Below are 60,294 nucleotides of genomic sequence, written 5' to 3' on the forward strand. Positions count from 1 at the left end.
TATATATATATATATATATATATATAACCAAAAAGATTATAACGTATAATATTCAGTGAAAAGGAGATAATGCTGGGAGATACCCTTTTATCCCTGAGGAAGCAAAATAAAACTCGGGTGCTTCGATAGATGTGCTTTTTAATTAATAGTCTAACCTTTCATCAATGATTATTGACATCATCAGAGTAAACCAAATTATAGCAAAAAACTCAGTGACTTGGGTGGAAAACAAAGAAAGTATTATCTGTGTATATACTTAACAAATTTTTCGATACATGATGAGAAGTATCCATAGTTCACAATGTATTTTTATTAAATTAAGATCGATCTATTTACATAAAAACCTAACCACAAATAAATGGAATGTTACACGTTGTTTAAAACAATCTAAAAGTAATTAACAATTTCCGGCGGTGTCACTAAACTTCACAAGGAATCTACGTTCCTGTATTTGGCTGTATACCATATATTAAAAATTAATTAAAATCCTTTGTAAAAGGTATATATTTAAAAACCCAAACGGGCTGTGTTAGACAAAACGTTTTCGGAATCCATCATTCCATCATCGGTGTCTAGGAGTACATGAATGTAGCCACTAAATATATGGGTAAAAACCCGTTAACAAATAATACCGATGATGGAATGATGTATTCCGAAAACGTTTTGTCTAACACAGCCTGTTTGGGTTTTTAAATATATACCTTTTACAAAGGATTTCACTTAACTTGTTTGAAATAGCGGGATATTATTTTTTCATTTTCTTTGATGGTCCAGGCTGCGGTTCAGGATCTAAGTGAGTATCGAAGGTGAATGTTTGCGAATTATCCGATTAATTTCAATATTTCCATGATTTCGCTGCAGGTTTCGCCAAAACAATTAAGGCACACTGCAGAGCATTTGAGGCCTACTTGTCAACAACCACACATGCTTTCACAGTTTCCCTGCATCTGCAGAAAATTAATTTCAGAAGTTCGGGAGTGCTGGAGCTTTCAAAGTTTTATTGGTATCAAAATTTTTTCAAGCTTTTTCCAGGCTCAATGTTAGGATCGCAGTATTTCCTGGTAATAAACTCTAACCTTCTGGAAACAAGCTGCATCTTGTTGTAACGAATATTTTGTCTACCACATGGGATATTACTATAGGGGGTTGAAAATTGGGGACAGAAATTATTGGGGCAGATATAGGGCAAGCAAAATAAATGAAACTGTTGCGAACGGCTTTCAGGGTTTATTTGTAGAACTGGGTCGTGGATAAATGAATGAAACAATGAGATTGGATTAGGTCAAATGAAATAAAAGGGTACTTACATGAATCTCCTGGAGCAAAACACACTACAAGAAAGTTTTCAAGCTATTTGAAATGGACGCCGCTTTGAGGAATCTTTCTGCCGGATGAAAGAAAAGGTTCTTCCTAACTAAAAACACAAAAGAGGTTAGGAACTTTTTTTTTATAAATAAACAAAATGGTTTAGGGAAAAAATCACACATTTAATACAGTCTCATCACAAACACAAAAGTAAATAGTACAAAAATACTATATTAATAGTTACAACAAATAAATACAAAATAACAGAGAAAGACACTTACTATATTTTATCAGTTTACAAACTCTTGAAGTTGGAGATACTACAAAACTTATAATTGTTAATGGGTGACAATTTGTAGCAGAAATAAATTATTAAAAATAAAGAAATATCTTTTTAAGTGAAACTATGCATATCTTTGTTAATAAAATTTATCAATTTCTTGGAAAAATTTTCCTCTTCGTCAGTATATTTTGCCTCCGCTTCTGTCTCTGATTCGTCAGAAACGGATTCAAAATTTTGGGGGGCGGAGTCAAGAGCAGTACCCTCTCGGGACACTAACGCCGAATCCACTGAGGATGCGGGGGAAGAGCGGGTTGTCAACGAATTGAGCGGGAACACACTGTGATTGTTCAAGACAATCGAAAGACATGTTTATTTCTATTTAGGAGAATCTGTTTTTTGTCCTCCAATTCGACCGTGTCGATTATATTCTGGGTGCCGTCCCAGTGCCCTACACGGATGTTCATTACCTTCAGGTTTTCAATTGCTGTTCTCTATAGACAGGTTCAGGGGCCGTTTCTGCAAACGTCAATAACTCAACGTTCACAGTGTCATCCCTGGACGCACACTGTGTTTTACCCGAATTGATACAACGCAGATCCTCGGAGGTCGGACCTCCGAGAGAAGTCAGTGAAACGGACTTCCCTCGGTTTAATTATATTCCGAGTTTCTGTGGTCTTCTTTTGCGTATTAATCCACAGCAAAATCAACCTTCGCTTGTGGTACTTACATTAACCACTTTTTTTTATGTACTATGTTCACCACTGATGCACCACTGTTCTAACAAGAACTGCTACGGTCGATGTTGTTGTCTCTCGCTACGCTGCCGAACTGATAATAATTTTTAATAAAATTTTCTGTAGGGTTGCTAGTTTACGAGATACAGCACGAAAACTCTTTCCTCCCTTTTTCTAAGATGGCGGCCGTTAGACAAGTGTGGCGACCCCACAAACTTGAACTTAAGCTTATACTTACCCTCCCAACACATCAAAAAACTAAAAATCCGTCCTCCAAGAAATGTACGGTAAGACATAAAAAATATAACGTTTGTTAACAAAAGAAGCCGGACTATTTTAAAAAGGCAGGGCTAAAAGGGCAACTTTAACCTAGGAATAAATCACAACAGACCTCTTAGGTCGAAAGAAAGATTAGTTAAACGCCCACTTATTTCATATTATTGAATCTAACCTAACCTAATTTTATTACTATTTTAATCTGAATAAGCCAGAATTGAAGTTTAAAAGAAGTTTATTGACGTTTCAATTTCCACTTATCGAAAATCGTTATCAAAATACCGATTAATGAAAATTTATGTATTTTGATAACGATTTCCTAAATGGAAATTGAAACGTCAATAAACTTCTTTTAAACTTCAATAATAGTGGCTTATTCAGATTAAAATAATAATTACTTTAAGATGTCTCAAGAAAATAGCTTCCGAACAAAAATCTAATGTTAAGTGTCAATTCCTAACTTTTTTTGAGAAAGAGATTTTGAGAAAGACTCAAAATGATGCCCAGTTTAAAAAGTACTGGTCAAAACATATAGACATTATTATTCAGTAGGTAAGCTCACCCTCCGCATTTAACTTTATTATTACATTTCAGTTCTCGGTGTTAATACAATAATTGAAATACTTGAATGTATTCCAAAATACTAATCTTGGAGCAACATAACAAAATGCTGAAACGATTTTTCCTCTCTAGTTTAAAAAACCATAATATATGCTTTACGCGCCATCTACTGTTAATATGTTAACTGTTTCTAATTATTATAAATAATGGAGCACCGTTTTCTATCGATTTCGATCAGTTTCAGTTCTCGTACTGATCGACAGGTGGCCAGCAGTTTAATTAACTAAGCAGCCATATTTTGTCTATTTGTAAGGAAAAAATAAATAATAAAATTGTATATTGAAAAATAAATTTGAAATATTATAAAAATAATTTAAAATATAAGAATCACCAGCTAGTTTAAGTAACTAACCGATTAAGCAAATATAACCGATTGGAGGACGCAACAGATTGGAGGCTTATTCACTTGAATTCTAACGCAAGTATTGATAAGGTTGATAAGCTCTGGAAAATACGGTCATTTATAAATAAAGTGAAGGACATATTCAGAAAGTATTTTGTTTCTGAAAAAGATCTGGCTTTCGACGAAAGTATGGTCAAATACTACGGTAAGCATAGCTGCAAGCAATTTTTAAGAGCCAAACCCATACGATTTGATGATAAAAGCTGGTGCCTAAAAACAGTGATGAGCTATTTGATTGATTTCGAGATATATAAAGGAAAATCTGTAACTCCTGATATTGACATAGAAAGAAACTTTGGAAAGGCGGCAGCATCACTGGTGAAAATAATAGAAGAACTACCTAATAATCTGAAATCTTTTCCATTATTATTTTACTTTGACAATTTATTTACTACTATCCATTTATTGTCTTATTTACGTTTGAAAGAATACGGAGGCACGGGGACTATAAGGGAAAACCGTTTACCTAGGAGCTGTCCTTTATTAGCTAAAAAAGACATTCAGAAAAAGAAAAGGGGATACTATAAAAGTACTATCAGTAAGACGGATGCTGTACTAGTAGCTAAGTGGGTCGATGATTCCGTAGTTTGCATTGCTTCAAATAGATATGGCATCAATCCAATAACAAATGTTGGACGTTATAAACAAAAGAAAAACAGCGCATATAAGTTAGCAGACCAGCAGTACTTTCAGAGTATAACAAAAAAATGGGTGGTACTGATCGAATAGATCAGAACGTTGGACAGTACAGGATTTAAATTAGAAACAGAAAATGGTACTGGGCATTGTTTACATGGCTTATTGATGATGTTTCAGTCAATAACGCGTGGTGTTATATATATATATATATATATATATATATATATATATATATATATATATATATATATATATATATACATATATAACAAGCGAGTCTTCTACAGCTGGCGCCGCTTCTCGCATCCTAATTTCCAGCGTTTTCTGTCGAAGCAATCTTCAGTTGTTAGATCTCTGGCGGTCATTGCATCGTCGACATCGTCTCTCCAGGATCGTCTTGGTCTACCTCGTTTTCTTCTAGTTGGCGGAGTCCATTTTTCTATTTTTTTTGCCATCTATTTTCAGGCATTCTCTGAAGGTGTCCATACCAGTTAAGTCTATGTGTCTAGTATGTCTAGATCTATATCCATTTCTCTCCGAATATCTTCGTTTCTCACCCTATCAAGTCTAGTGAGCTGGCAACATCGTCTCCGGTAGTTAATTTCCATGGCCTTAATTTTTGATTGGTTTCTTTGGTTTATTTCCCAGAGTTCGGCGCCGTACAGCCCAATACTTTCTATTATTGTTTTATAAATTCTTCTTTTATTTTCTTTTGTAATTTTTTTATTCCGTAATAGTCCGTGTAGCTGTCTGGTGGCTGATCTTGCTTGGCCAATCCTGGAGTGTATTTCCTCGCTAATTCCTGCTTTTGATGTTATTTGGACTCCCAAGTATTTAAAATTGTCTTTTGGTTTTATAGTTTCTATTTCGATTTGTAGGCTTTCTGGTTTTTCTCCTACAACTAAGTACTCAGTTTTTTGTATATTAATTGTGAGGCCCCATTTGGTGTACTCATCTTCCAGTTTTCTTAGCATGTAGCCTACATCACTCTCGTCTTCAGCTAGAATGTCTTGGTCGTCAGCGAAGTGTATCGTGTACAATCTATCATCTCCGATTGGGATGCCCATATTGCAGCACTTTCTTCTCCACACTGAGAGTGCTATGCAGCAGCCTTGCTTTAGGCCCTTACTAATAGGAATTTCTCCAGTTAATCTATTTTCAGTTTTAATGTTTGCCGTCATATTTTTGTAGAGCTGTTGTACTGCTTGTATATTTTTTTTGCTTATTCCTTGTTTTTCCATTTCTACCCGACCCAAAGCATTGAAAGTGGTACACTATCGTATGCCTTTGTCAGATCTATAAAGACTATATGAGTTGAAAGGTTGTGGGCTAATCTTTTCTCGATAACTTGCTTTAGAGAGAATATATTGTCCATACAGGATCTGCCTGCACGAAAGCCATTCTGTTCTTCAACATCTGTCATCTCTTTTTCAATTTTGTTTTTTATTATTTTTCCATACAGTCTTGAGATTGAATTTATGACACTTAGCCCCCTGTAGTTTGAACAATTCTTTCTATCTGTGGTGTTTGTATCGAAAATCAAATAACTCTAAGATGTTCCAAAGAGACTTTCGAAGTGCTATCGTGCAAGTTTATTTGAAGAAATACTCGTCATCTCCCAAAGGCACACGCAGGACTCCATCTCCATCTTTTATTGCGCAAAAAGTAGCCGATAAAATTAGATATGATAGGATGGAACACCTAGTGGATAAAATTCCAAACGACAAAAGAAGACGTTGTGTTGGAAGATTTTGCAAAAGTTCAACACGTACGATGTGTAAAAAATGGTGTAAAAGTAAAAACTTAGGTCTCTGTATTGATTGTTTCGTTATCTATCACACAAACCAAAATGTTAAATTCCTTTTTGATTATTTTCAGTTTTTAAATAAATAGAACTGTTTACAGATATATTTTGTATTTTTTGCACCCATTAGCTCCTAGCGCTACATATATGTAACATCATATACTGAGGGATTTATAAATCTGAATGCGTAACATCATTTATTTTTATGTTTTTTAATAAAACTGCTCCCAAAAAAAATATTAGCATCAGATTATAAATTTCGAAAAAATAATCTGGGCACCAATGGGTTAATCATTTGAAGCAACAACTTCATCAGCAGTGGATAAAGTTTTATTTTCCGATAAGCCCCCCGGACTATTTCCAAAAAGGTGATATCATCTGAAGATCTTCCACTTACTTCCCATTCCTCTCACTTGTCTGGTGAAGATTTATTATGAATTTTGCATAATAGGTAAAGAACTTGGAGTATCTCTTTTAGAGAAGAAGTTCTTTGTCCATCGATAGGATCAACGGTTTTATTTTCCACTATAGATCGATTAGTTGTACACGATGGTTTAAATTTTTAATCGGAGAATATGTTCGGATTAAGAGGACAGATGCATGTTGTCTCAAATCCACTGTCTCCGTTGTTAAGTGTGGCAGTTGTTGGATAAGATTTTCCAAATAAACTAGTTATATGATACAGAGTTACGACTTATCCAGGGTTTGTTTTAAACAATAAAATAACTTCCCCATTAAAATACGCCATTAAAGGTGAAAATACTGCTACATCCAATGTCTGCATCTCGTGCGTGTAATATAGTGGAAACGACAGCATTATAATGCCATTTTCTCCACAGTATTCTATAGTTTCGGCAGACTTGCGGCTTGAATGACCATCAAGCAGTAATACGACCCTATCTTCACCTGAGTACTGTGTATATTGTTAAAAATGCTTTAAGAACAGAATGAAGCTGTCAGATTTTATGTATCTAGATTAGTTGTAAAGAGAATGTGTTCAATACGGAAGCCTTGATTCATTCCTTCATTTACACAATGTGGGTGTATAGAAGAATCCTGCAGATATCGTGGACCGAGCATGTAATAAACAACGAAGTCATGAGAAGAGTCAACAAAAGAATGGAAATATTGGAAACCATCAAGAAACGAAAGCTGCAATACCTGGGGAATGCTATGCGTAGTGAAAGATACAACACACTTCAATTAATTATACAAGGGCTAATGGTTTCGTAACTTGAACTATTCAGAGCGGCAGCATCTAAGATCAGAATAGCTATGATGATTGCCAACCTCCGTCGCGGAGATGGCACGTAAAGAAGAAGAGCATTTAGACAAAGAACAACAGTGACATTGTGTCTCCTTTCAGCGCTTGTTAAGAAACCAACCTGTTTCCGCCCTTTATGTGCTTAAGTTTTGGGCAACTTGCTTGGGACCGTCTGGATATCAGATTCATTCATATTATATAATCTCATAGGATTTATGCTATTTTTATTTTGTATTTCATCTAAAATGGAAAAAACTTAACGACTGCCTCTTTATTTTAGCCACTCGCTCTGGTAGCTGAGGTAGCCTTGGAAGTTCTAAAGAAATAGCTGAGTGTCTGTTTAGAAAATCTTTAAACCAAGCCGTTCGAGCTGACTTTTTTGGCTATTGGCTATTTCACAAATATTTTTCTTTGCCATGCCGAATAGTCGGTCTTCCATCTCCAAAGCATACTCCTTTAAGTAAGTTTCGAATTTTTGGTTCAATGTTGTAGTGAATCCACTAAGGCTTTGCGAATAATATCTTTCCTAAAAGGAAGTACCGATAATTCCCTGACATCTCCTACACGTCGTTGTCTATGGTCATTTACATTTGGCTCCTGGGCACAGAATAAATAACAATCAGAATGCCCACTCTCAGATGCCGCCTTTGAAGTGTGTCAGGACGCGATCGCCATATTTTAAACGGAAACATAGACTAGGATTGAGAAATTTGTGACACGCTACGACAGAACTGTAATTTAAATTTTTAGAGATTAATAATTTAGTAAATTTGAAATAATTTAATCTATTCTTCAACTAAAAGTACGCATAAAATAGTGCATATTATGTCTATGGTTGCCGTAAATAAATTAAACCGGGTTAATTTTTCTATGCACACCAGATAAAATTCTGTGTCCTGGGTCAGTTGAATCTTGTACAGATGCAGTTCAAAGTCCCGATGCAAAATTCGTTAAGTTATGGCCTTCGAAAAGCCGAGTTGAGCCCTGAGAAAAAGCGACGTGAAATCAACTGCCTCGGATTTTTCTGCACAGTTATCAGCGATGTACAGAGTTGGTTGATTGTTTACTGAACTACTGGAGGCAAATTGATATATCACACTACGAATATTTAGTTCTCTCGGTATGAAGATTGTGACGACAGTAAAATGGGCGAAGTAATCCAGCGAAACTTTGCCCGAACTGAAAACCCACTTTGATAAAACAATGTTATCTATCATTTGCAGGTGTTGTACCTACGCTATGTCCATATTGATTTGACAAAACAGACTGAGCCACTGACAGGCAATTTAACAGAAGTAGCTTCAACAGAGATTTAGTTTGATGTTTGTTAAATTCAACAATATGGCCGCTACCAACTGTCGGTAGTCTAAAAAGTCCCTATTGAAAAAACCCTATAGTAAGCAATAATCCTATTTCTATCTGGCTTATTATGAATTTCTGAAACATGTATACAATTACAACGAGCTTTTTATTAGAATAAAAACTGAACGATATATATTTATGTTACGAATATTTTGCAAAAGAATACGATATATAAGTAAATCATATAATTATTTCATTATGATTTCATTTCTTATAGTAAAACTGTACCTACGTGATTTTACTCACGTCTAATTTCTTCATCTATGTCTGCTTTTGCACAAGTTATACTACTTGTTTAATTAACAATAGTTAATGAAGACGATAAATAATGAAAGAATATGATATAAATACTTATAAAAAATCACAAGATTATAAGGTATAATCAAATAAAAAATTTGTAAGTACCAAATTTAGTGAAAGTTCGCTAAAACTTCAGACAGATCCGTAACACCGGCAATGCTGTAGACATTGTTCAGTGAATGAATCGTTAGCTGGCGGGGGTAGTAGGTTGGTATCCATCTAAAGTAGTTGAATTTTCGTTGCTTTGATATTAAAAGATAGTAATGGAGGTGTTAAATCTTTCAAACCTAGATAATGTATACAGTGAAATGTTCTTACATAGTTCATCTCGAAAATTACCGTTAAATAATTTGTGAAGGACATCTATTGCTGTAAAGATCACCTTTATCAGAACTGGATTTATTGTAACTACTTCATTCCTGTTAGTTACGTTTTGGCGACATGTGGCTTACCCAAATGGTCATTACATTTGTATGGACAAATCAGATATGTGCATTAATATGCTTATAAAAAACTCTTAACCCTTTTAAGGAAAGTTGTAAAACTGAATAACATTAAACAGTGTTGATGTCAACTAATACTTTGAACATGAATATTAGAGTTGAGAAGCCGACTACTAGCAATAACAAACCAAATAAAGTGAAGAAGCCTCCAGGTATTTCAAAGAGTAGTCCAAAAATATTTAGAAACATGACAAGCAAAATTGCTTCATCCCTATGTGGCCAACAAAAAGAAGAAAGTTTTGTTTTTCTGGAACCTGAAGAAGCTATAATACTTAGACCTACAAGGGAGGAATTTGAGGACCCTCTTGTGTTCATTGCAACAATAAGACCCTATGCAGAAAAGTATGGAATATGTAAAATAGTACCACCCACAGTAAGTTACCCTTTCTGTTTTGAAAAGAAGATATTTTGACATATTTGGTGCATGCAATAATAATGTCATATTATTGCTTATTTTCCACATTGATTTTAACCAGGTGTATTGAAGGTCTTTGGGTTCATAACCCCTTCAGGAATGTGCTGTTAAATTGTCTCCAATCAGTTTTTGGCAATTTCTGACCTACTTCTTGGAAGTCCACACTCAACTCAGCAAATTTTTATTCCTACATTCAAAATGCCTTCCCCATTGAGGCACATTGTTGCCATATGTAGACTTTCCATTTTCAGTTTTACTCTTTTTTTATTAGTTAAGTCCTACATACAGAATTTATCATATTTGCCAAAGTTCAATGTTCTTTCTTTTAATTGTTTGATTACTTCATGATCAGTGTTACAAAGTAAACCGGTTTTATCAACTGTTTCCCTATGAATTCTAAGTACTGATCATGGATACCTAAAACTATTAGTGTTTATTGTAATTTCATTATTTAATCATACCATATTTTTCAAGAACTAAGAAGATCTCTCTTTACAATGCATTGATTGAGCAAATTTTGAGAATAAAAGTAAACTTAAATTAAGTATTTCTTTTTGTGTATCCTCATGTTTACCCAATTAACCTGTGGTCAAGTATGTGCTGTCGAAATCACTCTGAAAGAATCCTGAGTGTAAGTCTCCCTGTGTATCCAAAAATAAATAAAGAAAACAAAAATATAAACAGAAATAAAAAAGGCCAAAGAAAAGAAATGTTAATAATAAATGTTTAAGTACAACATATACTTATACAGATATAGTAAGTGTAGGTAATACATTGTAAAAATTTTGGCTTTAGTTAAAACAGAAAATATGACAAATGGTCTAGTTCTCAAAGTCAATAATATGAAGAACTCACAAAGTTACCGTCTTATTTCAATTAATGGGAAGTCCCCTGTTATTTGATCCATTACTGTTGAGACTACATTTGGGCTTATCATTAATTGTGCAGTCCTATGCATACATAAAATTTATGTATGTGTCCTACACATGTTCTGATATTAATTATTACTCGATCATATATTTACATCACAATTGTCACATAAATTGATCTGGAAAGGCTTTTTTATGCAGTGTCCAAAAACTTCTTGATACTCTATAAAATAATTTCTAAAAATCAAAAAATGACACATGACCATTTGTTTCTTTATTCTTTATTATTATACATATTCTTTATGTTTATTTCTCATTAGCAACTTCTTTGAAATCTATCTTACTATTTATTTGTCATGCACCTTATAATTTATATTTTATATGTACTTGTAGTTACTTAATATTCCCTTATTCTTATTAGTATTGGGATTATATTATTTTGCTCATAGAGATTTATATCAAATGTTTAAAATATGTGTTACGTAATATTCATGTAATCTTTATGGGAAAGTAGAAATAACTAGAAAATGACAGAAATGATATAAAATCATAATCTTTTGACTTTTTATTTGATTAAATAAATACAGACAGGCTAAAATCAATATGAGGTTGTTAGTCCAGATGAAAAAAGAAAATTGGGAGTCTAGTGTTTTTTATTCAAAATTTTTCTTGTAAGATTCCTAAGTTAAAGTTAAAAGTAAACTTTAAAATGTGAAAATATAACCATATAAAAGTTTAAGTGCTGGATTTAACCTTTACTTGATGGAAATTTATTTTATCTAACAATAAAACACTGAACTGTTTTCAACACTTCCACAACATTTATTATAATTTATTATCACTACAGCTGTTTCGGTACACTGTCTTTCTCAAGTGATCTATTTTCATGTGCATTTACACTTTAATTGTCCATGAATAAGTTCAGAAGAGTAGAACTGTTTATCTCTTAGTTGGTCATTCAGAATTATATCTGTATCCTTTAATTTGTTAAAAGCCCTTTTATGTTTTGCTATATGTTTGTTAAAAGTGATACCAGTTTGACTGATAGTAAATTTTTGGGCAACCACACATTCAAGTATGTAGACACCACTGTGTAAGTGCTTTTTCTTTTGGCTCTAGTTTTTCTTAATATATTTGCTTAAGTTGATGTTTGTTCTAAAAGCTGGTGTACTTCCTTTCTTTTTATGTGTTTGGCTATTTTTGTTGATACACAAACAGTCAAAACAGTTTTTGGTGGAGATATGTGGACAATGAACTGGTATGCTTTACAGGAACTATCAGGCAATCTGATGGCAACCTCCATCCAATCCAGTCTTGACCAATTGTTATTGTATATTAATTCACTCCATAGTCATATTGAATTTATAATAGAAACAGATCAGAATCAATCCATGAATTTTCTAGATTTAAAAATTATCAGACAAAAACAAACATGAGTTCTCCATTTATGATAAACCTATGTATACAGAAAAAACTATACACAATTCATCATCCCATCCTACACAACATAAATTGGCAGCCTGCTATAGCATGTTACATAAATTAATAGAAATTCCCATGTCAAAAAACAATTTAGAGATATAATTGAATATCAAATAGCAGTAAACAATGGGTACAACTAACAGAGAATAAACAAAATTTTAAAACTACGTAAGAAAACTCTGAAATTAGTATTTCTACCACCATAGGAAAACCCAGTACCTTCTGCTCAATTACATATACAGGGAAGATATCAACAAAAATAGCCACATATATAAAAAAGAAAGAAATAACACCAGCTTTCAGAACTTAAACAAATATATTAAAAACAAGAGCCAAAATAAAAAGCACTTACACAGTGATGTAAACAAACTTAAATCTGGTGACTGCCCAAAAGCTTACATCTGTCAAACTGGTAAAACTTTTAACAAATGGATAGCAGAACACAAACGGGCTTTCAATAATAGAAAAACAGTTTCTACTTACGCACTTCAACTTATGTAGACCATAATCATTCTTTTATTGACCACACTATGTTGACCATAATCATTCTTTTATCAACAAATTTCAAATTCTTGAAGTTTAAAATAAAGGGCCTTACGGGGACCAGGTGTACCCCTGAAAAAAAATTCTTCATTTTTTTTATTCTGTTCCATTTTTCTACATAGTTTTCTGAATCCAATGGTATATTACACTTGATAAACAGAAAAGTTTTTATTAGCAAAATAATCTTGAAACTAAATATTCACTCTTCACCTAATGCTCTGAATGTAATAAAAGCTGTTGATATCATGAGAATAAATGACTGAAAAAAACAACAACTACTAGCAAAATGTATAAGTATGAAAAACAAATATGTATGAATAAAAGCTTAGATTTACAAGAAAAGATAGGTGGATAGGTGGTTCACCTTGTGTATTGTATTATTTAAAAAATGATTTCAAAGTTTGGTAGCCACAAAGGGAAGCAGTTTATAAAATATGTGTTCCTAGGTAAAGGACAAAATAAAATATAGGCATACGGAAGCAGGCCAGGGGTACCTGGTCCCCTTAAGCTCTACTTATTAGAATCTATGGAAATTAACAAATTAAAAATACAAACATAATTCTGAATGCAATACTCAATTTGGGTTTAGGAGTGGCTTGGGTACAAGAGTAGCCTTGTTTAGTATACAGGTGCTAGTACAGAGATGCAGTAATATAAATAAAAATGTGTACATTTGTGCAATCGATTTTGAAAAGGCTTTCGACAAAGTCTGACATAACAAAATGCTAGAAATATTGGAAACAGCTGGATTGGATGATAAAGATCTACGAATAATTAAAAATCTATACTGGCATCAAGTGGCAAGAATAAAGGTTGAACAAGAACTGTCGGATGAAATAAATATAAAAAGAGGAGTGAGACAAGGCTGTATATTGTCGCCTTTACTTTTTAACTTATATTCGGAGGAAATATTTAAGGAAGCCTCAATGGAGACAACCGAAGGTATTATTGTGAATGGAGTAACCGTCAACAATATTAGATATACCGACGATACCTTAGAGCTTGCTAATTGCGGAGAAGACCTTCAAAATCTAATAAACAAAATAAAACAGACTTGTGATCAGTATGGATTAAAACTCAAAGTTAAGAAAACTAAATATATGATAGTTAAGAAAACTAAATATATGATAGTTAGCAAACAAAATTATATACAGGATGACGGTATAAAAGTCGGAGATGCCACACTGGACAGAGTAGAGAAACTCGTGTATCTCGGCAGTAATATCAATGAGAACTGGGATCCAACCATAGAAATTAAAAGCCGAATAGAACAAGCCCGAGCTGCCTTTGTAAAAATGAGAAACGTACTTTGCAGTCACGATCTTAGCATTGAACTTAGAGTTCGAATGACATCTTGCTACATCTTTCCTGTCCTGCTGTATGGAGTGGAAGCGTGGACTCTAACTGAGGCTATCCTTAGATGCTTGACAGCCTTTGAGATGTGGGTATACAGGGTATACAACTTATTCAGCGAATACTATAAAGTGTAAACACATACCAAAAATAGATCACTTGAAAAAGGCACTCTGCCTTTTTGTCTTTATTGTAGTTTTCTAAACTTCCAGGCTCATAACTTATTGTTTAATCTAGGTTAATACCAGGTTGACATTATTTTGTTAAAATTACCTTAAATCTATTAAGCGTTATAATTTTTTTATGCAAGCATCAAATTTTTATAGTATTTTCCATTGCTTATATTCCACATGGACCACATGCATCTTTGATATTCCTATTCTCTGTATTTAGTAGTAGTAGTAATTATCTGTTAAATGAAATATCACAGTATGAGTAAAATTAGACAATTTTATGATATTCTGATATTTAAATGGATATAAAGATATTACATGCAATTAAAATATCATTGAATGTTGCAGGACTGGCGACCGTCATTTGCAGTTGATGTAGATAACTTTAAGTTTACTCCTAGGGTTCAACGATTAAATGAACTTGAGGTGAGAGTGGTTTTGTAATTTTTTAAATAGAATTTCTATTGTTTTTAACTAAATTTACATATTTGTAGGCAAAAACCAGGATAAATTTTAATTTCTTAGATCAGATAGCCAAATTCTGGGATCTACAAGGATCATCTCTTAAACTCCCTATGATCGAAAACAAGCTCTTGGATTTATACACCTTGCATTGCATTGTAAAAAAATGGGGTAAGCAAAGTGAAAATATTGTAGGTTGTTTCAATAAAACGAGCGGTTCTCTAATATCTCTCTAATAGGTTCTCTAAATAAACTAGCTAATATCAGCGCTACTTATATACAAGTAATTATGCACTAGAATATTCTGGAATAGTCCACCTCTATTCACTTGCATTATCGCTTCGATTTCATCCCGGTCGATACATCCGGAAGCTTCTAGAAGACAGATTATCGTCGTCTCGAGATGCAACCGTTATATGGGCTACGTCGAAATAAGCAAGTTCGGTACACTGCTCACCTCTTAGATCTAAGCGTCCCGATCATCAACTCTATATGTAGGCCCCGGATGGCGGAATCTACAGGACTCTGTGGATGAACCCCTCAGAAAGAAATAACAGTCTACTGTCTTTGAAGGACACAATCTTTTCGGATTAATGCAACACACAGTAATTCGTAAGCCAGTTTCTCGGAAGATCACTTTAAGCATGCTTCTGACAATCTTCCAATCCAAATTTTCTAGTGCATGAGCTATCTTGGGTAAGACCAAATTCTTGATGTTATAATTTCACACGATTTTCTTCAAATTACTTAGAGCACGCCATATATCCTCGTATATCCTGTCTGTATACGACTTTCTGGTCACCATATACAGCAAAGATCGAGGACCATCTTCTAATCCCAGTACTCTTCCAACTTTAGGCTGCTGATTTTTTAACTCGTCCAAACGACCGAACTTCTTATAAAATACGGACGAGAGTCCTTTAGTCATCTCAAGATCTTAGGCAACACAGTAGGCTACAGAGACTTTATGCGGAACACTAAAAAGATCCTGCTGAACTTCTGATCACGCCGAATCTGGCACTCTTTCTCTCTGCGTAATTTGACATAAATTCATTAAAGCTTGGTCGCCGGTCATCTTTGATCTCATGTTGAAGGGTTCGTGCTTCTTCTGTTTCATTTGAGTCAGCATATGGTGCAAGACGATTTATGTGAACTACTTTTGGTTTACCTTTCGGCAACTTCTTAATTCGGTATATTACGTCATTTATTCTCTTTTTAATTTCATACGGACCTTCCCATTGTCTTTCATTCTGTCACTGGCTAACTGGATGTGTTGTCGGGCAAGTTCATAAATGTTGTTCATTCTTAACTTCAGGCGGTCGACATAATCTTCGCTTGCAACATTGAACTTCACTACCTAACATCAGGCAGGTTGGAGTCTGGCCTGTAGTTTCATTCACGGCCGAACGGTAGGCCATTGGCCATTAGGAATAAATGAATGTGTTGGTCCCAATCTCTTTGATGTTCTGGTCCCAATCTCTTTGATGTTCTGATACAAGTATGGACAGGTGTTTATCTATCGTTCGGTTCATCCTCTCGACCATTCCATCTGATTGAGGATGCAGGAGTGTCGTTCTGGTCTTATTGACACCAATCAATTTACACGCGTTTTGGAAAAGGGTTGACTCGAAGTTTCGCCCTTGGTCGGAGTGGGTCTCCAAGGGAACACCAAATCGGCTAAAGAATTATTTAACAACTACCTCTGCAGCGGTAGCAGCTTTTTGGTTTGGTGTTGCATAGGCCTCAGTCCATTTCGTAAAATAATCCATGGCTACCAAGATATATTTATTTCCATCATTCGTCTCTGGAAGTGGACCTGCAATGTCGATTGTTACTCTTTCCATAGGACTACCAATATTGTACTGTTTCATGGGTGCCCTCTTTTTACCAACTGGACCATTACTGGTTGCACACAGTTCACATTTCCGGCACCATCTTCTTACATCATATTTACAGTTCACCCAATAAAACCATTTTCGAACCTTTTGCAGAGTCTTCGTAATACCAAAGTGTCCACCTGATGCACGGTCATATAACTTACGCAATACTTCTGATACTTTATTTTTAGGTACAATCAACTGAAGCTTAGATTCTGTACCATCATCGTTCTCAAAGGTTCTATACAGAAGATCAGATTTTAGCACTTGTCAATTCCATTGGCTCCAGTAATACTTGACTTCTGGACTACATGCACTAATGTCTTGCCAAGTAGGTCTCTCACCTTGATGCATCCAATTCAATACTCTTTTTATACATGGATCATCTGCTTGGGCGTCTTGTAGCTGTTAAGGCTGCCATTGATCATTAATGAAGTGGTTCGTCTCACGGGGCAAAGTCGTTCCTCTAATTTAAGAGAGGGGTTATAATTTGCACCGCATACGTCGTTACCATTCCTACTTTCCGTACGATTTCCTTCAGACCTTTATCGTTTTGTTCGTCGCTCTCTTCAGAGGTTCGTACTTGATAGCTACGTGAAGCTTGATTAGCTGTTTCGTGTTCCAAGGCAATGGCCAGCGCTTCATCTAAAACTTTCGGTATTGCTAGTCGTAAAACTTTCTGTAGTTCACTGTCTCTCAACCCATTGATCAATTTCTTCCCATATGTTGTCTGGTGCATCTGGATAAGCCAACTCCGCTATACGAGCAACATCTGCTTCACTCTTGTAAATTTTCACTTGCTCGTTGAATTCTACTTCTTAGTTGTGCTTTGTAGACTTGTTGTAGATGGGCATCTCCGTAACGTTTGTCTAAGCGAGTGAACAAGGTCTGGTAACATTTTTCTTGGCCCTTAGGAATTGATCTTGGAATATCCACAGCATCGCCTCGTAAAGCAGCAGTCAAGGAAACAGCTTTTTCTTGTTCTGTCCAATGATTGGCTGTCGCAATAGCTTCAAATTGTCTAAGGTATATGGACCAAGAAGACTTTCCATCAAATTGTGTCAACTTAAATGTCTTATGATGTGTAGTTTCGTCTCTAGGTGATTCTTCTTTACTACAGGATCTAAAACGACTGCATTAACTGATGGTAGCACTTTCGTATTAGTTATCATGCTCTCTAGCTGTTTGATCTTCTCTTCTACTTTATGGAATGTTCTAGAAACTTCTGACTACATACTTCGTCGAATTTTCTAGAAACATTTTCGAATATCTCGTCGTTTTTTCTAGCTCCTTCTTTAACAATTTGAAACGTTTCATCGAATCTTTGAAAAACATTTTCGAATTTTCCATCAATTATTTTCGTTAAAACTGCTTCTTCTGCTGATTAAAACTGGAATGTCTCTGGGTCATCCCTATTCTCGTTGAGAACATGCTTCAGTCGTTCTTGGAGGATCTTCTTGGACCCGCTGCAGTCTTCATCGCGTTCTTCTAGTTGCTCACGCAACTGTTTTACTGAAAGTTCCGCAAGCCGCATCTTTGGTCAGGCACACACGTACTTTTTAAATGTTCTTTTTTTTATAAAGATCACTACCTAACTACGCGGATGTTCTCGACGAACAATACTTTTCAAAAGTTCAAAAGTCACTGCTGAATTTATTTTTAAATCTCACACCGTGACACCAACTGTAATGTTTTTAAATAAAACGAGCGGTTCTAATTTATATAAATATATTTATTTATAAGTTTACAGCACGAAAATGCCTTATCGACTAAACTAGCTAAGTTAATATCAGCGCTACTTATACATATATACAAGTTATTATGCACTCGAATATTCTGGAATAGTCGCTAGCATTATCGCTTCGATTCCATGCCGGTCTATACATCCGGAAGCTTCTAGAAGGCAGATCATTGTCGTCTCGAGATACAACCGTTATATGGGCTACGTCGAAATAAGCAAGTTCGCTACAATAATCATGTGTAGTAAAGATGTTCTATGATATATGTTCTATTTCTAATTATATATAACTTTGATATCAATTCATTACTTTAAATTTCAAAGATAATACTTTATTCAGGAATCGTTTTTAACTCTTGTCCAACTACAATTTGAAAATATTTAGGTTTTTTGTATAGATCAGCTTGTATAAACCCAATGGCTTTTTAACATTTACATTTTTTTCGATCTGGGATCATAGTTTTCCAAATGAAATACAATAGTCTAAAAATGAAAAATTTTTTTATTTAAAGTAAATACTATAATTATTAAATAAAAACAAATCATACTTCATGTAATTTTTTAATCTTTTTCATCACCTGTTTGAAATAACGTGTCACATTTTTTCATCCAATTACAGATTTTTTATTATATTCCCCACAATTTTCAAGATGTCCATGTTCTGCCAATATTCCCTGACTCCAGTGGCGCACCGAGGGGGGGGGGGTTTGGGGGTTAAACCTCCCCCCCCCCAGGACCCTATTCCGACACTGTTACTTACACATTTTAAGGACTCAAAATGGAGGTAACATCATAAAAAAAATTTTGGTGACCAACCAAAACCCCCCTAGAGGCAAATTCTAGGTGCGCTACTGCCTGACTCTAATGTTTTTTTATGTTATTCAGTCCCTTCCACTTGCTTAATATGCAAGGTGAATATGAAAAAATAACTAAAATTCATAAAATTATATTTTTATCTAATTTTATTATTTAAGGTGGATATGAACATGTACTCAAAGAAAAAATGTGGCAGCAAGTTGCCCAACTAATGGGTCTCCCAATGAAAAAAGGTGTTGGAGCTATGTTGAAAATGCATTACGAAAGAGTGCTATATCCATACGATTTGTTTAAATCCGACCAATCCCATGATGTGGTGAGTGAATCTTAATTTTTGTTTCTGTTTAATTTTTAACACATTTTTTATTCCGATATGCTCTACAGTATGTGGTATTATAAAGTATATACAGAGTGGTCGAACGAAACCGAGGCATTATCCGCAAATTGCGACATTTTTGGCAAATTTAGTAAATCAAATTTCGGTTTTATTTAATTTTCAACATATTTTTTTATTCCGATATAGAATAGTACTATACAGTATATACAGGGTGGCCGGAAAAAAAATTAAACAGAGGCATTATCAGGAATTGCACATTTTTGAAATCAAGATTAAAGGGGGATACATTTTTCCGGTATTTTCGATTATTATACGTTATTATACCTGACCTCTAGTCAGGGTAAGAATCACCACAACATTTTTTAATGGCTGAGGGGGTCAAATAAGATATCGTTTTAAAGCTCTTGAAATTCTCTATACATTAGTCTTTGAATTTTTTAATTCGGTCCAATACTTTATTTTAATTTGGAAATTCCAAAAATTTGGAATGTTTTTATCTTAATAGTGAGTTTAGAAAAGGTTAACATTGTCTACCTTTTTTAATTCTGCGATTAGTTCTTTCCCTTTAGACCTTAAGAAAGCTTTTGACCAGATCAACTTAAAGGACTTTATCCACTTATTATACGCAAGAGAGATACCTCTAGGAATAATCAAAACGATCGAAAATATCTACCAAAACAAGAGAGTAAAAGTAGAAAAAGAACTAACCAACCCTATTGAAGCTGGCAATGAGATAAAAAAAGGGGGATTCCTTGAGTCCTCTATTGTTCAACCTGATTCTGGATGAATTAATAAAAAAAGTAAACTAAAAAAGGATACCAAATGGGAGAAAAAAAAATTATTACAATAATCTGCTATCCAGACAACCCAATACTACTCTCTCAAAGTGAAGATGATTTACAACGTATGCTGCGCCAATTTAATACAAACGCCAGAAAATTTAACATGTTAATTTCCCCAAAAAAGACAAAATGCATTATTATAACAGCAAATTTACTGAGATATAAATTGGAGCAGGAAGGTTAGATAATAGAACAAGTGATGGAGTTTAAATATCTAGGCATCACATTATCTAGCCACAGAAAGCTCGAAACTGACGTGGAAGATCAAGTGAATAGAGCAAACAGAGCCGCAGGCTGCCTAAATTAAACAATATGGAGAAATAAAAATATGGGGAAAGAAACGAAAGGCAGAATTTACAAAACAGTCATCAGACCAATAATGACATACGCGGCAGAAACACGACCTGACACAGAGAGGACAAAAAGGATGTTAGAAACAGCAGAGATAAACATACAGATAGACGACGTAGAGGCAAGGGTGGAGAACATCAAGAACTGGATAAGAAATAGAAGAGTAGAATGGAACGATCGTATAGGCCGAATGAAAACAAATAGTAAAGCCGGCAAGAGAGGTTCCCCAATGGGAACACGATCGGTAGGAAGACCACGAAAACGATGGAATGACAACTTACTGGAGGCACATTGAAAAACAAAGTCATGTCTACATAAAGAAGAAGAAGTTGTTTCCAATTTTTTTTATCCACGAAATAAAAGTTATAAGTATACCTTTTGAATTGTATATTTTGTATAAATTATCACTTCACTTCAGATCCAGTTAGAAGGACCAATGTAAAAAAAGAAGGCAAAAAATTCGTCGGCCGTCTTAGGACGGTGCAAAATATAGATAGTGGTAAAATTTTATTTATAACTGGCGACGACTATAATAATTCAAAGCTGCCTGACTAGACTAAAATCGGTTTCTGCAGCTATATAATTTTAGAGGTGATTTTTGCTATTAGTGTTACCTTATTTATAAATGTTTTTTTATTTTGTTTGTAAACTATTACAAAATACTCATTTTTTAGAAATTAGACGGAAGTCCCTCATCAGACTTAAAATTTGAAGGTAATATTGTAGATAAAAAAGACTATAAGCCTCATAGTATTGCAAGCCGAATGCAAATTAAACCGTCCCCTGAAGTAAACCCCAGGAGAACAAATAGATTCGACATAGATGAAGTAAGTATGTAAATAGAATATTTACTAATGGATTATTGATTACGTACCGTTCGCGTCATAAAAAACTGGTACAACTCTTATACCCGAAAATCGTGTTTTTCAAGTTGTGTAAGTTGATCTTGTCACATATGTCATTTTAATTTCTAGGGCAACGTTGCCAGTTGAACGAAATATTGTATCAACTCTGCTAAAAGGAGGGCTGTGCGGCAGACATATTATAAAATTACAGTAGATGCATTCCAATGTTCCCTGTGCCAATACGGTACGTTTAAAGATTCGTTAAACATTTTAGGCATTAAAGCAACCCTCTCTCTGGTTATTAAATTTATTAGATACGGTTTTTTGAAAAAACTTTAAACATTTTTGAACGTTCTTTTTTATTTAGATTTAGTGCAATTGCGTTATCTGTGATAACACCAACGATTTGATTCACGAACAAATCTAAACACAGGTTTACATTGGGAAAAAAAAGTGTACCAGTTTTATATGACGAACTGTACTTTATAAAGGAACTACAACATTAAAGGGATTTTATTGTTTTATAAGGTCAATGGACCCCCAAATATGAAAAAACCGCTGGGTGTTCCCCTTTAAATGGGTGCGTTGTTGAGAAAGGGGTGAATTAGTCCCTATGCACTAGGGTGCATTACAGTAAATTTTATGCACTTTTCGTACATATACATCTACAGAAAAGTTAATATCCGATGGTAGTCAATATCCGATAAATTCTTTCTTATTTCATGATGTCCACGAGGTCTAGTAGTATTTTTCTTAGGAATCTTTTCTTTTTGACTTCACTTCATTTCATTCTCAAAATCTACTGGTTTTGGTATAGATAAATTCATTGCTGAAGACAATCTTGTTCTTAAGGCATCTGTTTATAGTTCTGCAGGAGATTCTAGATTCTGTCATTTTTGTAAAATGTTACAGTGGAACTTGTATATTACGGCCTGGCAGTTAAGTCATCTCGGTTGTAACGTCAATTTTTAATAGGTCCGGCCAAAAACTATTCCATAAAATTATTAAAACCCCGGTTTTATCGGCTAAAAATAATGTAAGCCTCGTCCATAGCGTCATAAAATTTTACAGTAGGTTGTCGTTTTTTATTTTATGAAGAATAAAGTGCAATGCGTTTCCGGCTTTGCGGCATTGTTCCTTCCAAGAATGTGAGAAAGCCCGATTATCCCTTCCGTGTACAGTTATGTGACCTTGATAGTTCTATGATTTCTCATTTATCAGTGCCATCCTAACAGTCAAATTTTCTGTTTCAGAACAGCCAGTTTAAGAAATTTTCGCTACCGTGAAATTGTATTCGGCTCGTTTTGTTTTTAAATTTTAATTTAGTAATTAATTGTTTATTTTTTAAATGGCAAGTTGTAGTACTAAAAGGAAGGCTTTGCTTTAACACTTTCACTGCTGATGTCACGCATGCGTGACTTTAAGTTATTTTGCCATGTGCTGACGACATACTTGCGTGACCAGTTAAATTTAACAAAGCATTTTAAATACAGCGTATGCAGCAGATAGTTCACATCTTGTTAGCGTGTTACTAAGGCACAAAGTATTTAAAATACGTTTGCCGTTTTCAGAATTTCCCAATGAGACGGCATTCGCAGCATTCGACATTCGGACATGCTAGAGTAGGGGATACAAAATAGCGCGGTCAAGTCAGACACGCGTTCAAAGAATTCGAGCAGTGTGATTGTATTGTTGCAGTTGAAGGTTGGTTGTCGGCTTATTTATTTTGTTACGTTCGCGTATAGACCGTTTTGTCTTATTAAAATGGCGGACTCTATACCAGGATCTTCAAAATGTAAAAAACGTAAAGTACTGGTGAAAAATCCTAATAAACTAAGTGAAAGTGATATGTTAGCTTTGTTATATGAATCTATCGACGAGGAGGACTTATTCAGTAATCATTCTATTGGCAGTAACACTGATTCTGATTTCGAGGGCGTTTCTTCTGAATCCGAGGAGTATTCCGACGATGATAAATGGTACTATGGCGTGGACGCTTGGTATTCCGACAATATATAACAACAAGCGTCATAAATACGGGATCAAACTCTATATTCTTACAGAGCCAAGTGGTTTAGTTCTTTATCTTTAGTCTACATCTTTAGTCTACACTGGAGCCTTGGATGATGCCGGTGGAAAAGGCTACACAACAAAAGTAGTTTTATAGCTACTTCAGGAATATTTAGACCAAGGACATAGTGTATACATGGACAATTTTTATAATTTCTATAAACTAGCCAAAATATTAACAAATCGAAGTACTTACTGCACTGAAACACTAAATGTGAAAAGGAAGCATAATCCCAAAAGACGTTATTGAAAAAAAAAACTAAAAAAAGGTGAGCGAATTGCTTGTTTTTCTGATAATATTTTAGTTGGTAAATGGAAGGACAAACGTGACGTTATTTATATCTCTAATGAATTTGGAAATGAAATGACGGAATTTGTTGATAGAAGGAATAGACCCAGAGAAAAACCTACTGCAATTTTTGATTATAATAAGCATATGGGGGGAGTCGATCGGCAAGACCAACTAAACTCTTACTACCCCTGTGAAAGAAAATCATTAAGGTGGTACAAGAAGTTGGGCATACATTACATACACTTAATGCTAATGAATTCGTACTTGCTACATAAACAATTTGTTTTACGTCCGATGAGCCTTTATGACTACCGACTGTCAGTTTTGGAAAAACTATTAAACATTGGGATGAATAACAAACTGAGGCCGACAATTAAAACAGTCCACATTATTACCAAAATATTGGCCAAGGACAAACAAGGAAAAACGGTAAGAAAGCGATGTAGAGTGTGCTCTGGCAAGAAAATCCGTAATATGGCGCTTTACTACTGCCAACAATGTACAGAAGAGCCCGGATTATGCGTCGAATGTTTTAACGATTACCATCAATAGTGCAACATTTTGTGTTATACATATAAAAAATTACATAGTTATGTATGTTATGAATTTGAAGTTTTTTTTATTGTTCATCTAGTGTTTAAGTTTTTATTACTTTTTGTTTTGTTTTTAATTGTTTTTACTTAGTTTTCTTAAAATTGTCTTCAATAAACTTTTAAAGTAGTAAAAAATTGACACGCATGCGTGTCAGTCGGCACATGGCAAAAAATTTATACCTAGGTGCGCCCGACACGCATGCGTGGCATTGATAAAAAACAACTAAACTCTCTATATATGGGCTTCAGTTTAGTACTAAAGCAATTATAAAGCCCAAAATATTAAAATTTTTAGAAACAAAATGCCGCACCCGGCAACTCATCTATCATAGAAGTCAGCAGCGAAAGTGTTTTAAAGATAAAGTGCGTGTTATAAGAGCATTTGAAAGTGGTCGAAAAATTGCTGATGTATGTCGGCAATTTGGACTTAATAATTCGACTCTTGGCTCAATCCTAAAAAACAAGGACAAAATTTTAAAAGCCTTTAATGAGGAGGGAGAAAATGTTAAAAAGATTAGGAAGTGCATTTTTGGTGATGTAGATTCAGCTCTACTCAAATGGTTTAAGCAGTGTCGCAGTTCTGATATTTCTGTGTCCGGCCCATTTTTAAAGGAGAAAACTGTTTGGTGAAGATTACACATGCTCTAACGGCTGGCTAGATCGGTTTAAAGCCCGGCACTCAATTTCCTTCGCGAAAATTGTTTGAGAGTCAAAATGTGTGGACGAGAACGTGACAGGTGATTGGTAACAAAACACATGACCACACCTAAGGCAACCATACAAGGATGAAGATATCTTCAATGGCGATGAAACTGGTGTCTTTTACAAATTAACGCCAGACAAAACCTTCAATTTCAAAAATCAAAAATGTGTCGGTGGAAAGCTTTCAAAACAGAGCCACAGCTTTTGTTTGTGCAAACATGATGTTTAAAAAAAACACTACCTGTAAACTACACATCCAACAAAAAAGCGTGGATTACTTTTGCTATTTTTGAAGAAGAATTGAGAAAGTGGGACAAGGAATTCTCCTCAAAAAAAAAAGAAAAATTATTCTCTTAGTTGATAACTGATCCCAAGCTTAATTTGACCAATATCAACCTAGTTTTCTTCCAGCCAACTGCACGAGTGTCTCTCAGCCTATAGACCAAGGAGTCATAAGAAGTTTAAAGTGCCATTATCGGAAACAGCTTTTGAAAAGGATGATTTTTTTGTATGGACAATGGGGAACCCGTGAACATTGCCATCCTTGATGCAGTTCAGTTTTTAGACAATGCGTAGAGTGCGGTTACGTCAGTGACAATTTGTAAGTACTTTCGTCAAGCTAAATTGACTGTAGTTTCTCCAAATGTTCAGGATGTTGACAAGGATGACGAAATGCCATTGTCATAGTGGATACAAAAATTTAATGTAAACCAGAGAAAGTTTGGAACTGATCTTGATTCCTACATTTCAGTAGACGATCAGGTAGAAACATTGTAAGTTTAAAGTGATAAAGAAATTGTGGAACAAGTGCAAAATGTGGAAATGGATGTGGATGAAGATAATGAAGAAGAAGAAGAAGACGGCGTTAATTGTCCTACAATCCAAGAAGCAATGAGAGCTACTGGGATCATATCCAGGTTTTACCAGTTCAGGGAGGCATCCACAACTACCAAAGAAGCAGCTCAGATTATTAAGGACATTACAGAAAAACTTTATTTTTCGGAAAGTGTTGTGCAGAAGAAAATAACTGAGTTTTTAGAAAACTTTTTCATAAAAAATGTAAGTTTCATATACATGATATGTCTTATTTATTAATTTTTTATCCTAAATGCAGCTGTAATAATAAATAATGATGTAATAAAATTTTCCCTCGTCATTTTTTTCTACCTCTTTTATAACGTCATTTTTTTACTGGACTTTTCAATGATGCTATTACCAGAGAACAACCGAACACAGAGAAGCGACAGTCCTTTGAAGTTACGTGGCCCAGCCGCCAATGACAGCTAACAACCAGAAAATTAATAGTCAGTGGGCATATCACACAATATAAATTCTTAAGAGCGTAGGCGCAAAATTTCGGGCCAATGTTTTTTAAATGCATTCATTTTTTTCGAATCCTGAAAAAACTAATAAGTATTTTTGAAAAATTTAAACGCAGAATGAAAGACTACATTATTACTGAGGGCCGAAAGTCCCTGAAAACTTCTATAATGTTTATTTTAATAAGTTACAGGGGTGAAAAAAAAAAAAGAGAAAATTTAGTGTGATTTTTAATTTCAAATATCTCATTCAAAAAAACTTTTTGTTTATTCTAAGGGACTTTCGACCCTCGGTAATAATGTAATCTTTCATTCTGTGTTTAAATTTTTCAAAAATATTTGTTAGTTTTCTCAGGATTTGAAAAAAATGATTGTATTTAAAAAGCATTGGCCCGAAATTTTGCGCCTACGCTCTTAAGCGAAACAAAGAAATTACTAAAAATCTTAAAATTACAACAGAACAAGATTTTAAAATTGCAAAAACATGGTTGCAAATAAACAAACTTACATTAAATTATGAAAAAACTAAATAGGTACTCATCTACTTTTTGCTATATACAAAAGTTGTCTGCCAATTTTTAATTCGTTAAATATAAATAACAAAAATCATTGAAGGTACTGCGTCATACGCCAATGTTTTTCTTCTATTTCCTTTTACAATAACATTATCTTCAAAATGCAGTTCACAAATCCTATAATTATTATAAAGTGAATCCATTTTGAATAACAAATCTTCTCGTCTGCAAGCTTCTATCCACACTTTGGCACTACAAATTTTTAACAGAACAAATTTTAAACAAAGAACTTTTTCTGTATTTATAAATAATACTTTATTACTTACAACTATAAGAGTATTAGTATATTCTAAGTATATTATAAGTAATGAAATATTTAACTTTTGTCAATATCTAATCTTAATAAATTTACAGTTTTCTCCTGACTAAGTCACAAAAATGTCACTAAATATTGAGATATGCAACAAATAAAGTTTTAATATTTTTTATTTGTAATTCCCATTTAAAACTCCTAAATATTTTATGTACTTCTATCCATATATTTAATCTTTTTTATTTATATTTAACGAATTAAAAATTGGCAGACAACTTTTGTATATAGCAAAAAGTAGATGAGTACCTATTTAGTTTTTTCATAATTTAATGTAAGTTTGTTTATTTGCAACCATGTTTTTGCAATTTTGAAGTCTTGTTTTGTTGTAATTTTAAGATTTTTTCAATTATCGGTCTAATTATGTTTCCAACAATTTTTAGTTTGAGCATTTTAGTAATTTCTTTGTTTCGTTTTTAATTTAAACACAGAATGAAAGATTACATTATTACCGAGGGCCGAATGGCCCTTAGAATAAACAAAAAGTTTTTTTGAATGAGATATTTGAAATTAAAAATCACACTAAATTTTCTCTTTTTTTTTCACCCCTGTAACTTATTAAAATAAACATTATAGAAGTTTTCGGGGACTTTTGGCCCTCAGTAATAATGTGGTCTTTCATTCTGCGTTTAAATTTTTCAAAAATACTTATTAGTTTTTTCAGGAATCGAAAAAAATGAATACTTTTAAAAAACATTTGGTCGAAATTGTGCGCCTACGCTCTTAAATCAAATATTCTCGTGTATAAAACCCTCTATATATTTTTATTTCCTAAAAATACTATATTCGTATTGTTGTCTTCGAGCGCGCTGACACCTGGCCACCATCTGTTAGAGAGAATTTTTTTCATCGCTAAAATTTTGTCTTTTGTCTTTGTCATCCAAATTGCAAAGAAAAGTTTTTCTTTGCAATTTGGCAACTTATACAATAGGAATGCCTACCAAATTTGGTAAAATATCACCTGCAATTATCTTAAATTGTAAATTTGGAAATTCTCTTAATATAATTGGTAAGCTTATAAGACAAGCCATGTATAATTTTCATCGAAACCTTGCTAAATTGTTTTATCTCGGCATTACAGCTGTCAAGTTACACTTGTGGCAACTGTCGTCGTGGTGATGATGAGGAGTGCATGCTACTATGCGACGGTTGTGACGATAGTTATCATACCTATTGTTTAATACCGCCCCTCGTGGAAATACCAGAAGGTGACTGGAGGTGTCCCAAATGTGTTGCAGAAGAAGTATCAAAGCCTATGGAAGCATTCGGATTCGAGCAGGCCAAGAGAGAGTACACACTTCAAAAGTTTGGGGAGATGGCCGATCAATTTAAGTCTGAGTATTTTAATATGCCTGTACATGTAAGTATTTTGGTTTTTAATTTGCTTACTATTATTTGCTAACAAATTGCAGTTTTAGACTGGTCGTATGACAGACTTTGTCGTGTGGCAAATACAGGGTGATCAACTTTTGTGAGAAAGTTCGTTTTATTTACCTAGAGGTGCTTGGAAGCTTCACATTTTAAAATTAATCACAAATATGCAACGTCTTCCATAACACTTAACCGCATCAAAGATATATTCTTTCAAAACTTTGTTTTATTTTAAATTTAAAATTCGCTACACTTTTGAAATATTAATGGTCAAATGCTCTCAATAATAAATGTTATTTAAAATAAGAAAATAAAAAGTAATAAAAAAATGAAAAATTAACCTTGGTCATTATCATATTATGATATGTATGTTGTACAATTTACATCTTAATAGAATCTAAATACTTTGATTACGTAAATTGATTATTAAATTTCTAGTACAAGAAGATAAAAATATATACCCCTGATACACTGATAGGTATTTTTAGCACTTTGGTCACTGGATACTTTGAAAGGTACATTAAGAAAATTTCAGTTAATGTTAATCTTCTTTAACAGAGAATAAAAATGAATTACAGTAAATTATGGTTGTTTCGCCATACACTTTGGTTGTACTCTATACTCTGTACCCTCCATTTAATGACGAATAAATTGATGAACTGCTTTCATAGGAGACCATAAATTGAGGGACCCTGTGTTAGCTCGACATGTTTGATCATCTTGATAACAAGAGATAAACCAGAAATTTACAAAACTATAATAGTTTACATCTACTTTGACAATGGTGTGCTCAAGCAAGCGATGCATGTCATAGAGATGCGAAGCATCTGACTCGACCTGAACTAGAGTGTCGGGCTGTGACAATGCAGAGAGGCATTTGATTTGAAAATTCACTTGACGAAGAAACATCGGGGTCTTTTGATGTTGAAGGAACCATTCTGTCTGTCATTCAAACGAGCATAGAATTAGAGAGCATCCAGTCATCTGCTCCTTGATTGAAACACCTTTTAAATGGTCCAAAAACAGTCCTATCTAATGGTTACAATTGTTTGATGTGTAGGGTGGAAAAGTTAGAATTGTAATTCCATTATCTTTGTAGTAATCAATAGCAGATAAATGGGATTCATTATTATCCATTAATAAAATAACTTGGCGTTCTTTAGAACACCGAACATGAGTTACAAAGTGCTCTAAAACTTTTAAAAAATTATCACTTGTCATCCATCCAGATGAATGCACTAAACCGATTGCATCATACTCTTCTGGAATACCATTTAGCATTCTATGTTTGTCAATTTTTTTCTTTGAAAACACCCACACTGGTGGAAGTGCTGTTCCATACAATCATACCCACTTGAGTAATCAGTTCTCCTCTCTCAAGCGATACTACTTTACCGACTTGATCCAAATGCCTTTGTCCAAATTAAATATGTCTGATCCAGTGTTTTCGGTGCTGCTGTATAGGGTGGAGGCCTGGACCTTAAAGCAAGAGGTGAGCGATCGACTTGAAGCATTCGAGATGTGGACCTACCGAAGAATATTAAAAATAAGTTGGGTAGACCGAATAACAAATGTTGAGGTCCTCAGAAAGATGACAAAGGAAATGGAAATCATGAATACGATTAAGATAAGAAAGTTACAATATCTCGGCCACGTTCTGAGAGGGGATAAATATGTGTTGCTACAAACCATAATGCAGGGAAAACGAAGTATTGGAAGAAGACGCATCTCCTGGCTCAACAATCTGAGAAAGTGGTATAATTGCAGTTCCGTCGACTTGTTCAGAGCTGCAATCTCAAAAGTTAAAATAGCTGTGATGATTACCAACCTCCTTAGAGGAGACGGTACCTAAAGAAGAAGAAGATCCAGTAAAGCTGTGCCTTTTTAGAATCTTCTCTAACCTACCTTGAAATTTACCTACTGTAAATTTATTGAAACTTGAAGTTCTCGCTAAGCTTGTGTTCTCCGGGGTTCGTAAGGATAGTTCAGATTGTCGACTTAAAAATCCTGTAAGCCAGTCCTTCCCAGCTGAATTGTTTACTTTCCAAGGCTCTGAAAATTTGACTTCGTTTTTTGGCAAATTCGTATGCTAATTTGCTAGTCGCTTTTGAAGTTAAAACATGGTACATATTAGAACAAGATACAACGCAAGAGAGGCTTCCGTTTCATTAGAAAACATTTGGCATGTGACTAAATGTGAAGAGAATGTCGTATTGTCAATTTCTACTTATCTAGCTTATTTTACATGTAAAGCTAGTGTTGATTTTTTAACTTCATGCTGTTGAACGCTTTTTCTGATAGAAAACTTTCCAGATAAAACATCAGCTGTTGCACTTCGCATGGCTTCATCGGGAAATCGTCCTTCGGTTAGTCGCTTATATTTATACGGCATGTTTTCTGTAAAAATTTTATAAATTAGGGAGGGTTTAGACAATTGTGGCAGGGTTTGGACAGGTGTCTATACCCTTCCTCAAGACAGTTGAGATAAATAAATACAAAATGTATTAAAGCATCTTTATATATCGTAAAAATAAAAACAAACTTTCATTATTTAGAGAGGTGGTCTTGCCACTCAATGAACAACTAAAATAAAAACACTAAAAACTTATAAATAACTATACCTATTACCGTAAATCAGAAAATATTTCAGACGTTAGGCAATAAACTAATAAATAATATTAACCATAAATTTCAGATCCCTGGTTCAATTTCCTCCTCTATTCTCCTGCTCCTTTTTCTTCATCGCCCCAATTCATTTAGGCTTACCTAATAGTAATACTCCATCAGTATCTCAAAACAAACAAAACCAGCTTATTAAAAACACAGTTTCAAATTGCTAAATATTAGAACAACAGCATGAAAAATTTCTAAAATGACCTATCATCAAAACAAAGTAACCTACCAGCTTGGCGTCTAGACAGATACTAAGAATCAGTGATGCTACAATTGCCACATGAAGTCGAAGAGAAATCGTGAGATCGGTAGAAATAAATCGTAAGAAATCGTGAGATTTCGCTACAGTTGAATTTTGAAGGAAAGCTTCTTCTTGTGGTGCCTTGGCTACTAGCAAGGCAATTCTAACTTTATTGAACGCAGCTCGAAATAGTCCTGAAGTGGTCAAGGAAAACCATTTTCGTAAGTTCTGGAGCCAAAATATTCTTCTTCTTCCTGGTCCCCTCTTTCCGTAGACCTTTCCCTATAATATAAGTTGCAGCAGGTTATATCTATGATCGTTTCGCATTATATGTCCAAGTATATGTCTAGCTTGCGTTGTTTCACTGTGGATATAATTTCACACGTTTTATCCATCCGACGTAGAACCTCAATGTTTGTTATTCGGTCCACCCAGGAGATCCTCAGTATCCGTCTATAATACCACATCTCAAACGCCTCGAGTTTTCCCATGGATGTCTCGGTTAGTGTCCATGATTCAACCCCATAGAGTAGCACTGTAAACACGTAGCATGTCAATAAACGGATTTTCGTTTTTAAGGGTAGGTCGTGGCTCTTAAATATCTTGCTCATTCTGACAAATGCTGACCTGGCTTTTTCAATTCTTTATTATATCTCAACTGAGTGGTCCCATTGGTCGTTTATGGTGGTTCCTAAATAGTAGTAACGAGGCACTTGGAGTATTTGTTGCTGATGTACCAGTAATTGACTAGGTGGAATATGCTTCTTACTGATGACCATGTACTTTGTTTTCTTGATGTTAAAATCAAGTCCGTATTCTTGACTAATTCTCCACAATTGCGTTACTAGTGTCTGTAAACCTTCTAAAATGTCTGCAAAGAGGATGGTGTCGTCTGCATATCTGATGTTATTCAGGCGCTCACCATTTATGAGAATACCCTCTTCGATATGCTCTAAGGCCTGGCTCATGACGTGTTCCGAATAGACGTTAAATAATAGGGGAGAGTGTATGCAGATCTGTCGTACTCCTCTCTTTATTACAACTTCTTCTGTTAGTTGGTCTTTCACCCGAATGATTGCTGATTGGTTGTAGTATATGTTCTTGATTATTCGAAGGTCTTTGTTATCCAGATCAGTTGCCTTTAGTATATTCATGAGCTTATCGTGCTTGATTCTGTCGAAAGCTTTCTGGTAGTCGATAAAGCATACATAAATATTGCAGTTAACGTCTCTGCACCTTTGAAATATTACTTGAACCGCGAACAAGGCTTCTCTTGTACCTAACGCATCCCTGAATCCAAACTGCGTTCGTGAGATCTGTGACTCGCATTTCTGATAAATTCTTCTGAGTATTATCTTTAAGAAGGTCTTAAGAATGTGGCTCATTAGACTGATAATACGATGCTCTTCGCATTTTTTTTGCATTAAGTTTTTTAGGTATAGCAATAAATGTAGATTTTAGCCCAGCTCTCTGGGATTTTCCCGAGTCATAGATACGTTGTCGTAAGCCACTTTACTCCTTCGTCTCCCATGATTTTTAAAAATTCTGAATGAAAGTTGTCGGGCCCTGGTGCTTTACCTGCTTTGGTTGCTTTAATTGCGCCTTTGACTTCGTCTTGAGTGATTGGTGGTCCTGTATCGTATTCCATAATTATCTCTGTCGTCATCGAATGTCTTCGTTAAAGGAAATAGGAGTTTTTAAATGATATATAATTATACAAAACTATTTTAAATACGTTATATATATATATATATATATATATATATATATATATTATATGTATATATATATATATTATATGTATATATATATATATTATATGTATATATATATTATATATATATATATATATATATATATATATATATATATATATATATATATACCCGGTATTTAGGCGGCACACGCCCTTCCGGTAGGGATCTATGGAGGAGTATCACCAAGCCGCAAGCCCTTATCTCTTGCCGTACTGCTCCACCATAGGCCGATCAGATACCAGCATATTCTAGACTAAGCCGCAGATTCATTTAGAATTTTTAAACTGCTGCGTTAGCCTTTTTGTTTTCTGTACACCGGGCTGGGGATTGAACTGACATCTCTCGCAGTGAAGCGAAGGAGAAGCCAGCCGCCCAGCCCGCTTGGCTATCCCATCGACTAATAAATACGTTATATCGTTATATATTAATTAATATATAAGCACATATTTAAAAATTAGTCTACTAGAAAAGGGCCTATTTTAGGGGAACCACCAGTAGCAGATATAATTTTAGGAAATTACCTACCTACCTATATACTGCAAGCTATGGATTTATCGATTCAATATTAGGCAATGATTATAAACATTCTTTATAGTTTAAACTTCAATGAAAATTATCAACCTATTTTACCCAAGAATATTAAGTATAATATATTATACAATACATAAATCTAATTTTGTTTTCTGAAGATTTAACATTTTATCGGCACTTCTAGGATTTCAAAGTTATTGAAGATGAAATACAAGTCATATATGAAATTGCCGATTTGTTTCATATCTCAAACACACACTTAAATCATTTTGGTCTGTTAATCCTTTAATACAAAATTCCGGCTATTCTTGATATTTAATAATAAAATATACATAAACTTCAGTTGTTTATGGACCGATATTTACATTTTCAAAGCAATAAAGAACCTTTTAAGCTTTGTTTATATTATTTTGTGTATATTAATTGGAGTAGTGCAAGCACTTTTATATAAAAATGCAGTCGATTTAGGCTATGAATATTTCAAGGTGACAATCTAAGAGCACTTTAAAAATGCTGATTTTCTCGTATACATTTTATTAGGTACCCATTATTCATCTTGAAATTTATTACAGCCTAAAAAATTTTAAAAATCATAAGATATAACTTCAATCGTGAGATTTGTCTTCAATTCGTGAGATCTCACGATAAATCGTGAGGAGTGGCATCACTGTAAAACAGAAATGCACTTCAAGTTATATTTGCGGTTACGCTTGTTGTCTAGTGGTGGAATGAGAATTATTGTCCAAATCCTCCCGGCGCTCCCCTATATATTTTTTTATAAATAAATCTTATATCAGATATAGCGGTCTTTGTCACAAAAGTTGATCACCGTATATATTATTCTATACAAATATGTTTTAAATGTTGCAGAAAGTCCCGCTCGAAACAGTAGAACAAGAATACTGGCGTATTATGTCAACAATAGATGAAGATGTAACAGTTGAATATGGGGCAGATTTACATACCATGGATCACGGTTCTGGTTTTCCTACAGCTAGTTCTGCAAATTTATCCGACCTGGAAAAACAGTATGCAGAATCTGGGTGGAATTTGAATAATTTACCTGTTTTACCAGGTTCTGTACTAGGCCACATCAACGCAGATATATCCGGAATGAAAGTATGTGTACTTATTATTTCCTCAAACTCTTATTCTTAAAAGAAAAGAAAGTTAAGATTTAATTTCACGTATAGTGTCTCTAGAAGCTCTAAAAATTAACCCTTTAAGCCCCGAAATAAAAGTTCAAACTTTTTTTAATAATTTTTAATGCAAACTTGTTTACAGGTATATTATAAACATGACCAAAGGTTTTTTTTTTGGTATTTTTACAGAAAGTTAAAAAAACACTTTGTGGTTTCATCACGAAACTACTGGGACACCGGGTCACTGTTTGTGGTACAACGCAAAACAATTTTTTTTTTGTCATTTAGACAAAGTCCTACATTACATGTAGAGCATTGCCACCTACTTCTATGCGGCTCCTTTTTTGTACTGCAAAGTCCACAGTGACGCAATGTTCCATGAATTGGCATGTGAGCAGCAGATGTCAATCTGGTTTCTAGTGGAACGTAATTTTTAAATTTTCTAGCGAGAGGTTCCAAACTTTTTCTGCCTCCCTTTTTAACTGTTTCGACTCCAATTAGTCCCCGTGACACATCTAACCTAAAAAAGTTTTTGTTTGAGTACAGATTCTTTTTTTTACTAATGTCACATCTAGAAAATGCCAAAATATACGCATATACCACTTTTTGCTTTTTCGGTCTATTTTATAACATGACTTTAGCATGTCTGCTTTGTCTACATATCCCATGCGAGCATTGTATGTATGTATGTACAGCGTTAACATGCCTTTTAGGCCCATTGCTGGATGGATAATTTCCATCGTTTTCTGTTCTTAGCTAGCAGCTTCCAATCTCTGATTCCCATCTCTCCGACATCTTCCATCACTAGATCTCTCCATTTCATTCTTGGTCTTCCTCTTTTTTTTGCCCTCAGGTACTCTCCAAGCAATATTCTTGACTAGTCAATTACCTTGCATTCTTTCTAGATGACCGAGCCATTCTAGTCTACGTTTTTTCACCACTTTTGTTATTGTAGGGTTGGCATACAAATGGTACACTTCTGCATTAGTTCGTCTTCTCCATTCTCCCTCTACTACTTTTCCACCAAACATTCTGCGAAGTATCTTTCTTTCCCATGCTTCCAATGTGTTCTGTATGGTTTTGTTCATGGTCCATGTCTCTAGTGGGTCTAATTATAGTTTTGTATACTCTTATTTTTGTATTACGAGATATATCTTTTTCCTTAATTATTTTGCTCATGGCTCCAGCACACCTGTTGCTCTTGGTCAGTCTCAAGTTGATTTCAGTTTCTTCCTTACATGTCTGATCAATAAGAGTACCTAAGTACATATATTCATCCACCTTCTCGAATTCTACTTCTGATCCATTCTCCACCTCCAATTAAGGATCCCCTGGTGTTTATTCCTTTTTTGCTCGAGATCTCCATGTACTTCGATTTATTAATATTAACTTTCAGTCCCATTTTAGAGCTTTCCCGAATCAGTCTTTTTTGCCATATTTGATAGTTCTTTTCCATTTCTTGCAATGAGAACCACATCATCAGAGTATGCTCAGCATTGGTGCTCCTTATATAAAATAGTTCCGGATCTATTTATCCCACTAACCCTTACAATTGTTTCTAGAACTATCTTGAATAGCAATGTAGACGACGGGTCTCCTAGGCGAACACCTTTTTTTACTTCGAATTCTTCTGAGACTGTACCGTTGCATCTCACAGCACAAATGGTTTGTCTTGGGGTTCTGGCAGTTTTTTTGCTTTGCAGGAAAGGTGAAGTTGACCCTCTATATTTTCTCTTCTTGCCTTCTAACGCGTTATCATCACTGTCCGTGTACATCATATCTGTTTCTAAGGACTGCGAATGGAACTAGATTCGCTTCAACCCCTCAAAAATCCAGTCCCTATCAGTCCTCAGTTTGCAGAACTATTTTTAACTTTGGCAACGTCGCAAAACTAACGGCCAGAATTCCACCAGTATGACTGTTTCGAATTGTAAATAACCTTACTTACTTTTATCACTTCAAACACTAGTTTTGACCGAAAGCGAGTTTTTTTTTCCAGAAATTTTTCACTGAAAAAAATATATTTAATTTTATCTGCTTAGTACACCGTATTGCGAGCATGGTAGTCCTTTACTAATTGCGAACAAAATTTTTCTGCAACAGACCCATCCTGTTGGATGGGTCTGTTGCAGAAACTGTTGCTCCAAAATTACTAAGGAGGTATATATCTTTTCTGTCTTTCCACTTCAACGAAACAATATTTTCCTTGTTGCTTCTCCCATCGAATCCCCCTCTCACCATTTCCTTATCAGGGGTGAAGTCATTAGGTAATTCTTTTCTATCCTTACGCACAGTACCACAGGCATATATGTTGGCTTTCTTCAATTCATGGATAAGTGGTAAGGAGGTAAATAATTATCATAATAAATTTTTGAGTAACTTCCAGTAAGGCATCCCGACATATCAATGACAACACGCTGTCCCAGATTTTTCTCTTCGACATTACCAACTTTACCGGTATATATCTCAAATTGTGATATATATCCAGATTCATGAGCTCTAACCCACACCTTATAACCACGTTTTATGGGTTTCTGAGGCATATATTGACGAATTGATGATCGTCTTTTGAATTGTATCATGGATTCATCTATACTTTGTTTTTGCGTAGGCGCATGTTTATCATACCCAGGTTCTCCTTTTTACTTCAGTTCTACTATTGTCCACTAAATGAATTTGAAGATCAATAATCTTTTATAGATGGCAATTTCTTTATCCCCATTAGTATATTTCTGCCTAGAAGCATTTTTAATTCATTTTTAGTTATTGGAGAAAAATCGGTTGCCCCACCTAATTTTTGTGTATATAGTATATAAATTAGTTTGGAAAACAATTTTATCCAATAAATCTTCCGGAAATAAACATAAAGATGTTTGATATGTCTTAAGAGCATCACTGGCTGAGAAACCTAAGAGAGTGGTATAGTTGCAGCTCAGTAGATCATTTTAGAGCAGCCGCCAATAAGGTACGGATAGCTGTGATGATAGCCAACCTCCGATAGGAGAAGGAACTACAAGAAGAAGGAGAGAAGGAGAGAAGAACAAGTGGTTCAATTCCTACTCCAGAAGGCACTGCTGTAGTTTGTCAACGGTTCGTCGTCTTGACTACAGGATTTATAAGAGTATTTATATTGACATGTTCAGAAGGCTCTGTAAGCTCATTCTCATAATCAGAGTTGTCGTCATCTGCACCTGAGATGACAGACTCTTGATTAGATGGAATTGGTTCATAAAATTCACTGAATTGCTCGTCTGTCATTTTTTCTAATTCCAAATAACTATATCTCTTCTTACCTAAAATAAAATACACTGTGAGTCCCAGTAGCTTCAACCGAAACTTCTTCTTGATGTGCCTATCCGTTACGAATGTTGGAGATCATCATGGCAATCTTTATCTTATTTGCAGCAGCGCGGAAAAGCTTCACAGATGTTGTATTGAACCAGATTCTGAGGTTTTTTAACCAAGATGTTCTTCTTCTTCCTGGACATCGTTTTCCAAATATTTTTCCTTGCAGGATGGCTTGAAGGAACCACCAGGTAGTTTCAACCGAAACTACCTGTATAAATCCATCCGGACAGAAATTTTTAAAACCAAACTATCTCTACTCATGCAAAGTACACTCTGTATGATAATATCTATAATATAAATAACTTACCAGCCACTATTTATAAATATTTATTGTTTGTCAATCACGCAAACAATAAACTAATTTATACATCAACTTCTTTATGATTGTTGATCGACGCGGTGTAACTGAAAAAACCGCGAGAATAGACTCTTGTTAAATTTTGTGTATAATGAGCATGGTTATAGGCAACACAATATACACGTAGATTCACCGTGGAACCGTTGGGACGTTCAGTAAAAATTTGTTTATCGGTAGTTACACAGCGATACCACTGGGATGAAAAGGGTTCAATCAAATATTTTCTGTCAAAAGAAGCAATAATAAAATGGCTTCAATATGGACGCTCTAGCGACATCTGAGAATAAAACCACAAAGTAGAAATGCGAAGATTTCTTGGTTGACGAAACCAAACTTCAGATTTTTGCTTTAACCTGTACATTCTATAAATTTCAAGGCAAAACAGACAATGAAAAAGATGAAAAGAAAGACATGGGGAATCTATTCTATCTATTCTTTTCATCTTGCAGTGGAAGAATTGTTTAACCTAACAATATGATCATTTTTGTTATAATTGTGTTCACTTAATAAATTATTGCTTTAGGTGCCTTGGATGTACGTCGGAATGTGTTTTTCTACATTTTGTTGGCATAACGAGGATCATTGGAGTTATTCGATCAATTATTTGCATTGGGGAGAACCTAAAACTTGGTATGGGGTTTCTGGTAGGCAGGCAGAAGAATTCGAAGAAACTATGAAGTCCGTAGCACCAGAATTATTTCAAGCTCAACCTGATTTACTTCACCAATTAGTTACAATAATGAACCCCAACATATTGATGAACAATGGTATTAAAGTATATAAAATGAATCAACATGCTGGGGAATTTATAGTAACTTTTCCTCGCGCCTATCACGCAGGATTTAACCAAGGGTAACTATTACAAAGTTATAATTAGTTCTAAGTCTTATAGATAGATAGATTTTTAGATAATTTTGACAAAACATCAAAAATAAAATAAAGATTTACTTTTACATATACACACCACAATACACCTACATGCAAAACATGTTGCATACCATCAAGACAGACTTTCATTAATAAAACATGAAGAACATGTACCTGTAAATAACATCATTACAGTTTATTTTATGTAATAAAGACTTCTCGTATGGATCGCGGACTTTTATTCTAACATTAGTGCCTTTTCAAATAATAACAAGAACTTAATAGACCTACATAATTTAGCTTTGAAAACAGTAATATCCCCATTATATGATCTATAAATCGATTATAATTATTGTTTTAGGTATAATTTTGCCGAAGCAGTCAACTTCGCTCCTGCAGATTGGTTAAGTGTAGGTCGAGAATGCGTTTTACATTATTCTAATTTGAGAAGATTCTGTGTTTTCTCCCATGACGAAGTTGTGTGCAAAATGTCATTGAATCCCACGCAGTTAGAGTATACCCTTGCAGTTGCTACTTTTAGTGATATGTCAGTGATGATAGAAATAGAGAAAAAATTGAGACGGGCAGTAGCAGATTCGGTAAGCAAAAAATAAATATACGAGAACAGACTTTTGAAAATTCGCAGGCTATTGTTATGTTGATAATCCTCTACATCACGGATCCTGGGAAGGGTGGCCAACCAAAGTGATCACCTACCGACAGTTTCATTTCTGTTTCCCTTCGAAAAATTTGGAAAAAAAAACATTTTTTAATAATATGGCTAGTTTTCTGTAATAAGGTATGCCCTTCGACAATCAATACACTATTTTATGGTTTGAAATAAACTTAATTATTTATTATAGTCTCCTTGAACATCAATATTTGATGAAAATCGCTTTCCACGCATGAATTTTTTAGGTAGTGAAACATGAAATTTACTAAGAACTAAATCTGATGATTACGGTGGATGTTCCAACAATTCGAACTTTAATTCATGGATTGAAATGCTCATATGAACAGTGCATTGTCCTGATCAAAAAGGATTCTTTGCTTTCGCAAACTTTTTTCCTTCATCTGATCTAAAAGGTTACAATAATATTCAAAATTTATTGTTGTACCAGTTTACAAGTAAACTTGAAACAAAATTCTTTTCGCATCCCCAAAAAACTGATGCTAACACCTTTTTGATCGATTTCTGGACATGAACTCGTTCCGGAGCGGAAGATCCAGGTTCACACTACTCTTTATCATCTTGTTTTGATTCAAGATCATAGTGGTAGACGAAAGTCTCATCCATAGTGATGAATCGATGCACAAAATCCATTTTATCCTTTCGAAAACGCTCTAAGTATTACTGAGAAAGTCGCATTAGAATATGGTTTTGTTCTATTGTTCTCACTCTATTGTAAATCTCTTTGTCACTCGACGATTCTGTAAATACGATATCCTGTATTTTTTCTACGATTTCTGGCGTCCTTGACGTCAGAAAACGTCTTCGAAGCTTATATGTCCACATTTAAATTCAGCAACCCATCTTTCTACTGTACTAATTGAAGGCGAACAGTCTATACATTTTCAATATTCGTTCATAAATTCCCTTTGCTTTTAAATCTTCCAAAAGCAAAATTCAATGAATGCATAGTACTTGATTTTTATTGTAAAAAAATACTGGGACACATCGATACTAAATATCTTGTAAATAAAGAATGTATTAACAGATTGAAATGAAACTTCACATAAGTTTATATTACGATTGTGCCAATATAATTTAGGCTAGTAACAGTGCCCTCTCTTATCGAAACGCCAAACTTACAACCGCCTTACAAATATAACCTTTAATTCCCGGGTTTGTCGAACTGTTATTAATAAAAACACTTAAATATTGCTTAAACGGTTATTTGATAGTTTCAATAAGCACTTTATTTTATAAACATTATGTTCAATCACAAATTAATCCCATTATTAACTTCTTAATATTTTATAGTTTCACCGTGTATAATTGAAACATTGTGAAAACATATCGTGTAATACTTTAATAATTAGTTCGTTTACCTACAACGTAATAAATTGCCGAATAATATATTTTCCAATTGAACTTCCTAAGTGTTGCAATTACGGCCTAGATTAAATTGTATTGTAAGCTCATAGTTCAAAGTTTGTTAGTATGATAGAAGCAATAACCTCTGTGCTGAGGTATACATTATTTGTGAGATTATAAATTTGGGATTGTTGGTAGTTGGTAGAAAGTTACCTAACCATCATCTTTAGTGTAATTCTTAGTAGCTGTCAATAAAACCATAATTTTTACTCCACAACTTCAACGTTTTATTGTATTGACCATCGTCGATCGAGAAGAAGCGGACAAAGGGGCATTACAAACGATTCGATCCTTATTATATCTACATTCGAATCTGTCCAATTACATTAAAGTTATATTTTTTATGTTTGCACTCTTTAAAGATTAAAAGATTTTGGAAAAAGAACCTGGCGTCTAAGATCTTTCCAATATGTAATCACAATTTAATAAATTGAGTTGTTTTTTAAATGCATCAACGCAGATGTTTAGGGGTGGAATTAATAGATTGGAATCTCGTATCACAAAACTCATCGAACAGCATATTTTATATACCAAAAAATTTACCATATCATTAAAAAATGTTTTTTTCCAATTTTTTTAAAGAGATAGTGTGTTGGGATTTACTTTTTCATAATCTCTTAAACAGAATAATATAAGAAATGAAACCCAGTTAAAAAACTCTTCGGTGGCAGATCATTTTAGTTGACGACCCTTCCCAGTGCCCGTGGCACACAGTGTGATCAACTTTTGTGACAAATCCCGTATATATGTTATTTTAAGAGACTCCGAAACAAGTTATTTACAAAAATAAAAGGTAGCTATAAGGTTCATATTTTAAAATTAGTTCTTCTTCTTCTTCCTATGCCGTCCCCATTAACGGAGGTTGGCGACCACATTTTTAAAAGCTTCTCTGTCTTTTGCAACGTGGAATAATTCGTCTACAGTCATGTTTGTCCAGTCTCGAATATTTCGCAGCCATGACTTCCTCTTTCTACCTATTCCCTTTTTGCCATCGACTAGGTTAAAATTAGTTACAGGTATATATTGTGTATATACAGGTCTTGTATAAAATTGTACCACATCAAAGATATGTTCTTTTAAATGAAACACCCTGAAATTGATTCCAGTTAAGTAGGTTCATTGCATGATAAATTCTGCGGGAATATGGGAGATTGAACTTTGAAAAGTTGTTAGTTATGGATTAGTCTAAAATGTTATTTATTGGAATTCTTTTATTTAGAGTTATACTAGAAGTGTAATTGAATTTGTTTTCAAGCATTAGGTTCGATTTATCATCGAAATGTCTTTTTGAAAATATACATTTTGTTTTATCAGAGCAAAACCTGAAACCGATACTTAGGGACTACTTCAGTAGTTAATTTAAGTGTTCTTGTAATATTGACGCCATACGATTAACGTTCTTAAAAATAAAATAATATAAAAAAAGCGGGTGTGGCAGTCCAGTGGGACTGCCGGTGGAAGTTACACTTCTATACACGCATTCGCCGTTACAAATTTATTTGGGAGTCAATCTGCACAATCATTACATATGTAATTCTATAGGTAAGACATAGCAGAAAGAGAAACAGAATTAATAACAACTTACTAACAATGAAGGATTGAATCAATATTTTGATGAAAATGTATATTTTTATTTTCATATATGTATGAAAGGAGTTGAATGCAAAAAAATTTTTTACACATACTCTGCAGTAAAATTCATTGTTTATTTTGTTATTAATATAATAATACAATACAAATTAAACTGCAATATTCATAAGTATTTAAAAATGACAATAATATACATAAAAAAATACACTACAATACAGTGCAACATAATTCCATATAATAATACAATACAAATTAAAATGCAATATCCATAAGTATTTAAAAATGACAATAATGTAAAAATATTAATAAAAAAGTCCTCCTCGACTGGGAATCGAACCCTGGTCTCCCGCGTGACAAGCGGGGATACTGACTACTATACTACCGAGGACATGACACAAACATATTTCAAAATTGACAGTTCTGGATCATACAGTGATTTATTGAGATTATTATTTTGAAATACAAAAGACTAATATAATTATGAACATTTAATAAATAATACAAAACATATCACATAAATAATAATATTAATAAATATTTTATTATATATATATATAATATTATATGTATATATATCTTTTTAAAATATATATAATATTAAATTATATATACAAAAGGAACATTTTTATATTCGAGAGAGGAAGAGAGAGAAAATATATCTTCTGTCTCTCTCTTACTCATTACCTTACATATGTAATGATTTCACAGATTCACTCCCATACAAATTTCCAACGTGGAGCGCGCGTCTAGAAGTATAACTTCAATAATTAAATTAAAATAAAATTAAAAATAGAGTAGGACTGATAATCAATCCTTGTGGGATTCCGTTTTGTTGTTCTCTAAGATAGAATGTAGCACCATTCACTCGGAGTTGAAATGTTCTTTGAGTTAAAAATTGTTTATGTAGGCCAAAATATTTCCTTGATATCCCATTTTCTTTTTAGAATATTCAATATACGGGTAAATTGCCATACATTTTTGATTGTTTTTGAAAGCTTCGTGAATAGCGCTTGGCATTTTTAAATAACGTTTTTTGTTATCTCCGATAATACCAGATACAACTAACTTTGTCACAAAAGTTGATCATCTTGTATAATATAAAATATTTATATACGATATATTTTGTAGGGTATTACAAAATCGACTGCAGAACCGTTCGAGTCACTTCATGATGATGAAAGGCAGTGTGAAATATGCAAAACCACATGTTTCTTATCCGCTATAACATGTGACTGCTCTGTCGAGAAATTAGTTTGTCTAAGACATTTTAAAAATTATTGTGAATGTCCCCCTGGTAATAAAACTTTGAGGTACAGATACAGTTTAGAAGAACTTTCACATATGCTTCAAAATTTGAAGAAGACGATAACACAATCGAGTGATACGTGGATTGTAGTGTAAATTAAGGTTTAAACTCGAGATTACCAAAGAAATATTAAACAGTTTGCCCGAGAGTTTCGTCAAGAAGCTAGTATTAGAAGGTTTCCAAAGTCTGACTAAGAAATTTATTGCTGCACTATAAACTACGTAAAATTGTCGAAGAAATACGTATCTATAATATAAAATGCTCGCTTGACATTTGACTGATAATGGGATAACCCTCTTATTTCACTAGGTAGTTTTATTTTCAAGCAACGTTGAGGCTATAATTTGTAATGTGGATTAGACTACCAGTGTTAACTATTAAAAATATTCGCTAAAATATTCGTGGATGATAGTAATCTTTTTTCGTCAAAGATTTTGAGACACCGGCATTGTACTCATCATTTTTTAAACCCGTATGTTGGTAACATTATATTGATTTATTATTGTAAGCATTTATTCTTCCACTTTCTTGTCGAGTTAAACCTTTTTAAGGTTTGTTTTATTCGGTAAACTGAAAAACCAACTATAGCACAGTATCAAAATTGTAGAAAGTGACTCATATTTTCAATGTAGACCTTTGCGGGTTTGAGGGGAAAGGAAATCGACGAGTCAAAGGCGTGCGGTTGTTATTAAAAAAATAATCTGGATTTTAGAACGAATTGATTGTCATAAAAATTATTTTCTTATTTTATAGATGCCTTGTATAGTCTTTGTTAAATATATTTTTTGGGAAAAGCCCTTTATCCGTTTAAATTAATAAACTTATGACTTATTCAAGGATTAAATTTAATTCTCATTGTCAAATGAGATTTATTAAAATGGGATAGTATATCCCATGACAATCTAGTACTATCTGAACGTATATTCTTTGAATAGTCAGAAGAAGAAGGTTTTTGTCATTTTTTAAAAGAATAAACAGACTCTGCAATAATCTACTAATTTATTTATTAAATAATAATTAAATTTTCTCCTTTTGTCGAAAAAAAAATCTTTTTCTATAGATTAAACGTCTAATTTTGCTGGCCTACAAAAAATCATTAAAACACGAGTCACCTTCTACAATAATTGTGATATTTGATTATAGGCGTGGCAATGAAGCAATAAACCTATCAAATTTTTGCAGTAGGATGATCTCAAATAAAGTTTTTGCATCGATTTCGTATGAGTGTCAGGAAATTTTGTAAACAAAAACGATGAAATGATAAATTTATAATTTGGAAATAATTGAGGGAATTTTTGGGGTCCCTTAACATGAATATCAATACGTCGATATTCTCTGAGGCGAGTAGAGCCGTGGACCTAGTCTCCTTGAGTTTTTTGCAAATTCGATACAAAATCAGTGCAAACTCGTTAGTCGAAGGTTTTTGGCATCGTTAAATACTAATATCATGTTGACTATTATACACCAGGTGCCTCTCACATTATTGCTGACATGATATTAGTATTCAGCGATCCCAAAAACCCTCTTAGTAACGAGTTTGCACTGATTTTATATCGAATTTACAAACAACTACAGGGGACGAGCCCCGGTGCATCAGGTATCTCGGAGACTGTCGTTGTTATAATATTCGTGTTCAATGACTACAGAAACCCCCTGAGTAGTACCATTAATCTCATTTCCGTCAATTATTTCCTAATTACAAATTTATCATTTTTCATCACTTCGAAATGCACTTTCCTTGTTCAATAATGCAATTTGCATTTCCAGATCATCATTTTTATTCACAAAATTTACTGACACTCATATGAATCGATTGCAAAAAGTTTCATTGAGATCCATCCTACTAGTAGAAAGGTAGACACTTCACTCCACTTTTTGTCCCCAGATCTAGGGAAAAACTGTTCCGGTCTTATGGAGAATAGGGCAAATTTCCACAGCCCCGTATCTCAAATTTCCCCAGATTCCGACCACAACCTCGGCAGTTTTTAATCAAAGTATTATTTAATAAATAAAAAATTCTACCATGTGTATGACTCGAACCCGCGACCCATACGTTCTTGACTAGACGCCCAAAAAAAACGCAAAGACAATGCCAAAACGGCACTAAGCTTAAAACGTCTAAACAACTCAACATACGAAAACGTGCAAGGTATCGATGGAAAGGGGAGGTGCAAAAATTTGGTTTTGGGTTTTTTACTGCTTTATTGCCTCGCCTAAACCACAATAGCCACTAGTTACATGTAATTCGCAACCCAACATCACAACTTGTATAACTGAAATCAATTCCGTATTAGAGGTAACGCCAACTGGGAAGAGACTAATTTTATAAGAATCGTCTTTGAGCTCGGTGATTGTTCTGGTAAAAATACAGCGACGTGCACAATTTACTAGATACAAACTAAAACATATAGAGGGTTCAGAATAGAAATGAATTAAGTTCACTTTATCTACATTTGAGCTACAGAGGTTTAAAGTTAAAGCTTCATAACAAAATTACCCGTTAACATTTTTAAAAGTATATTTAATTTAAAAAAGTCAATGAGTAACTTAGATATTTACAAATATATAATATATACATCGGTTTAGAACGTCTTTCGACGTTGTCCGATACCTAAACACCATCTTTTCCTATCTTCGCAGTCGTTTGTTGTTAAATTTCTTTCGCTCATGGACTTGTTTACGCCGTGTTGCCATTCTAATCTGGGTCTTCCTCTTTTCCGTCGACCTATCGGTTGCCATTCTATTACTTTTTTGGGGAGTCTTGATGTTGGCATCCGTTAAACATGCCCATACCACCTTAATTGTTTCTTCTCTATATCTTGAGTTATATTTCCTTCTATTCCCATACGTCGTTTTATTACATCAAATATATAATAACTCCAAAAAATGCAAAAACGTGGACTGAACGGGTTCAAATGTATTCTGAAGAATTTTAGGAAGATAATGAACCAAGTGTTGTTAATACACCTATAATAATATTTTTCTTCTTCTTCTTAGCCTTCGTCCATGTTTGGACATAGGCCTTTCCCAACTCCTTCCATCGGTCTCTATCCTAAGCAACATATTTCCAATTTGTTCCGGCTATTCTTTTAATATCATCAACCCATCTCATCTGTGGTCTTCCAACGTTGGTCTTTTTGTCTAGCAGTGTGGCTGCTTTATAATATATATATATATATATATATATATATATATATATATATATATATATATATATATATATATATATAATAATATTTTTACATCTAGTAAAAGCAAATTAGAAAGAGATCATATTAGAAATATTAAAACAAAATATCACTTTTAAGGTGAAAGGAAAAGTTAATTGACATAAAAAATGAATAGGAGGTACGTAAGATAGCAGAGACAACATTTCCTCATTTTTTTAAAATTCATGTGTCTTTTGCTTAGGCCTGCTCTACAGTCAAGAAGGTTTGCACTTCCACGGGTCTTCCAGACCATGTTTTACTTGTCTTTTTCGAGGTGTCCAAGGTAAGAAACTCTAAATTTTACTGAAAGATTCATTTATTTTTATTTGGAAAGGTCTATCTGTCCGAGGCCTACCTTTTATCGTTTATAAAAATGCCCTGATCGGCCCCTGGGCGAGAAGAGTGTCATCCTTGTATTACCCAAAAGCCAAAAAAAAATCTTAAGCCAATTAATTTGTCTAGTCAGTGTCCTTTTTCCTGTCTGTGATTGAATCTTCGAGGAATTTTGTGCTCAAAAACTCTTCTCGTTGTAGTTTTACAACTTTGAAATGAGACTTTTTCACTTTTGCAGTTTTAATGATGTACGAGTCATCAGACACATTGAGGGTCCTATGTTTCTTGGCTGCTCTCTCTATTATACCAAATTCAGTATCATTGGGAAGGAATGATTGGCCTGGTATCATAAATTTTAAATAAATTGTTTCCACGTCCAATAGAGGGTCTTGAACAAGTTTCAGTAAAGGCTAGTTTTTATATACCTATTTTGCCGGTGCATGAGTCAGAAAACACAACAATGTGTTTGAATGTCCTGGCATGTTCATACAAATATTTCCTAAGGCATTCAACTAGATCTTCAGAACCTCTTCAACCATTCGTCTCCTTCCAGACGTGCATATAGGCAGTGTTGTTATTAAAACAATGAATGCCAAAGTTGTAAATATAAATATTTCTCAATGCCTTTTGAAGGTCAAATGTGCAAACATATTCATTTGGCGAGGCTTCCGCGGAATCTTTTTTCTGTTCTGCGCGCGCTTGTTCTACTTGCTCGCCTTAGTGTAGTTTTCTTTCTGTCTATAAGTCGGCTGTCTTTTTCTCATCAGTTTCAGCAGGGATTTTTTAAATAACTTGTCACAGTTGCTGTAAGTTTCCTTTGAAGGCGGTTTAAAGTGCAAGTTAAATTTTTGGCTGAAGACTTGGTAGTAATATTTTTCTTTCACAGGATTTCTGTTCTCACTTTCACATTTCATAATGCAAGCTATAACTAACGGTTTAAAGCACGTCAACACTGAACTGTAACACTACCTGGACTTGGTTCAGTAGTATTCTGACAGATAATAACAATGTGTCAGTAAACACCAGAACTTGCTGCTGCCTAGCGCGTATTATCAGAACTAGGACTTGGTTCATTATTACACTGAAAAGTTACCTAGTTGGTGCATGTTATAGCGTTGTTAACTCGTAAATGACAAAAAGTGGACTTGGTTCACTTCTATTCTGAACCCTCCATATATTGAATAAAGGTGATTTTTTTTATTTTTCAATGAGTTTTGAATGTATAGTAAACGTTTTAAATATTTTTTCCGATGATCGATCAATTTTTTTAATATAGTTTTATCCTACAAGTAGTAATTTTTACATTTTTTAGTCTTCTATTTCAGTAATGTAAGCATTCTGCTTGGGATAAATTTAGAAAGTGTTTAGGAATATTTTTATGTGTGCAATATACACTCGCGATCATAAAATCCGGATCATCTTGAAAATTTCAAGTTTCTTAAATATTTTTGCCTCTGGTGAAGTAATAACCTTTTTTTTTTGGCTAATGTATTTTTTATTTGTCATCAATGTTTGTTTTGAAAGAAAAAAAATGGTTTTTTATTGTTTTTATTGAAAAAAACAGAAAACAAATCAAATTGTTGATAAAACAGACATACGAAAAAAAATGGAAAATACAGAACGTGGTAAAAAATCAGTGAAATTTCAATGACCAATATCGTGTATTGCCTCCCCTTGCTCTAATAACCTCTTGCAGACGACGGGCATACTCTCAATTTTTCTCCGGATTACATGTTGTGGTATGTTATTCCACTCTCTCACTAGCAGATCCTTAAGCTCCTGTCCGTTGTTAGGAGGAGCTGTATAGGTTTGAATACGTTTTTTCAAATTGTCCCAGAGATGTTCGATGGGATTCAGGTCCGGAGACCTAGCTGACTGGTAATTCCAACTTCGTCCAAGTATTACATACTGATCCTGGCAACGTGCGGTCGCACGTTGTCCTGCATAAAAACGGCGTTTTCTTCAAGCCCTGCCATGTTGAGCATAACATGTTCTTCCGGAATCTCCGTAATGTACCTTCGTGCAGTTAGGAACCCATTTTCGATGAAGGGTAACTCTGTGTGGAAGTCGGAAGATATACCTCCCCAAGCCATGACCGAGCCTCCACCAAATGTCATTCTTGGAGCAATGCAAGCTTGTGAAAATCGTTCACCGGTTCTCCTCCAAACTCTTACACGTCCACCGGATCCAGTTAGGCAGAAACGGGATTCATCTGAGAATAACACTTTGCTACAATCGTTAATTCCCCAATGCGCGTATTGTCGAGGAAAAGCTAGTCGTGCAACTCGAGGCACCCGGCGAAGTGGCGGTCCTCTAGCCATTACCCGAGAAGATAGTCAAGAAGAACGAAGTTCTTCTGACTGTTGCAACACTAAAATTGCGATTTCGTACTTCCTCTAGACGATTTTGATGCATAACCGCAGTTGAGGTCCGGTTTCGTAAAGCTTGAAACACAAGGAAACGGTCATCTAGTGCCTTGGGCGTTCTTCTTCGTTCAGAGCCAGGTCGCCTGGTTAGCAAACTTGCCTTCTGAAAGCGTTGAAGCACTCGTTGAACCGTAGTTCTTGCAACTTGCCGTTGAGTGTGACCGTCTTCCACAAGTGTAACAATTTGTGCCGTTTCAACAACAGTCAAAGGCATTTTTGTCCAAAAATAAACACTAATAATGGCACTAATAAACACTAATGGTGGCAATAATAAACGTTTGTCCGTTGCATTTGAACAGAAAGTCGAAGTACAAACGAGACATTTAAAACAAGCAGAGTTACAGGTAGCGTTCATTTTGGGAAGTGTGCACTTTACCGCGAAATCGGCACTATTGGAATTCTTTGTTGCAAAGGAAATCGCAACAATTCTCAGAAACATGCATTAGTTTGTATTTGTGTTATTATTATTTACGATAAAGCTCGTTAAAAATGAAATATCGGTGATTTTCAAGGTGACCCGGATTTTATGATCGCGAGTGTAAATACTTTTAAATAGGAGCTTGTTTTAAAAAAATGAGCTGCATCAATATGTTGTATCATCGCAAAGTCATTCAAATGGGTTTGAAAAGAAACCAAATCATCACCTTATTTACCAACGACAATTGTATCAGTCAGTATATATGGATTTGATTAGTACTAGAGAAGAAGTGGCAATGTTCGTATTGTGAAGTGTTTTTACTGGAGAGAATGAAGCCTATTGGAACACGTTTGACTTGTCTGTGATTTTAAAAACTAAATTAATTAAGTTTTAAACATACATTTCTGAATTAGAATGTGATATAGGATGAAATATTTGTCAGTATTTTTCTCTGGAATTAAATCCTTAAATTCAGTAAAATTTTATATTTTGTTTTATTAAGTACTACGGTTTAATTATTACTAAAGATAAAGATTATTTACAGCTGGAATTACTTTAAAATTAGACAACAATCTCTTAATATTTCAATATTAACGCTACCTCTAGTCCGAAGCAATTAAGCTAATATATATATATATATATATATATATATATATATATATATATATATATATATATAGATAGATATATGTTCGGAAAGATTTCCGCGGTTAGTACAATTAAACTTAGAGCTAAGATTAATACTATTATCAAAATTAATATTAAACTCACCGGTCTTCCGGGTTGAACCGCGTCTATATCCATTTTGCCGAGCTTTCGACATCCTCTCTGATGTCTTCTTGAGGGCTTCCGAGGTCTCAGTCTCCCGAGACCCCAGACACTACTACACTCACTAGTCACTTCTAGTTCACTCACTAGTTCACTCACTGTGAACACAGTAACTAGAACACTACACACTCATGTAGTGAACTAGAAGTGACTAGTGAGTCTAGTAGTGTCTGGAGTCTCGGGAGACTGAGACCTCGGAAGCCCTGAAGAAGACATCAGAGAGGATGTCGAAAGCTCGGCAAAATGGATATCGACGCGGTTCAACCCGGAAGACCGGTGAGTTTAATATTAATTTTGATAATAGTATTAATCTTAGCTCTAAGTTTATATATATATATATATATATATATATATATATATATATATATATATATATATATAAATATGTATATATATAATACGTTAAGTTTTAAATTAGATATACACTATAAATGGCAACACTGCGCGCCGTCGACTTTCCACGAACCTCCGTTACCCCGTCACCAATAATTTGTCATTATACAGGGGTTGTTTAAAGCAGAAAGAGCGCGTTATCAGTGGAACAGGATATTAAGTGGCCTGCGGCGATCTCCAGATCTTACACCCATGGACTTCTTTTTTTTTTTGAGGACATTTAAAAAGCATCATCTGCGATCATCCTGGAGCTAGAGCCCAAAATTTGGATGAATTAAATAACCGAATAAGAAGAAGTCTCCAATTCTGGTACAGCAGAAACTCTTACATCTGTCCGCAGAAGTTTTTACGAGGGTGGATTGATATAAAACTAGCCTTTGATAGAAAAAACAAGTTTTTTGGAATTAAATCGATTTATTTCTCAACATAGTCCCCTTTTAGCCCGATACACTTAGTAAGACGATGTTCCAATTTTTTTATCCCATCCGAATAGTACTTTTGCTCGAGCTCTTCAAAATAGGCCGAAGTTTCAGCGACAACTTCATCATTGGTTGTGAAATGGCGTCCTTCGAGCCATTTTTAGGTTTGGAAACAGGAAAAAATCGCTGGCGGCAGGATCTGGGGAATACGGTGGGTGTTCAATCAATTCATAGCCCAATTCGTGTAATTTTGCCATAGCGACGGCCGATCGGTGAGCGGTGCATTGTCTTGGTGAAAGAGCACTTTTTTGCGTTCCAAACCGGGGCGTTTCCGACGCATTTCGCATCGAATCGATCCAATAATGCTGCGTAGTACTTACCATTTATTGTTTTTCCTTTTTCCAAGTAGTCGATGTGGATGATCACTTTGCCGGCCGAATGTGCACTCTTCGCCGCGTTTGCGCCACTGTTTCGACTGTTCTTTGGTTTTCGGTGTGTAATCATGGACCCAGGTTTCATCAACGGTGATAAATCGGCAAAAAAAATCCTTCGGATCGCGTCGTATCATCGCCAAAAGCGTCACCGAAGTGGTCACGCGTTTTTGCATTTGATCGATTGTCATCAAACGCGGCACCCATCGCGCGGATAGCTTTTTCATGTCCAAATGATGGTGAATGATGTTGTGTACGCGTTCGTAGGAAATGTTTAGGACCTCTATTAAATCGCGGAGGTTAATTCGACGATCTGCCATAATCATGTCATGGACTTTGTTGATCATTTCCAGCGTGGTGACTTCATTTGGCCTCCCAAGACGCTCATCATCAAAAACACTCGTACGTCCTCGAACAAATTCAGCTTTCCAAAATTTTACTGTTGCTAACGAAGGTGCAACCTGACCATAAACTTCGTCCAGGTCGGCTTTGATTTGCACATTCGTTTTATCCTTTTTGTGGAGGAACTTAATCAGCGAACGATACTCGACTTTTTCCATTTCTCCGAAAACACAAAATTTGCTTGCTTTCGACGGCTGTAAAAACCAATCTAATTGTTTTTAAAACTTAAAATTTTGACAGACGTCATGTCATGAATGGCAAATTTCAACACCGAAACCAATTCGATATCAAGTAGCGCCATCTATGTATCAAAGGCTAGTTTAATATGAATCTATCGTCGTATGACAGATTGGGATACTATTCAGCTGTAGAAGGTAAAATATTTGAATCATTTCTGTAGGGCATAAAGAATTATTTCTTATTTTATTAGGAATTATTTTTTATTTTCAATAAGGCTATATGTTGTGTTTTATTTTTTTATAAGAAATGAACCGGGTATACGTAAGCAAAACAAAAATCGACGGACGAAGATGCATATCCCTTGCATTGTTATGTGTTACTGAATGATTTTCGTTGTCTCGTATTCTGTCTGGGAGTGTAAGGTGTCTGAGGGGATCGGAGAATTAAAATTACCTCGTACGAGGCAATGTTGTCGATTTTAGCACTTAATGTAGTTTGCTATATCTAATCCTAAACTTGACGTAGTGTATAAAAAATATACTTCTTCTTCAGTGCCTTATCCGGTCCGGATGTTGGCGATCATCAAGGCTATCATGGTTTTGTTGACTGCTCTGCGAAACAGAGCAATCACTGTTCAACAAAATATACACTGATGCACAATGTTCCCATGAGGGAACACAAATAATTTTGATATGTATATTTAAAAAAAGAATATTTATTCTATGAGTTTATTAAAAAAAACCCTAAAAGGTGTATAAATAGATATAAATAATTTTTATTTTCCAAACTTACCTTGTTTTTAGGTATTATCAAAATACAAAAACGCAGTGGTTACGTAAGTTGTATAAGCTATACCTTAAGGGAGGAATCAGACTGGTCGACCAGACCGACCGTCCACGATCGACCTACATTACGAGTCTATGAAAATATATGCGCAGAGTCAGACTGGTGGACCGTCCATCACTTACAGCGACCGACCGCGATCGTCCAGTTTTAAAATTCGGACTTGTTGGAATTTTTGATCGTTGGTCGATGAATATGGAACATTTCGCATTCATTTATACTGTTCTAAGCAATGACATTGACATTTCAAAATTTGTAATTAGCCTGTAACATTTGGGCTTGCTCATGCGATAATAATTTTGAAATTTAATAGAATCATTTAATAGAATGGGATATAACACAATGAATTCTCTTTGTTGGTATCATTTTAAAAAAATATCACGCACCCAAACTGTCCCCTAGGCCTACGAAGACGTCTTCGTATAAATAAGTGATAAATAGACTTCGGCAAATATGCAAATAAAAATGTAGAAAATATGCGCATAAATATGCACGTGTTTACCCGAAAATATGCAAATATTTTACAAAATATGCATACAAATAAATAAAAAAATCGTAAAATAGTAACAATTTTATTTAAAAAAAAAAGTGTACATAACTAAATATTTCCTACTATTCATTAAGATTTACATTTATTTTAAGTAACTACATCATTTTTAAGTATGATTAAACTTATTTAGAATTATGGTAACAATAAATGACCAAGTGGTGTTCAAAATTTTCTAACAAAAACTTGTGGCTTCTGTCTGAGTACATATATTTATATATAGAAAAACTTCGTTCAACATCAACTGATGTAACGGGAGCATTTTTCAAACTAACCAAAACATTTGGTTCTAAATTAATTGTTTCCGAAATATTTCCAGCTAGAACACTGACTACTTCAGAAAGAATATGGTAACCTTTATTATTTTCCATAGTAGCTTCAAATTTTTTTAAAATATCTTTTCCAATATTACCTCTAACGTTCCGACAACATGACGCAAATTCTTTTATTAATGCTGTACTTTCGAACAATGACAGTTTTGGTGATTCTAACTGAGTAATTGTTTTTTGAACAAAACTAAAATTTGATTTTATAAATGAAAGTTCTTGTTGAAGCAAGTTACTCTGAAAAGTTTGTTTAGAATCTAAAAGAGATTGGGAACTTTCATCTGTTAACGTATCAATTATGTTCTTTATTTTAACAAAATGATCTGCATAAAAATTAGCTGCTTCTAACCATGTTCCCCATCGCGTTAAAATAGGTTGTGGTGGAAGAGGAATGTTAGGTAGCATTTCTTTATAAAGTTGAATTCTTATAGGAGATTTAAGAAATACTTTTTTGACACTGGATATCATGGTATTTAAAAGAGGAAACTTTTTTCGTATTTCCTCTGCAACTCTGTTTAATCCATGCGCTACACAAGTAACATGTATTAAATCTGGGAAAAATATTTTTAAATTTTGTCCTGCTTTCACCATATAAGGAGCAGCATCCGATAAAATAAGCAGTAATTTATTAGAAGGAATAGTTGTCGGAAGAAAAAAAATTGCTAATGTTTCTTGTATAAAACGCGAAATTGTTAAAGCATTTGTTTTCTCAAGTTGCTGGCATGAAATAAGATGAGATTTTGGTAAGGTATCTTCTTTAAGAACACCAATCAATAAATGAGCAATATACTTTCCTGAGGAATCAGTGGTTTCGTCTACAGATATGTAAAAATAATTATCTGCAATTTCTTCCTTAATATTAATTAACACCGACGAGTATAGCCCGTTCACATTATTTCTTCTTAGAGACCGATCACTTGGAACATTAAGTTTGCAATATTTTTTTAGAAACGAACTAAAATTTACATTTGCTAATTTTGAAAGCGGTATGTTTGCAGACACTAATGCGCGACACAAGTCTTCATTAAAAGTTTCTTGCTCATCTAATTTTTTTGAAGTAGATTGGAAACATTTAGCCATTGAAGTTTGATGTTTTCCTCCTATTTTTCCTTTTTTTGCAATGTGTGAAGCAGTTCTCACATGTTGGTCTATCTGAAATTTCTTCTCACATGCTATCTATAAATAAAAATAAAAACCTTTATTTTAACCCAACCTTTAAAATATAAAATATACAAGGTGTTTTTGGTTAATCAAATAACTGGTTTGGAAAAAAAACACTCGCTAAGTGTTTTAAATGCAGTATTAATCCACAAATTAGTTTTTGTTACTAACCATTAGTACATCATATAACTTATTTAAAAATTCAAAAAAAGTTTTTTTTTTGTTAATTCAATTACAATAAAAATAATTGTGTTTTAGAATAGCTGACTTCATAAAAAAAAGTAAAGGTGAAAAATTTTTCTAAATACACACCATTGTATTGTACCATGGACAATTTTTCTCACTAAAGGAAGCTATTTTTCATTTAAAAACAACCTACGAGTACTAAATTTCAAGTAAATACGTTTATTGGTTTTAAAGTTATTGTTGTTATTAACTAAAAGAATTTAATTTTTTTTAATTTTAACACCCTGTATCTCGAAAAGTAAATAAGTTTGACCCCTCATTAACTATATCGTTTTGTTCAATTTTTCGAGAAGTATCTACAGTCAAACGTTGTAAGTGTCATTTGGAAACACCCTGTATGTATGAAATATTAGGTATTTAATAGAAAATATTAGATACTTACAATTTTGCCACAGACTGAACAGTAGATTTTTCCCATATCCATAGACAGCTCTTTATAAGGTTTAATCCAAGTTGAAGCACTGGTTGTTTTAGGCATTATAAAATCACAATCTTCCTTTTTGTTGCACACAACGAGTGTTTACGCTTTGAATATCAAAACAAAAATGATTTACAAATCTGAGCATCAAATTAGAAATGTTTAGGTACCTAATTCAATAAACTGGGAGATTTTGGAAAATCCCTAAATTAGGAACAAAACTATTAGCAGTTTACCTGCTGTTAAGATACAATAAATTGTAGATAGATTTGGGGATTAGATCATAAAATGCAAATGAGCGAACCCTTAGCGATTATCCAATAACTGAATGCCTCAGTGACCGAGACTTTCTAAGAATGTTGAGGGCTACTTAAATTGATCTTCTTTGAAATTGTAAATGTTTTGTACCTGTAGAGATTACGTACTTAGATCATTTCTTGATTAAAATGACTACAAAATTTTATACAAGAATTGAAATAAATTGGTATGTTTAAAAATTTTCAAATACAGTATAAAAATCTGAACTTTTATGCACTTTATGCAAACTTTTATACAAATATGCCAAAATATGAAATATTTGCATAAAATATGCACAATATGCAAAATATGCAATATGCATATTTGCCGAAGTCTGGTGATAAACAATTTATCAGTAGAATTATTGCTGCTAATTCTATTCATAATTCAATTTTCTACAAAAAGCCCGGTAGTTTTGAAGTGGTTTTGACGGTCGGTCGATGGAACACGAACGAGTAATGTGAGTTTAAAAATAAAAATAAAAAAGTTGGTTGATCGCCGTCGGATGGTTGGTCGTGGTCGGTCGATCAGTATGATGCATACCTTATGATACCGAGTATTACTCACGTAAATCGAAACTTGTAGCGGCAACATATATTACACATTATAGACCAGCGTTCTTACGTGGGAACATTGTGTTTTAATATATTCAAATTTGTACAAAAGAATTACTCACGGAGTAGAGGGTTAAACTGATGTGGTATTAGTAGGAAAGTTAAGATGATTAGGGCAAGTTCAAAGCACAATGAATCGCTTAGAGTGAAGTTCCGGTAAGGAGTAAGTACAGGATATAGGGGGAGACTGTTGTACTTGACTTGTCTACGAAGAGATCAATATTTGTATGATCCAAAGTAAACCTGTAAAATATATAAAAGATAGGAAATCCAGTTTTTTTTCAGATATTCGGCTGTTTTTTGTGTGATGTACCTTGGTTGTAAATATTTTGTAAATATATTCGATATTTTCTATTTAAAATCTATTTAAATAGTTTTTAAGTTATATCAGGAAAGACTAATTAGATAGTTTCATAATACTAATTAATCTTTAATTATAAATAAAATTAACAATAATGCGTAAAGATTTAGCAATTTAATTAAATTCAGTACACAATAAGATTATCTTATTTGAATTAATTGATAAATATTTTACGTTTTTGTAATAAGTCTGTTTATTTTTCTTGTCAGCTTATGAAAAAAGTGTTTTTGAAAATTGTGTTGGTTCTTCTATTTCAAAAAGACTATCACATTTCCTGCTGGCCAAAACGTTGCTATTATATTCTTTGTTTTATTATTTTTTTAACATACATATTTATTTTTTTTTAAATAAAACTTGTGGCAGTAAAATGTGTATTTATTTATCAACAACCACTCATGCCTTTTATGAACCTCAAAAAGAGTATCAAATGATGTAGATGTAAGGAAGTGGAACACAACGATAATAAAACTTTCCGAGTAGCTCCGCTAAAGGTGGAATTATATAGAATCATCGAAAAAAAAATGTAATTTAAGGAGGTCATCTTTTTCCTATGCTGTCCCTATCATCGTAGTTGGGCGATTGGTACTTGGAATGTAAAGTCTCTAAACACAAGAGAGCACAAAATGTGCACTACAAGAGACGAAGAAAAAAGGAAAGGGTCAAATTATGACCCTTTCCTTTGACTAGCTGATGGTTACAGTGGTGTTGCGAAAGAAACTAGAGCCAAAGGAGTCGCCCTGTTAGTACACAGAAAAATTTTACACCAAGTACAAGATTGTAAATATACGTATGAAAGAATAGTAAGTGTAAAAGTTAAATTGGATGTCAAACCTCTGAATCTATACACCAGACCATCAACAACAGAGATACCACCACAAGGGAAAACTTTACGAACGCCTTCAGACGTTACCTGTAATCAACGAAACCTCAAATGATGAATATATAATCAGTATGGATGATTTTAACGCCCGTGTTGGCAATGATATGGTTCCAGGAACAAAACAGTGATATTCGATGTAAGAGCACTAACATCAGCCGAAATAGGAAGCGATCATAAATTGGTATTGTGCAAAATCCGAATGGAAACACATATGTGATAACAAAACACCAGAATACACCACAAAAATAACAGTCGAAAGCTTACAGGATGATTCCACAAGATACCTACTACTACTACTAAGGATTTCCACAGTTTTCACTGTCTTCCTTCACTCAACCGTTTTCTCCAATTTTCCCTGTCATTCCAGTCTCCATCTCGCAGGGTTCTTTTCTCCATAGCCTCGTCGATTTCATCTCTGAATGACCTTCGGGGTCTTCCTCTCTTTCTTCTTCCAATCGGGCTCCATTCTGTGATTTTGTTTATCCAGCGTCCTCTGTCCGCTCTTCTGACGTGGCCGTACCAGGATAGTCTCTTCTCCTCTATATAGTCGATTATGTCTGATTGCACTCCCATTCTCTGCTTAATCTCTGCGTTTTCAATTCTGCCTCTTTTTGTAAGTCTACAGCTTCTCCTCAGGAACTCCATTTCTACTGCTCTTATTCTACCTCTATTTCTCTTGTTTATTGTCCAGTTTTCGGACCGATATGTCAGGATACTTCTTGTCAGGGTGTTATATATTCTCTTTTTTGTCTTTATCGTAATGTTCTTGTCCCACAACACTGAGTTTAGTTGTCTTATACAGTTTCTTGTTTGTCTCAGTCT

At 34.1% G+C, this 60,294-nt stretch overlaps 1 protein-coding gene across 1 annotated transcript; it reads left to right on the plus strand.

The window, feature by feature from the left end:
• Positions 1–9,180: 9,180 nt before the first annotated feature.
• LOC140442036 (lysine-specific demethylase 5-like) lies at positions 9,181–45,244 on the plus strand. The gene is made up of 10 exons (XM_072533075.1): positions 9,181–9,867; positions 14,678–14,755; positions 14,824–14,962; positions 19,381–19,538; positions 21,427–21,579; positions 28,540–28,818; positions 34,902–35,150; positions 39,403–39,731; positions 40,108–40,345; positions 44,563–45,244. The coding sequence occupies exons 1-10, from the start codon at positions 9,559–9,561 to the stop codon at positions 44,833–44,835; spliced, it is 2,205 nt and encodes a 734-aa protein (XP_072389176.1). The 5' UTR covers positions 9,181–9,558; the 3' UTR covers positions 44,836–45,244.
• The last annotated feature ends 15,050 nt before the right edge of the window (positions 45,245–60,294 follow it).

The sequence above is a fragment of the Diabrotica undecimpunctata genome, chromosome 5 (genome assembly GCF_040954645.1).
Source record: "Diabrotica undecimpunctata isolate CICGRU chromosome 5, icDiaUnde3, whole genome shotgun sequence".
NCBI classification, from domain to species: Eukaryota; Metazoa; Arthropoda; class Insecta; order Coleoptera; family Chrysomelidae; genus Diabrotica; species Diabrotica undecimpunctata.

Bases quoted from the DNA above. Each gene is read 5' to 3' on its own strand.
- LOC140442036 (XM_072533075.1), top strand. From the start codon at position 9,559: ATGTCAACTAATACTTTGAACATGAATATTAGAGTTGAGAAGCCGACT. The intron at 14,963-19,380 runs GTAAGCAAAGTG...TTATTATTTAAG, and splicing joins TTGCATTGTAAAAAAATGGG to GTGGATATGAACATGTACTC. The intron at 40,346-44,562 runs GTAAGCAAAAAA...TATATTTTGTAG, and splicing joins GACGGGCAGTAGCAGATTCG to GGTATTACAAAATCGACTGC.